The sequence below is a fragment of the Pistacia vera genome, unplaced genomic scaffold, assembly GCF_008641045.1.
Source record: "Pistacia vera cultivar Batoury unplaced genomic scaffold, PisVer_v2 Contig190, whole genome shotgun sequence".
Lineage (NCBI taxonomy): Eukaryota > Viridiplantae > Streptophyta > Magnoliopsida > Sapindales > Anacardiaceae > Pistacia > Pistacia vera.
In genome coordinates, this window is record NW_022195991.1 from 233,585 (window position 1) to 305,673 (window position 72,089).

At 38.0% G+C, this 72,089-nt stretch overlaps 3 protein-coding genes and 2 pseudogenes across 3 annotated transcripts; 2 read left to right on the forward strand and 3 right to left on the reverse strand.

Moving 5' to 3' along the window:
- Positions 1–2,943: 2,943 nt before the first annotated feature.
- Positions 2,944–21,706, forward strand: LOC116127289 (annotated as a pseudogene).
- A 1,105-nt stretch (positions 21,707–22,811) lies between these two features.
- Positions 22,812–33,036, reverse strand: LOC116127290 (annotated as a pseudogene).
- A 1,991-nt stretch (positions 33,037–35,027) lies between these two features.
- LOC116127400 (ribosome-binding factor PSRP1, chloroplastic-like) lies at positions 35,028–38,517 on the forward strand. Its single transcript, XM_031413046.1, has 5 exons — positions 35,028–35,389; positions 36,024–36,167; positions 36,270–36,521; positions 37,805–37,913; positions 37,997–38,517. Exons 1-5 carry the CDS (start codon positions 35,138–35,140, stop codon positions 38,128–38,130), a joined length of 891 nt encoding a protein of 296 aa, XP_031268906.1. The 5' UTR covers positions 35,028–35,137; the 3' UTR covers positions 38,131–38,517.
- A 304-nt stretch (positions 38,518–38,821) lies between these two features.
- LOC116127399 (transcription termination factor MTERF8, chloroplastic-like) lies at positions 38,822–40,760 on the reverse strand. Its single transcript, XM_031413045.1, has 2 exons — positions 40,513–40,760; positions 38,822–40,413 (listed from the first exon to the last, which is right to left on the reverse strand). Exons 1-2 carry the CDS (start codon positions 40,736–40,738, stop codon positions 39,179–39,181), a joined length of 1,461 nt encoding a protein of 486 aa, XP_031268905.1. The 5' UTR covers positions 40,739–40,760; the 3' UTR covers positions 38,822–39,178.
- Positions 40,761–41,149: 389 nt separating this feature from the next.
- LOC116127385 lies at positions 41,150–46,462 on the reverse strand. Its single transcript, XM_031413032.1, has 3 exons — positions 45,663–46,462; positions 41,589–41,674; positions 41,150–41,492 (listed from the first exon to the last, which is right to left on the reverse strand). Exons 1-3 carry the CDS (start codon positions 46,293–46,295, stop codon positions 41,300–41,302), a joined length of 912 nt encoding a protein of 303 aa, XP_031268892.1. The 5' UTR covers positions 46,296–46,462; the 3' UTR covers positions 41,150–41,299.
- Positions 46,463–72,089: the final 25,627 nt, after the last annotated feature.

A 72,089-nucleotide genomic window follows, 5' to 3' on the forward strand; every position in this document is an offset into this window, starting at 1 on the left:
CTCCGCCTTTGGTGATGTTTATCATATCTAGCATGCCTCATTCGGTTTGCCTCGTCTTCTTCCCATTTGATCTGGATCACTGCTCTGGCTAGAGCATCTTTCATTATGGTGCAGCCAAGTTTTGTTAGGTCTTTGTATAGTTCTCCATCTAGGAGGAGCCCCTTTTTGAAAGCATCTATCTTTGTCTCTGGATTACAGGATGGGATGGAGATTTTTTCTTTATTGAATCTGCTGATGTACTCTCTCAACGGTTCCCCCCTCTTCTGTGCTGGGCGAATTAGCAAATTGAGTTGTTTGGAAGGTTAGTGTATCACTGAAGGGCTAGTCCAAAGAGGCTGGAGCCAAAGCTTTTACACATGCATTTTTCCCTCAACATTTGGGGTATTGAGGCGGCAAACATCCGCTGCTTGTATATGTGGTCATTCGGGTCGGTTGTGCCATCATAAGGCTTCATGCTGGGGATATTGAATTTGTACAGCATCTCAGCTAGTGCAATTGCATCCACAAAGGGTGAATCAACATAGCTGTGAGGTTGACTTTTTTTTATTGGGATTGGCACTCCAGGTATACGCCTCATCATTGCCTTTATATCGGTTAATCTTTTGGCCAATATTTGCTCCATGGGCGAGGTGAAGGCCACCAGTTTGGCTTGGTTGGCTTGGTTCTACATATGACTCACACTCGGCATGTTTCGTTGTGTCAAGTCACGTGGGGTAGTTTGGTGAATCGTTCCATCGTGTGCCGTTTGGTAATTTGGATATTCATTCATTCCCTTGGGTTGGGTGGTTCCCACTGTGACTGATCGAGTGTTTCGGCCTACATGGATGGTGAAAGAGGTTATTTTGGAGTTGCTCGGTCCGTGGGATGGATAAACTCGAGCGGGGTGGATTGAATGTTAGGGAGCCCGCTCGACCCACGAGGATAAGTCAAGCCGAGTGGGGTTTGGGTAGGAATGATTGGTTGGAGATGAGGCGGGATGGCAAGGATGGGTGGCTCTTGTCGTAGTGGGCTTTCAGTTACTTGGATGTCTTGATCTCGTGCCTTTAGTGGGTTGACCGAAAGTGGCTCTGTTGGCACTCCTCGCTCAATTGGATTCTAGGCTGAATCGTCCACTAGCGTTGAATAGAGTTGACGCGATCTAGTATCTGAGGCGGTCAGTTTATGATCCGGAGTCTAGGAGGCTACATGGACGGAACCGATGCACGGAAATGATTGGGTTGTACCTGACAAGGCTGAAGCTCAAGGTCATAAAATTGACTCACCTTTCTTTCAGGGACTAGTTTTTGGCCTGGATCGAGGCGTTTTCGGTCTGAATGGTAGCGTTCTTGGCTTCTAGTGCCGCCACCTTGTCTGAGTGCTGTTGCATAAGAGCCATCAAAGCTTTGAGTTTGGCCTCGAGACCAGGATTGGTGTCATCTGAATTTTCAGGCATAGAAAGTTTCCTTGCGAAGTAGGGTTTGAAAGACGAATGATTGCCAAAGGCCCTAAGGTGGTGTGCAAATTGTAGATGCAAAAAATACTGCTACGGAAGAGGGTTTGACCCATGAGGTTGAGGCCACCAGCAATCCGTTGTACCTGCACAAGCAAGAAAAACAGCGTGAAGCAAACAGAAAACACCGGGGTGGTGTTTGTTGTGGCACTTCGACGCTCAAGTCAACAAGGTGAATGAGGCTAATTTAGTAAGGGTTAGGGAAGAGAAGGTTACCAAAGTCAAGTAAGAGACTACAATTACGGCCAATGATATGAGGTCCCAAGAGTGAGAGCTACCAGTGTAGAAGGTGTAATGTGTTCTCCCTTGTGAGAGGGTTGGCCTCTGTTTAAATAGCAATTGTAGGATCATTGAGTCCAATAGGACTATGAGTACTTTGGAGTTGAGGTTTAGTGAATAGGAAAGCTTTTGACCTTTACCTTAGTAGGAGAGAGAGTCCTAATTGGTCTAAGATATGGATCTTAGATGATTTAGGATAGTAAGGATCTCTTCGGTAGAATCCGAATAATACCGAAATAAGAAATAGGCAACCTTGGGGTCTAAATAAGCCCTAGGTCCAACGGTGATCTTGGATCAAAGAGCTTGGGCCTAGACAAGCTGATGATGAGGCCTAAACGAATCGAGGCCTTTACTGATTGGGCTCAAGCAGTGAGCAAAAAGGTAGGTGTGCTGAGCGGACCTAATATGCAAACACTGTTGCAAGCCCAATCAAAATTAGGCTATGGCCCGAGCTTTGTTGAAGGTGTCTTCATCTGGGGCTATTTGGGTCGAGGACATTTTTTAGCCCTAACATGATATCTTAAACTTTAAAAAGACTTTTTTTACCCTTCTACGAAAACTAATATCTAAGTATCACTCCAAACTTTTCAAGCTTCATCAATTTTACATAGAACTTATATCAAAATTTCTTTTTTGTCTAACGAACTTCATAAGTTCATTGTTTCACCCAACAATTTAAGAAGGGACTTTCACCAACGATTCCTAGAAAGTTATTTAAGTTTGAGAAGTAAAGTGGACTGGACATGTACAATAAATGGAGACCGAATGGGCCTCAATTTCAGGACCTTGCAAGATAATGGAGAGAGAGGGAGGGAGAGACACAGGGAGAGCGGGTTCCACTCCAAAATTATCATTACACAAACGCCAGATATATTGATTCAAAGAATCAAATCTGACACTGTGCTTATCCAAATTCTCTCTCCTCTCTTATTTTCTACATCTTTTTCTTCTCTTTTTTCATACAATTTGAACTCTCTTCTGTAACAATGGCTACTCTCTTAACTTCGTTGAAGCTTTCTTTAACAGTCTCACCCTCACCAGCACCTCTTTTTCTTCGAAACCACAACTCGCCACAGTATTGTCTCAGAAATCTTTCTTCTTGAGCCCATTTACTCAAAACAATCTCAAACTCATACCCAGAAATACACTCGCTAACTCCAATCTCTCCCTGTTCGAATGTCGTGGGATGGTCCTCTCACTTCCGTCAAATTAATCATTCAAGGCAAAAATCTTGAGGTGACCTTTACTGCAGTTTTCATTTTTACTTTTATGTGGAAATGAAGAAAAATATTCTAATTTTGTTAATGTTGAAGCTTATCTCAATTCTTTACACCCATATTCTAAATTTATACTTTATATATACTTATAATTCTAACACAGACTAATAGATTATGGTGGATTTTTAATTGAAAATATAATAAAATGAAAAATTTTGCGGAAAATTAATGAAGAATACGTTTTAAGAATGGTGTAGTGTGCATTTAGTATTTTGGTGAAAGATGTTTCTAGGGGTACCTATAGCCACCAAGCCATATTTTGTAAACAAGTTATGAAAATAAGCAAAGGGTTTTGTTGAAACAAAATTTGATGGTTTCAATATACCAAAAATGTATTTGTGTTATAAAGTGCAAAGGGTTTGTTGAAACAAAATTGATGGTTTCAATATACCAAAAAAGTATTTTGTGTGAATAAAGTGCATTGATATCACAAAATATTTCCTCTTCTTGTGCCACGTTATGAAGCCCTTAAACAAATGGAGCTAGATATGTATTTTCAGTTTCTAATTAGTAATAATCTTTTACATTGGAGTATAAAAGGGACGTTGTGCCTGTTTGAATACAGTTAACAGATACAGTTAAAAAGCATGTTGAAGAAGGTGGGAAGGCAGTTCAGAGCATAGTCATCTTGTAGGGAAGTTGATGTAAGGTTATCTGTTAGAGGTGGAGAGCTTGGAAGAGGTCCAAGGATTCGTCGATGTGAGGTGTCTCCAAGTCACTACCTTTATTTATATCTATTTCCATTTAGATTTAACTTTCTGGGCTTGCTTGAATCCAATCAGCTGTTGTTTGTGTGTTAGGTAACTTTGTTTACAAAGAAGCATGGAGTGGTTCGTGCGGAAGAAGATGCTGAGACAGTATATGCAAGTATAGATTTGGTGTCTTCAGTCATTCAAAGGAGTTGAGGAAGATTAAGGAGAAGGAATCAGACCATGGTCGGCATATGAAGGGCTTCAACAGACTCAAAGTTAGGGAGCCAAGGCTCAAGTAGTAGAGGATAATTGGATTCACAATCCCAAAAAAGAGGATAATGACTGGTTTGATGAGGTAGTTATCTACTTTTTCTTTACACCCAACATCTATTGGTGTTATTCCTTCCAGCTTTTCTCTACAAGACTCACATAACATTAAATAAAGTGCATTGTCATTTAGTATGTAGTAATGATGTTTGGTACCTTTTTCTCTTTATCATATGAATTAGAGTGCATTTGATCTGAAGTAATGTTGTTAACCATTTTGAAAATGCCTAAAATTAAATCTGTTTAATCGGATCAAAGTTTGTAAGTTTCCAGTTGCAGTATACTGACATTATCAATGAAATTCTTTCTGACTGGTTTAGAGAAATAGGTCTTCTAAATATATGATTTTGTTTATTGTTTCCACCAAATGACGAACTTAACATGCTTTTGGTCTACTGTTTTCTTGGTTTCAGCCTTGCAATTGTCAATGTGTGGCTGCCAATGTATGTTACAGTTATATGTTGTAATTTGGTATTTTGCTGCATGTCTACTTTCACAAGGCTGTTCATGGTTTAATCATTGTTCCCTCTCCCCTCCGCCACCCCACCCCTTTATGGAGTTTTAATATTCAATGTTTCAATTATTTAGAGCCTATTCTATCCTCAGAGCACTTACATGAGGTTTCATGTAATATTCATATCTTTTTTTTTCTAATATTAAGACAATGTGTTACTTCTTGTTCTCAACGTTCTTCGTCCAATTTTTTCAATCCATCTTTTAGTTCTCATGAAATTTCTGGTGATTCTACAAAAGTTATTCACACTTTTTTTTTTTTTTCCTGCTTGTTAAAATGGAAGTTGAAAAGAATGAACCATGATTATAGTGCTTATAAATGATGATAGTTTGACACTTTTTGTCTTCACCATTGTGTGTTTAGTTTCCATGAATTTCTGGTGATTCTACAAAAGTTTATTCAACTGTTTTTTTTTTTTTTTTTTTTTCATTTCAATGCTGCTTGTTAAAATGGAAGTTGAAAATGAATGAACCATGATTATAGTGCTTATAATATGATGATAGTTTGACACTTTTTGTCATTCACCATCTTGTCAATACTATGCCAATTCTCATTTATAGATCATAATACAGTGAAAGTGTATGCATTATATGGCCTTTTTCAAATGATGGTCAACAGTTAATTTGTCTCTTCATGTCTGAGCATCGATGGAGATGAACTCAGGGACATAAGTTTTCTTTTGTGTGTGGTGTTAAAGTCATCCAGCTGCATATCTAGGCAAGCCATCTCTGGCAGACACTAATCCTGAACCTATCTTACAGATGTTCGCACAAAGTACTTTGAAATGCCTCCTTTGACTGTCTCCGAAGCCATCGAGCAGCTGGAAAATGTTGATCATGACTTCTAGGTTTCCGAAATGAGAAAACTGGTATGAACTTATTGTTCCCATTTGGTTGTTTCTGCGTAAAGTGTTTAATAGTGATTAAATAAATGTTGTGTGTTGGCTCCAGGTGAGATAAATATTGTGTATAGACGAAAAGAGGGAGGTTACGGTCTTATTATACCTAAAGGAGGAAATGGTAAGCCGAGAAATTAGAGCCTCTGGTGGTTGAACCAGCAAGAGAACCCTCTTGGCAGAATAATTAGCTAGAAGGAGATATTTCTGTCAGATATATCAGTACAGATGTTTTTAAACCTTGTGTAAGTTTCTACTGGCTGGTGTACATGAAGGCCAAGGCAAGCTAAGCGCATAACAATACAGTTTTTGAAATGAAGCATATACGAAATTTTGACATATATGAACATGTTTGGGGTGATTAATTTTTGTAAAATGAGAAGAGAAGCTTATGTGCGGGTTATCGAACACTCTCTTCACCATGCGATTCTAGGTATAATGAAGAAAGATGAGGAAAAATTTAATGTAATCACCATGCAATCTTTACAATTATCAATCTTTTATTATGAGGAATGGATTGGCAAGTGTATGCATTTAGGTAACCAAGAAAGAGAGTACAGTTATGTGTATGTAGGTTTATTTTTTTCTTGATCTTGTACTGGCCAAATATGTTTTCACTGATGATAATCAGGAGTCCCTAGTGTCACGAGCCTGAGTTTTCAACACAGCAGAACAACTCGTTGGCCACCCTAACATCACATGGTAATGGGATTAAGCCTACACGTCATGAAGCTGATTTTAGAACTTGTGCTTCCAGCATTGAACTTCTGAGCTCATACACGGGGTACAAAGTCTCAAACATTTGAAAAAGTCATCTGTTTGTGATAGGAGACTCGTTATCACAGAGAGAAAAAGAAATGGGAATAATGAAGAAAGAGAGAGAAAATTGAGGATTATATTGACATCTCAAACATACCTTGTTTTAAGATACACATTGTGGAGCACTAGTACAACAAAGAAAGAAATATTATGTTCTCTAATGGATTTAGATGTTGAAACCATCTAGTAGGCTCACCCCAAGCTTGTACTTGACTCGATTCCTCAAGTATAAGCTCCAATCTTGCCAAAATGGGCTGTGACCATTTCATTTGGAGGGCTTATTTCCCAGGCTGCAATCTGAATTAACTTTAGTTATGAATCCAAATGCCTGAGGTGAAAATTAAAATGAGCCTTAAAGAATAAAATGGTGCAGCCATCAATTTGTCAAATATGAATCTAAGTTTTCCTCTCCTTGGTCTTGAATCTCTCTGCCGAACACTTAACAGCTTGTTGATGACATTCCTTCACCTAAAGTCTTCCTTTACTTCATACCGGTGCTTAATCCTTTCATCAAGCTTGTAACCAAGAAATGCAGGAAAGGCCAATAGCTCTCCGACTTCGCGACCCATTTCTTCTATTAAATATTCCATCTTCTCCTCTAAAGAACTATGACTGTACTGCAGTATCTGAGGGTGCTTCTTGCTCATGGCAAGAATGTCAGCAAAAGATAGCCCATACACAAGAATCCAATCACCTTTTGCATGTTTTCACAGCTTGTTCTGGTCACAGCCCCATTGCTGCGGTTAACTCCTTCGTTCATATTTGTACCCAATCTTCACCACAAAACGCAAGCTATGTGCAAGGTTATCGCAGGATAGGGCTAGAAACAATGGGGCTTTTGTCAAGAACTTGAAAAGATCACTGGAATCCAACAACATTGCTTGAGAAACTCTATTCTAGGATGTAATTTCCTTTCTCTACTAGCACTAATCATACCAGGGAACACGAGAATAATCTTGAAAATTTCCTCATCATTTAGTCCACCAAACGACCTCAACAACTTCACATGATTTTCTACATGCTTCACACTGTAACTCAAGATTGTAGGGAATTTCTGCAAGACAGTACCTGTGGCATCCACATCACCGCGACTAAGCTTATTGATGAAATTAATCTTGGAAGCAGCTGAGTATCCAAATCATCAATTAAGAAGTTTTGGACGCTTCACAATTAGATCAGAACCACCAAAGGGGTTCAAGAAAGCATGGTTCTTTCAATTTCTTCAATTGACTTGAGAACATAAGGCCTTAGTTAAATTAACATTGGTGAGAACGTGACAAATCTGTTCTTGAGGAATCCGAGAAGCGAACTTTTTGATCAAACCCCACAGAAATCTTGTTTCTGCCTCCAACAAAAGGCGTTCAATCTGCAGTGGCTCAATCTTTCCTCCCAAATCGTCACGAAGAAAACATATCAATGTATCAATTTCCTCCGCTATTAATACATTTGGGGATTTACTAATCACTCGAAAAGTGCAATTCGTTTGAGTCCAACAGATGCATAGAAAGCATGCGGTCACGTATATTATCAAAAGATGTAATCTTAGAGTGGGGTTCTGCTTAAAAAGTAATTCAGTTTCTTTTTCACTGAATCCAAATTCTTGAAAGAATGTAACTGAAACAAAAACAAAACAAGAAACGTGTGTCAAGAAAACAGCAGTTGAATATTAGTACATAAAGTGTTTGAGAATTTGCCTCCGAGAAAGAATTACCTGTTTCAATCTCTGAAAGAAGGTTAATGGGCGAAGTGAGACAGTTGCAATAGATGGTATTGGTGGGTCGAAAACTCAATGTGGGCTCAATAACAGTTCTTGGTGTTTTAGTGAGAGACAAGCATTTATGGGGATTAAGAGAGTAATTTTGGTTGGGGAATAATTGTTTGGGAGAGAAAGGAGAGAGGAGACGGGAGAAAACATGATGAATTGAGAAACCATTTCAAATGGTCCTACTGGACTAACCTGACTTACTTACAATGAGTGCTGCAACTTCACACGAGAATTTAGCTGCCCGGCCATCCCAAGTTTCAATTTAAGAAAATGACTTTGAAAATGTTTTCATTTTTTTTTAATTTAGAAAAGATGACGTGGCATAGTTAGGATTAATTAAACACATAAAATAGGTTAAAAAGAAAAGATTAAATATATGGGCCGAATCATAAATAATGAAAGTTTTTAAAATTTGAAATTTCTCAAAACAAGCCCCACCTATTCACCGCGTATCGAAATTCATTAGGGCAAAAAGCAATTTTTGAATCAAAGGGAGATTGCAATTTTTTCCGATCGAACCTGTAAATTTGTACCCTAAAATCAATTTCTTGAACCTAAACCGAATACAGTCCACGATTTCGGCGATATAGTCACGATTTTCGATCGTTTCTTGAACCCTAAAATCGATTTCCTAACCCTAAACGGAATCTGTGCGATTTCGACGATACAGTCCCATTTCGATCGAAACTGCAAACTTTGACACCAAATTCAATCCAAAACCATGGCTGACACCCACAACGAGGAGGAACAACCCAGTGCCATCTGAATCCTAAATTCCGGTGGCACAAGTGTTCAATGGCTGCTCGGTGGATCATTCGATCAGTGAAGGTGGTCCACACGCAGAGGAGACGCCGGTGGCACAAGAACAGAGGAGAATCGGCAAACGGTTCTGAACGAGACGCAGGTCAACGAGAATTCAGGGAGAAGGATTCGGTGAGAATTCAAGCCAGGAAGAGTCGTCAAGGATTTAGGCGACGAGGAGGAGGCCGGCGAAGAAAGGGTAACGTTGTTTTGGGAATATGCTTGTAACTGTCGCTTAAGCGATCATTTTTATCGCTTAAGCGATTAATCTGTTTTACTCATGATCACACTCATGATCGCTAAGCGATACAAAGGATCGCAGCGATTGATTCAGTTTACTCTTGGTCGCTAAGCGATTTCAGATCGCTTAAGCGATCTTGTCAAGGCAGAATCATAGATTAAAGATCGCTTAAGCGATCTTTTTTACGCTTAGAGATTCTTTCAGTTTACTCTTGGTCGCTTAAGCGATTCAGATCGTTAAGCGATCTTGCACGAGGCAGACGTCAAGATCTATAGCGATCCGAAATAGCTTAAGCGACTACAGTGGTAATTTTGTTGTTGATATTTTGTTTATTAGTTGTTTTGGTTTATTTTTGTTGTTGACATTTTGTTTATATCGATTGTGCAGATTGTGCGGACCGTAAACTTTTGAGATTATGAGTTGGAGCTTATAAGTGAGAAGGTACCCTACTTCCCTGCAAGGGTGACGGTGAGGTCGAGTTGGGATGTTTTTGACAGAATAAGGGACATTTTAGATGAAATGAGGCATGGTGCAAGAGATTTTCGTCGCACTTGTTTCGGTCAATTTTTAAGAATCGGAACAAACTGAAAAAATGCATTTTGGGGGCAGGGAGTGCATTACATGTTGCTGCACTCAGTAAAATGCAATAAAAAAAAAAAAAAGAAATGTGGTTCGTGGTGGACGGAAAGCCACTACAGTTTGGGATGATGGAGTATGCCTTGGTGACGGGCTTAGGATGCAGGGAAGTACCAGATAAGGCAGAGGCAGAGGCAATAAGGACGAGTCCGGGAGCCATAAGGTTTCGTAAGAAGGTTTTGCAGGGGGCAAAGTCTATTACAGGACACGGTTTAGAGGAGAGGCTAGAAACAGTTTGGTTTAATGATGGAGAGAAGATAAAAGTGTGTTTGCTATTGTTTTTACATTCAATCTCATTGGCTGGTGACTCAACAAAAGTTGTTGAGAAGGATTGGTTGTTGTTTGCAAGCGACTTGGAGGTCTTTAATTCTTATCCGTGGGGACGGATATCATTTGAGCGAACCATCAACAGCCTGAAAAAACCAGACGTGGTGTTAAAGCAAGCCCAATGGGTCGGGAAGGAAAAACCAAGCACGTACAATTTGTTTGGCTTCCCGTGGGCAATGTGATAATCCGTGGATTATACAGTTTTCTTTTGTCTTTTTATTCGGATTTCAAGTACTTTGTGGTGCATTTTGACCTGAATTATTGTTTAATTCTTTACATTCTGTGTTTCAGGTTAAAATGGACAATTTATGCAAATAAGGACAAAATTGGAAGTTTTTGACTCAAAAGTTAGCGGATCTCAGAAGTTAGGAGAGTTCTGAAGCAAGATAAAGCACGATGAGGCTTGTTCCAAAAGGAGAGCATCGAAAATCGAAGAAGGAATCGAAGAAGCAAGCAGAGTGGTAGTTCTGTAATTTCAGAACTCATCCAATAGCTTCGCCCTGGCAAAGATTTGTCCTTCGCCGCGGCGAAGTACGCTAGATGCTCTAGATCTGTTTCTTTCTTCGCCGCGGCGACGGTCATTATTTGCAGTTTTGTTAAATGCACAATTTCATTTTGTGCATGTTTTTGGGCAAGGTATAAAAGGAAAACTAAGCCTTTTGTCCAGGGGTCTTCGTTTTTAGGTTAAACAGCTTTTACATATTCTTTGGATGAGTTTTTGATGCGATTTGGGATTGTAACAAGGGTGAAGATTCGATTCTAACTAAGGGATTCGTCTTTTGGGGAGATTTCTTATCTTTTATCTCAATTTCATTATGTTGAACTTGATTATTTCTGTTTTTCGCTTTTGTATTGTTAATTTAGCTATGAACTAACCATTTTTGGGTTAGGGTTTTGATTGTAGTTTGGATTTTAATGGGTTAAGTGTTTGATTGTTTTACTTTCATATGAGAATGCTTTGGTTGTGTGTTTACTCTGAGTTTTAATGGATATTGTGATGAACATGATGAGATTGAGAAATGAGTCATGTTATGCTTCTTGGGTAATCACCATTATAATATTGGATGCTAGAGATAGATTCAAGAATTAATGAAATCATTTTAGGATTCTTTTGCTTAATGAGTTCGGAGTTGTTAATCTTCAAATTGTTGGGTGCGGAAGGTTAATAAGGATGAATAGGAAAACATAGCCCGAGAGGGTATGTTAACATCTTAGTGAGTTCGATTTACAACCATTGCGTATGAATGTGATTGTAGTGTAATTTTTAAGTTTAACCCATAAAATCCAAATGAAGTCAAAACCCTACCTATTTTACTTGAATTGATTATCCGTGTTTTAATATTGCCCTCTTAGTTAAATTTTAGTTTAAAATTTATTGTTAAGTTTAATTGCAATTAGCTCCCATCAATCCAAAGAAGTCATTTGCTTCAACTTGATAACATTAGTAGACTTAGTGCTTAGCTAACAATCCTCGTGGGAACGATACTTTGCTCATCATTTTATTACTTGTGCGATTAGTATACTTGCTACATATTGCATATTGTAGGAAACACGCATCACAATGCAGGTAAATATTAATAGCTTTTTGTTATATTTTTTATAATATATGTGTTTGAATTATGATATGGATTGTTTTTTTACAATGTAGGCTTGGATGTACGAGGCCATCCCTGTCTTCGCTAAGGCGGGGGGGAGGAGCAACAGTTTGGATGTGCAACAACAATTTCCTAGGATGTTGCAGTGGCATGTCGAGAGGTGTACCCATTGGGACTACGACCAAATAGACATTAAGATTGAAACGGCTAGCGTAAGATTAAAGGATTAAGCTTTTGAATATGCAGTTGCTTTAAAATGTCGCTTCAATCTTATTGATTTTGTTTCTTATTGCAGGGAGTCGTCCGTCCCTTGCTCACCACTACTAGGGATGAAGCGGAAGAGAACTATGTCACATCTTTCAAAGCATTAGAGGATGAAAGGGATAAACGGATAAACCACCTAATGCGGGACCTAAAAGGGGTCACGCATGTGATGGCAGTTGTAAGGCCACTGCTTGACAACGTGGTTGATGCCGAGGATGATGAAGCTCCAATCGGCAGGAGGCCCGAGGATGAGGAGGAGAAGAGGGAGGAAGAGGTTTGTATGCCTCAACAAACCAGTACAACAAGTATCGCTTTGCCGAGACATCAGCGTCGGAAGAATGAGGTTGTTGACCTCATAAACGGCCTGTTTGAGAGTATTACAACAACCGTTTATGCAAGGTTTGACAAGATGGAAGAGTGCATGAAAAGGGTGGAGGAGAAAGTGGATAAGCTGGTAGAGACAGTTGGTATAGTGGAGGAGGAAGTTGGTACAATAGAGGAGGAAGTTGGTGGAGAATTAAAGGCGATTGAAGTGCAAACTGGCTTGAAAAGAGAGAGCCGAAAGAGCAAGCTTGTGAAATCGCCTTACATGGTAGTGACACAGGTAAAGAAGAAGAAAATTAAGAAACAAATGGAGGAAGAACTAGAAATGGAGGAGGTTGAGGAGGTTGGTGGAGTAAGTGGGGCGGTGATAATGGAGGAGGGTGAGGTGGGAGGCGAGGGAAGCGGGGATGTAAAAATGGAGGAAGTGGGAGGAAGTGGGCAAGCGAAATTGGACTCAAATGTCGATTTGTATAGGCCAATAGAGGAAAAGAAAAAACTCTTCTATGCCTATTAGAATGGCTCAGGAAGTAATGCCCATATAAAGTGTAAGACAGGGGATTATCCCCGGGAATGGTTTGAGAAGTTGTTGACGATGGGCACGTGGCTTGAGGACTCGGTGAGTTATTTTCGCTTAATTTTCCTTATTTTTACCTATGTTTTCCATACTTATCTTGTTGTTTTTATTTGATGCAGCACATCGATGAGATATTGGCACTGATGAGGCTACGACAGACTACTGATGGTGATCTATTGTATCCCGACTGTGCCATCACCGATGTGGCGTTTGGCCAAACGCTTGTTTCGGCATATCGCACTTTAATTAAAAATGTCATTACTAGTGGCGCAGCAAAAGGACCGAAGCGAAAAAGATTGGCCCCACAACAGTTGGACTGTATCCCTAATGATTTTCATTTTGATGATAGGCTTATGTAGTATATACGGGGGGGATCGGCCCAAATATGGCCACGGTTGGGCCTTTGTTAAAAGAGTGTACTGCATCATCCTCGTCAAACAGATGCACTGGATAGCAGTCGTCGCGCATCTAGAGGAGGGGTTGCTAAAGATCCTTGACTACAACCCAACTATTTGTCGAGACAAGCAGTTGGAGGTCGAGTTGGAGCCACTGTCCAGGTTGTTCCCGCGGCTGTTGCGTGACAGCGGGATGTTTGGGCACTTGGGTGATCAAGTACTAACCGAAAAGTGACCAATTAAGTGCTCTACCGACCCAATAAATGAGTCAAGGTAAATTTGTATAAAACTAACTTACATAATACAATTGTTGTATAAGTTTACTCTAATGTTAATGTCTTCTTCCTATTGTAGTGTTGAATGTGGGGCATATGCCCTAAAATTTATTGAGTTCGACATGACCAACACCTGAATGGATGGCTTGAATGACGAAACAATGAGAGACTGTCAGGAGGGCTGGGCTGTCGACTGCTTCCATGGGCAGATGTATCCGTTTTGAGTGAGCAGAACCCAATCAAAAGGTATGAAAGTTGGACTTTGAATTTTGTAGTTTATGTGATGTTGATGTTGATACTTGGGTTGTGGTGTTGATGTTGAAGGTGTCATGCTGATATGGAGCTTTACCGAAAGAGACGGACTGAGTGAACTTCTCACCTACCCATTCTATAACTTTTTTACATGTCTTTTTTTATTTACAAAAGTCGACGTGTCTGTAGGTGTGTGCTGGATAATTTTGCAGGTTCCTGGCAAAAAATAAGAGGAAACTTCTCAAAGGCTGGTTGGTAAGAGGAGACATCTGCAATAAAGGCTGCTAGGAAGGCATGGTACCAAACAATGATCTCAGATAGGTTGCTGGCAAACAAAATTCGAAAACTTCTCAAAGGCTGGTTGGCTGGAGGAGGCATCTGCAATAAAGGGATTGTGCAAAGGTGTTAGTGACATTAAACTCTTTGGCATCAAGAAGTAAATTAAAGGCAGTGTATAGGAAATTCTCAAGTCCAGATCATTGTGCTGTGGCTTTTCTTGCGGCAGCCAAAAGCGTTGTGAATCATTGTAAAGAATTGGATCTGACATTTGGGAGATATTTTTTTTTTTGTCCATATAAGATATCTCATTAGCAGTTTGAATTTACTATGTATGGTGTGATCATTTGCTTCACCCAAGTTGGATAATGGTTTTTTAGCATTTTGTTTCATTTTGTGTATCACTACAACGTTTGATGTACTGGTGTGATTATTTGATTCACCACAGTTGGGGCTAATGGTTAGCTTGTCCAAATATTTCGATATGTGCCGCACTTAAGAACAAAAGGCATTACTTGTAGCAATAGGTTCCCTTCTCCGTGATGAAAGCTATCTTTTCTTAGTCGTCTGGGGTGCATCAAAATTTTGTTGTACCTTGAGAAGGCATCCATAAAACTTAGGAGTTCGTGATATGTGTCGCATCGACCATCATATCATATGTGGGAGGGGGAAGAGGTCCTTGGGGCATGCCTTGTTCAAATCCGTGAAGTCTATGCAACCCTCTATTTTTTCTTTTTCTTCACGACCACCATGTTGCTTGCAGTCGGGATAATAGACTTCTCTGATCAGTCTGTACATCAATAGCTTTTCAATTTCTTGACCCGGTTGCGTTCTGGGCAAACTTCCTTCTCTACCTCATGAAGGGTGGTCCGAATTACTGAAGGTAGTAGACGATTGCCTCGGGGCAGCTCCCATCATATCTGCGTGGGTTCAAGCGAAGCAATCCTGATTTTGTTTGGGGAAGTCTAAAGTCTCTCTTATCTCGAGCTTGAGGCGAGAGCCAATCTAGGTCTTTCGATTGGGGTGGTCGAATGTATCTACAATCATCCAACTCTTCCATGAATGGTGATTTAGCTCGGTCGGAAGGGTTGGATGGGAATGTAATTGCTATGAAGTATGACCTTTGCCTTTGAAGGCATTCTTATACAGTCTCTAGAGGCCTTAAGATTGCCCTGATTTCTCTTACTCCCAATTTTGTTGGAAACCTGATAGTTGATGGAAAGTGGATGGGACAGCTGCATGTCATGGATCCAAGGTCGACCCAGATGACATTGTATAGTGAGGGCAATCAAGCATAGAAAGATGGTTTGCTTGTTGACTCGTTGGCGTAGGACAAGCAAAGTATTTCTCCGATGGTAACTTCTACTCGGAACTGAACCTGACTAGAATGGTTGGCCGTCTGCTGATGTTTGATTCATCCAATCCCTTGGCTTTCACTACTTCAAGGAAGAGGATATTTGCGAGGATTCCCTGTCTACGAATACTCTCTTGACAGGATGTTGGCGATTGGAAGGAGATGACCAGAGCATCGTGTATAAGGGGCGGCTAAGGTGATTGGTCATCGTCTTCAAACTGAATGATCTGGTTGGTATACGTCTAAGGGGATGGGTGGATGGATCAGACTTCTAGGTGATGGCTGGCTCGAGCGTAGCACTTGGCAGGAGGAATAACTCACCCCACTGATTTCCAACCCTCTAGAGATAATGGAGTAGAACCCTTCGTTGTTAGTTCTCGTGGGAGGAAGACGTTTCTTTGAGCTCTTGGCAACTGTATTTCCCTTTATTACGAACAGGTCTTAGAGATTCCCTCTTCAAAGTGTTGCAACTTCCAATCTTAGGGCGATGCAGTGGTGATGTTATGACCATGATCGCCGTGAAATTCGCACCACTTAGTCGCTGTCCCTCTTTGCGTCAAGATTGAGCTTGGCTAGCCACTTCACGGTAAGTCCCATCCCTCTTATGATTGCCACGACTTGAGTGGTTCAATGTAAGGTTGTACTTGGAATCTTGAATTGTTTTGATCGGATGGCCTATAGTGGCTGGTCATGGCAATCATAGGTTTTTTGGCCTGCTTGGGTTACGGGAAGGGGTTGATAACGGGGCTCAAACGATCTGGACTTTGGCCTTCTTTTACTCCGCCTTTGGTGATGTTTTCATATCTAGCATGCCTCATTCGGTTTGCCTCGTCTTCTCCCATTTGATCTGGATCACTGCTCTGGCTAGAGCATCTTTCTTATGGTGCAGCAAGTTTTGTTAGGTCTTTGTATAGTTCTCCATCTAGGAGGAGCCCCTTTTTGAAAGCATCTATCTTTGTCTCTGGATTACAGGATGGGATGGAGATTTTTTCTTTATTGAATCTGCTGATGTACTCTCCACGGTTCCCCCTCTTCTGGTGCTGGTGCGAATTAGCAAATTGAGTGTGTTTGGAAGGTTAGTGTACACTGAAGGGCTAGTCCAAAGAGGCTGGAGCCAAAGCTTTTACACATGCATTTTTCCCTCAACATTGGGGTTATGAGGCGGCAAACATCGCGTGCTTGTATATGTGGATTGGTCGGTTGTGCCATCATAAGGCTTCATGCGGGGATATTGAATTTGTCAGCATCTCAGCTAGTGCAATTGCATCCACAAAGGGTGAATCAACATAGCTGTGGAGGTTGACTTTTTTTATGGGATTGGCACTCCAGGTATACGCCTCATCATTGCCTTTATCGGTTAATCTTTGGCCAATATTTGCTCCATGGGCGAGGTGAAGGCCACCAGTTGGCTTGGTTGCTTGGTTCACATATGACTCACCACTCGGCATGTTTCGTGTGTCAAGTCACGTGGGGTAGTTTGGTGAATCGTTCCATCGTGTGCCGTTTGGTAATTTGGATATTCATCATCCTTGGTTGGTGGTTCCACTGTGACTGATCGGTGTTTCGGCCTACATGGATGGTGAAAGAGGTTATTTTGGAGTTGCTCGGTCGTGGGATGGATACTCGAGCGGGGTGGATTGAATGTTAGGGAGCCCGCTCGACCACGGGGATAAGTCAAGCCGAGTGGGGTTGGGTAGGAATGATGGTTGGAGATGAGGCGGGATGGCAAGGATGGGTGGCTCTGTCGTAGTGGGCTTTCAGGTACTGGATGTCTTGATCTCGTGCCTTTAGTGGGTTGACCGAAAGTGGCTGTTGGCACTCCTCGCTCAATGGATTCTAGGCTAATCGTCCACTAGCGTTAATAGAGTTGACGCGATCTAGTATCTGAGGCGGTCAGTCTATGATCCGAGTCTAGGAGGCTACATGGACGGAACCGATGCACGGAAAGATTGGGTTGTACCTGACAAGGCTGAAGCTCAAGGTCATAAAATTGACTCACCTTTCTTTCAGGGACTAGTTTTTGGCCTGGATCGAGGCGTTTTCGGTCTGAATGGTAGTAGCGTTCTGGCTTCTAGTGCCCACTTGTCTGAGCTGTTGCATAGAGCCATCAAAGTTTGAGTTTGGCCTCGAGACCAGGATTGGTGTCATCTGAATTTTCAGGCATAGAAAGTTCCTGCGAAGTAGGGTTTGAAAGACGAATGATTGCCAAAGGCCCACGGTGGGCGCCAAATTGTAGATGCAAAAAATCTACTGCTACGGAAAGAGGGTTTGATCCCATGAGTTGAGGCCACCAGCAATCCGTTGTACCTGCACACAAGAAAACAAGCGTGAAGCAAACAGAAAGAAAACACCGGGTGGTGTTTGTGTAGGCACTTCGACGCTCAAGTCAACAAGGTTGAATGAGGCTAATTTAGTAAGGGTTAGGGAAGAGAAGGTTACCAAAAGTCAGTAAGAGACTACAATTACGGCAATGATGAGGTTCCAAGAGTGAGAGCTACCGGTTAGAAGGTGTAATGTGTTCTCCCTTGTGGAGGGTTGGCCTCTGTTTAATAGCAATTGTAGGATCATTGAGTCCTAATAGGACTAGAGTACTTGGAGGTTGAGGTTTAGTGAATAGGAAAGCTTTTGATTCCTTTACCTTAGTAGGAGAGAGGTCCTAATTGGTCTAAGATATGGATCTTAGATGATTAGGATAGTAATGGATCTCTTCGTAGAATCGAATAATACGAAATAAGAAATAGGCAACCTGGGGTCTAAATAAGCCCTAGGTCCAACAGGTGATCTTGGATCAAAGAGCTTGGGCCTAGACAAGCTGATGATGAGGCCTAAACGAATCGAGGCCTTACTGATTGGGCTCAAGAGTGAGCAACAAGGTAGGTGTGCTGAGCGGACCTAATATGCAAACACTGTTGCAAGCCCAATCAAATTGGGCTATGGCTCCGAGCTTGTTGAAGGTGTCTTCTCTTTGGGCCTATTTGGGTCAGGACATTTTTTACCCTAACATGAATATCTTTAAACTTTAAAAAGACATTTTTTTACCCTTCTACCAAAACAATAATCTAAGTATCACTCCAAACTTTTCAACTTCATCATACATTTACATAGAACTTATATCAAAATTTCTTTTTTTGTCTACGAACTTCATAAGTTCATTGTTTCACCCAACAATTTAAGAAGGGAACTTTCACCCAACGAATTCCTAGGAAAGTCTATTTAAGTTTGAAAAAGTGGGACTGGACATGACAATACAAATGGAGATCGAATGGGCCTCAATTTCATGGACCTTGCAAGATAATGGAGAGAGAGGGAGGGAGAGACACAGGGAGAGCGGGTTCACTCCAAAATTATCCATTACACAAACGGCCAGATATATTGATTCAAAGAATCAAATCTGACACTGTGCTTATCCAAATTCTCTCTCCCTCTCTATTTTCTACATCTTTTTTCTTTTCTTCATTTTTCATACAATTTGAACTCTCTCTGTAACAATGGCACTCCTTAACTTCGTTGAAGCTTTCTTTAACGTCTCACCCTCACCAGCACCTTCTTTTTCTTCGAAACCACAACTCGCCACAGTATTGTCCAGAAATCTTTCTTCTTGAGCCCATTTACTCAAAACAATCTCAAACTCATACACCAGAAATACACTCGCTAACTCCAAATCTCTCCCTGTTCGAATGTCGTGGGATGGTCCTCTCATTCCGTCAAATTAATCATTCAAGGCAAAATCTTGAGGTGACCTTTACTGCAGTTTTCATTTTTTACTTTTATGTGGAAATGAAGATAAAATATTCTAATTTTGTTAATGTTGAAGCTTATCTCAATTCTTTACACATATTCTAAATTTCTACTTTATTATATATTATATCTAACACAGACTAATAGATTAGGTGGATTTTTAATTGAAAATATAATAAAATGAAAAATTTTGCGGAAAATTAATGAAGAATATCGTTTAAGAATTCTGGTAGTGTGCATTAGTAATTTGGTGAAAGAATTTCTAGGGGTACCTATAGCACCACCTTAAGCCATATTTTGTAAAAAGTTTGAAAATAAGCAAAGGGTTTTGTGAAACAAATTTGATGGTTTCAATAACCAAAAAAGATTTTGTTGTTAATAAAGTGCAAAGGTTTTGTTGAAACAAAATTGATGGTTTCAATATACCAAAAAATGTATTTTGTTGTTAATAAAGTGCATTGATATCACAAAAATATTTCTCTCTCTTGTGCCACGTTATGAAGCCCTTAAACAAATGGAGCTAGCATATGTATTTCAGTTTCTAATTAGTTAATATTTTACATTGGAGTATAAAAGGAGACGTTGTCGCTGTTTGAATACAGTTAACAGATACAGTTAAAAAGCATGTTGAAGAGAAGGTTGGGAAGGCAGTTCAGAAGCATAGTCACTTGTGAGGGAAGTTGATGTAAGGTTATCTGTTAGAGGTGGAGAGCTTGGAAGAGGTCCAAGGATTCGTCGATGTGAGGTGTCTCCAAGTCACTACCTTTATTTTTATTCTATTTCATTTAGATTTTAACTTTTGGGCTTGCTTGAATCCAATCAGCTGTTGTTTGTGTTGTTTAGGTAACTTTGTTACAAAGAAGCATGGAGTGGTTCGTGCGGAAGAAGATGCTGAGACAGTATATGCAAGTATAGATTTGGTGTCTTCAGTCATTCAAGGAAGTTGAGGAAGATTAAGGAGAAGGAATCAGACCATGGTCGGCATATGAAGGGCTTCAACAGACTCAAAGTTAGGGAGCCAATGGCTCAAGTAGTAGAGGATAATGTGGATTCACAATCCCAAGAAGAAGAGGATAATGACTTGGTTGATGAGGTAGTTATCTACTTTTTCTTTACACCCAACATCTATTGGTGTTATTCCTTCCCAGCTTTTCTCTACAAGACTCATAACATTAAATAAAGTGCAATTGTCATTTATAGTATGTAGTAATGATGTGTGGTACCTTTTCTCTTATCATATGAATTAGAGTGCATTTGATCTTAGAAGTAATGTGGTAACCATTTGAAAATGCCTAAATTAAAATCTGTTAATCGGATCAAAGTTTGTAAGTTTCCAGTTGCCAGTATACTGACATTATCAATGAAAATTCTATTTGACTGGTTTAGAGAAATAGGTCTTCTAAAATATGATTTTGTTATTGTTTCCACCAAATGACGAACTTAACATGCTTTTGGTATCTGTTTTCTTGGTTTCAGCCTTGCAATGTCAATGTGTGGCTGCCAATGTATGTTACAGTTATAGTTTGTAATTTTGGTATATTGTGCTGCATGTTTACTTTCACAAGGCTGTTCATGGTTTAATCATTGTTCCCTCTCCCCTCCTGCCACCCCACCCCTTTATGGAGTTTTTAAATATCAATGTTTCAATTATTTAGAGCCTATTCTATCCTCAGAGCACTTACATGAGTTTCATGTAATATTCATATCTTTTCTTTTCTAATATTAAGACAATGTGATTCTTGTTCTCAAACGTTCTTCGTCCAATTTTTTCAATCCATCTTTAGTTTCCATGAAATTTCTTGTGATTCTACAAAAGTTTATTCAACTTTTTTTTTTTTTTCCTGCTTGTTAAAATGGAAGTTGAAAATGAATGAACCATGATTATAGTGCTTATAATATGATGATAGTTTGACACTTTTTGTCATTCACCATCTTGTTAGTTGTTAGTTTCCATGAAATTTCGGTGATTCTACAAAAGTTTATTCAACCTGTTTTTTTTTTTTTTTTTTTTTTTTTCAATTTCAATGCTGCTTGTTAAAATGGAAGTTGAAAATGAATGAACCATGATTATAGTGCTTATAATATGATGATAGTTTGACACTTTTTGTCATTCACCATCTTTGTCAATACTATGCCAATTCATTATAGATCATAATACAGTGAAAGTGTATGCATTCATATGGCCTTTTTCAAATGATGGTCAACAGTTAATTTGTTCTTCATGTCTGAGCATCGATGGAGATGAACTCAGGGACATAAGTTTCTCTTTGTGTTTGCTGGTGTTAAAGTCATCCGCTGCATATCTAGGCAAGCCATCTCTGGCAGACACTAATCCTGAACCTATCTTACAGATTGTTCGCACAAAGTACTTGAAATGCCTCCTTTGACTGTCTCCGAAGCCATCGAGCAGCTGGAAAATGTTGATCATGACTTCTATGGTTTCCGAAATGAAGAAACTGGTATGAACTTATTGTTCCCATTTGGTTGTTTCTGCGTAAAGTGTTAATAGTGATTAAATAAATGTTGTGTGCTTGGCTCCAGGTGAGATAAATATTGTGTATAGACGAAAAGAGGGAGGTTACGGTTATTATACCTAAAGGAGGAAATGGTAAAGCGAGAAATTAGAGCCCTGGTGGTTGAACCAGCAAGAGAACCTCCTTGGCAGAATAAATTAGCTAGAAAGGAGATATTTCTGTCAGATATATCAGTACAGATGTTTTTAAACCTTGTGTAAGTTTCTACTGGCAATGGTGTACTGAAGGCCAAGGCAAGCTAAGCGCATAACAATACAGTTTTTGAAATGAAGCATATACGAAATTTTGACATATATGAACATGTTTGGGGTGATTAATTTTTGTAAAATGAGAGAGAAGCTTATGTGCAGGTTATCGAACACTCTCTTCACCATGCGATCTAGGTATAATGAAGAAAGATGAGGAAAAATTTAATGTAATCACCATGCAACTTTACAATTATCAATCTTTTATTAGAGGAATGGATTGGCAAGTGTATGCATTTAGGTAACCAAGAAAGAGAGTACAGTTAGTGTATGTAGGTTTATTTTTTCTTGATCTTGTACTGGCCAAATAGTTTTCACTGATGATAATCAGGAGTCCCTAGTGTCACGAGCCTGAGTTTCAACACAGCAGAACAACTCGTTGGCCACCCTAACATCACATGGTAATGGGATTAAGCCTACACGTCATGAAGCTGATATTTAGAACTTGTGCTTCCAGCATTGAACTCTGAGCTCATACACGGTGTACAAAGTCTCAAACTTTGAAAAAGTTTCATCTAGTTTTTGATAGGAGATCTCGTTATCACAGAGAGAAAAAGAAATGGGAATAATGGAAGAAAGAGGAAGAAAATTGAGGGAATTATATTTGACATCTCAAACATACTTGTTTAAGATACACATTGTGGAGCACTAGTACAACAAAAGAAAGAAATATTATGTTCTCTAATGGATTTAGATGTATATAAACCATCTTCAGTAGGCTCACCCCAAGCTTGTACTTGACTCGATTCCTCAAGTATAAGCTCCAATTTGCCAAAATGGGCTGTGACCATTTCATTTGGAGGGCTTATTTCCCAGGCTGCAATCTGAATTAACTTTAGTATGAATCCAAAATGCCTGAGGTGAAAAATTAAAATGAGCCTTAAAGAATAAATGGTGCAGCCATCAATTTGTCAAATATGAATCTAAGTTTTCCTCTCCTTGGTCTTGAATCTCTCTGCCGAAACACTTAACAGTTGTTGATTGACATTCCTTCACCTAAAGTCTTCCTTTTACTTCATACCGGTGCTTACCTTTCATCAAGCTTGTAACCAAGAAATGCAGGAAAGGCCAATAGCTTCCGACTTCGCGACCCATTTCTTCTATTAAATATTCCATCTTCTCCTCTAAAGAACATATGACGTACTGCAGTATCTGAGGGTGCTTCTTGCTCATGGCAAGAATGTCAGCAAAAGATAGCCCATAAACACAAGAATACTCCAATCACCTTTTGCATGTTTCACAGCTTGTTCGGTCACAGCTCCCATTGCTGCGGTTAACTCCTTCGTTCTATATTTGTACCCAATCTTCACCAAAAAACGCAAGCTTATGTGCAAGGTTACGCAGGATAGGGCTAGAAACAATGGGGCTTTTGTCAAGAACTTGAAAAGATCACTGGAATCCAAACAACATTGCTTGAGAAATCTATTCTAGGATGTAATTTCCTTTCTCTACTAGCACTAATCATACCAGGGAACACGAGAATAATCTTGAAAATTTCCTCATCATTTAGTCCACCAAACGACCTCAACAACTTCACATGATTTTCTACATGCTTCACACTGTAACTCAAGATTGTAGGGAATTTCTGCAAGACAGTACCTGTGGCATCCACATCACCGCGACTAAGCTTATTGATGAAATTAATTCTTGGAAGCAGCGAGTATCCAAATCAAATTAGAAGTTTTGGACGCTTCACAATTAGATCAGAACCACCAAAGGGGTTCAAGAAAGCAATGGTTCTTTCAAATTCTTCAATTGACTTGAGACATAAGGCCTTAGTTAAATTAACATTGTTGGAACGTGAACAATCTGTTCTTGAGGAATCCCCGAGAGGAACTTTTTGATCAAACCCCACAGAAATCTTGTTCTGCTCCAAAAAGGCGTTCAATCTGCAGTGGCTCAATCTTTCCTCCCAAATCGTCACGAAGAAAAAATATCAATGTATCAATTTCTCCGCTATTAATACATTTGGGGATTTACTAATCACTCGAAAAAAGTGCAATTCGTTTGAGTCCAACAGACTGCATAGAAAGCATGCGGTCACGTATATTATCAAAAGATGTTAATCTTAGAGTGGGGTTCTGCTTAAAAGTAATTCAGTTTCTTTTCTGAATCCAAATTCTTGAAAGAATGTAACTGAAACAAAAACAAAACAAGAGAAACGTTGTGTCAAGAAAACAGCAGTTGAATATTATGTACTAAAGTGTTTGAGAATTTGCCTCCGAGAAAGAATTACCTGTTTCAATCTCTGAAAGAAGGTAATGGGCGAAGTGAGACAGTTGCAATAGATGGTATTGGTGGGTCGAAAACTCAATGTGGGCTCAATAACGTTCTGGTGTGTTTAGTGAGAGACAAGCATTTATGGGGATTAAGAGAGTAATTTTGGTTGGGATAAATAATGTTGGGAGAGAAAAGGGAGAGGAGAAGGGAAGAAAACATGATAATGAGAAACCATATTCAAATGGTCCTACTGGATAACCATTACTTACAAATGAGTGGCTGCACATTCACACGAGAAAATTTAGCTGCCCGGCCATCCCAAGTTTCAATTTAAGAAAATGACTTTGAAAATGTTTTTCATTTTTTTAATAGAAAAGATGACGTGGATAGTTAGGATTAATTAAACACATAAAATAGGTTAAAAAGAAAAGATTAAACATATATGGGCCGAATCATAAATAATGAAAGTTTTTAAAATTTGAAATTTCTCAAAACAAGCCCCACCTATTCACCTCGCTTAATGAAATTCATTAGGGCAAAAAGCAATTTCTTGAATCAAAGGGAGATTGCAATTTTTTCCGATCGAACCTGTAAATTGTACCCTAAAACAATTTCTTGAACCCTAAACCGAATACAGTCACGATTTCCGGCGATATAGTCACGATTTTCGATCGATTCTTGAACCCTAAAATCGATTTCCTAACCCTAAACGGAATCTGTGCGATTCGACGATACAGTCCACATTTCGATCGAAACTGCAAACTTTGACACCAAATTCAATCCAAAACCATGGCTGACACCCAAACGAGGAGGAACACCAGTGCCACTTCGAATCCTAATTCCGGTGCACAAGTGTCATGGCGCTCGGTGGATCATTCGATCAGTGAAGGTGGTCCACACGCAGAGGAGACGCCGGTGGCACAAGAACAGAGGAAGAATCGGCAAACGGTTCTGAAGACGAGGAGTCAACGAGAATTAGGGAGAAGGATTCCGGTGAGAATTCAAGCCAGGAGAGTCGTTCAAGGTTTAGGCGACGAGGAGGAGGCCGGCGGAGAGAAGGGTACGTTGTTTTGGGAATATTGTGTACTGTCGCTTAAGCGATCATTTTGTATCGCTTAAGCGATTAATCTGTTTTACTCATGATCACATCATGATCGCTTAAGCGATACAAAGGATCGCTTAAGCGATTGATTCAGTTTTACTCTTGGTCGCTTAAGCGATTTCAGATCGCTTAAGCGATCTTGGAAGGAAACATAGATATAAGATCGCTTAAGCGATCTTTTGTATCGCTAAGAGATTCTTTCAGTTACATCTGGTCGCTTAAGCGATTTCAGATCGCTTAAGCGATCTTGCACGAGGCAGAATCAAGATCTCTAAGCGATCCGAAATAGCTTAAGCGACTACAGTGGGAATTTTTGTTGTTGATATTTTGTTATTAGTTGTTTTGGTTTATTTTTGTTGCTGACATTTTGTTTATACGATTTTGCCGATTGTGCGGACCGTAAACTGTGGAGACTACGAGTGGAGCTTATAAGTGAGAAGGTACCCTACTTCCCTGCAAGGGTGACGGTGAGGTCGAGTGGGATGTTTTTGACAGAATAAGGGACATTTTAGATGAAATGAGGCATGGTGCAAGAGATTTTCGTGCGCACTTGTTGTCGGTCAATTTTAAGAATCGGAACAAACTGAAAAAATGCATTTTGGGGGCAGGGAGTGCATTAAATGTTGCTGCACTCAGTAAAAATGCAATAAAAAAAAAAAAAAGAAATGTGGTTCGTGGGGACGGAAAGCCACTACAGTTTGGATGATGGAGTATGCTTGGTGACGGGCTTAGGATGCAGGGAAGTACCAGATAAGGCAGAGGCAGAGGCAATAAGGACGAGTCCGGGAGCCATAAGGTTTCGTAAGAAGGTTTTGCAGGGGCAAAGTCTATTACAGGACACGGTTTAGAGGAGAGGCTAGAACAGTTTGGTTTAATGATGGAGAGAAGATAAAGTGTGTTGCTATTGTTTTTACATTCAATCTCATTGGCTGGTGACTCAACAAAATGTTGAGAAGGATTGGTTGTTGTTGCAAGCGACTGGAGGTCTTTAATTCTTATCCGTGGGGACGGAATTCATTGGAGCGAACCATCAACAGCCTGAAAAAACCAGAAGTGGTGTTTAAAGCAAGCCCAATGGGTCGGGAAGGAAAAACCAAGCACGTACAATGTTTGGCTTCCTGTGGGCAATGTGATAATCCGTGGATTATACAGTTTTCTTTTGTCTTTTTATTCGGATTTCAAGTACTTTTGGTGCATTTTGACCTGAATTATTGTTAATTCTTTAATTCTGTGGTTCAGGTTAAAATGGACAATTTATGCATAAGGACAAAATTGAAGTTTTTGACTCAAAAGTTAGCGGATCTCAGAATTAGGAGAGTTCTGAAGCAAGATAAGCACGATGAGGCTGTTCCAAAAGGAGAGCATCGAAAATAGAAGAAGGACATGAAGAAAGCAAGCAGAGTGGAGTTCGTAATTTCAGAAACATCCAATAGCTTCGCCTGGCAAAGATTTGTCCTTCGCCGCGGCGAAGTACGCTAGATGCTCTAGATCTGTTCTTTCTTCGCCGCGGCGACGGTCATTATTGCAGTTTTGTTAAATGCACAATTCATTTTGTGCAGTTTTTGGGCAAGGTATAAAAGGAAAACTAAGCCTTTTGTCCAGGGGTCTTCGTTTTTAGGTTAAACAGCTTTTACATATTCTTTGGATGAGTTTTTGATGCGATTGGGATTGTAACAAGGGTGAAGATTCGATTCTAACTAGGGATTCGTCTTTGGGGAGATTTTATCTTTTATCTCAATTTCATTATGTGACTGATTATTTCTGTTTTTCGCTTTTGTATTGTTAATTTAGCTATGAACTAACCATTTGGGTTAGGGTTTGATTGTAGTTTGGATTTTAATGGGTTAAGTGTTTGATTGTTTTACTTCATATGAGAATGCTTGTTGTGTGTTTACTTTGAGTTTTAATGGATATTGTGATGAACATGATGAGATTGAGAAAATGAGTCATGTTATGCTTCTTGGGTAATCACCATTATAATTTGGATGCTAGAGATAGATTCAAGAATTAATGAAATCATTTTAGGATTCTTTTGCTTAATGAGTTGGAGTTGTTAATCTTCAAATTGTGGGTGCGGAAGGTTAATAAGGATGAATAGGAAACATAGCCCGGAGGGTATGTAACATCTTAGTGGTTCGATTTACAACCATTGCGTATGAAGTGATTGTAGTGTAATTTTTAAGTTTAACCCATAAAATCCAAATGAAGTCAAAACCCTACCTATTTTACTTGAATTGATTATCCGTGTTTTAATATTGCCCTCTTAGTAAATTTTAGTTTAAAATTTATGTTAAGTTTAATTGCAATTAGCTCCCATCAATCTCAAAGAAGTCATTTGCTCAACTGATAACATTAGTAGACTTAGTGCTTAGCTAACAATCCCGTGGGAACGATACTTTGCTCATCTTTTATTACTTGTGCGATTAGTATACTTGCTACATATTGCATATGGTAGGAAACACGATCACAATGCAGGTAAATATTAATAGCTTTTTGTTATATTTTTTATAATATTGTGTTGAATTATGATATGGATTGTTTTTTTACAATGTAGGCTTGGATGTACGAGGGCCATCCCTGTCTTCGCTAAGGCGGGGGGGAGGAGCAACAGTTTGGATGTGCAACAACAATTTCTAGGATGTTGCAGGCGCATGGCGAAGGGAGAGGTGTACCCATTGGGACTAGACCAAAGACATTAAGATTGAAACGGCTAGCGTAAGATTAAAGGATTAAGCTTTTGAAATATGCAGTTGCTTTAAAATGTCGCTCAATCTTATGATTTCTTTGCTTATTGCAGGAGTCGTCCGTACCTTCCTACACCCTATAGCGGATGAAAGCGGAAAAGAGAACGGCACATCCTTCAAAGAGGCAACTTCCATTTTTCTATTTTTTAATCTGCTATCAAATAGGGGTGCAAATGCAGAGACATAAACTATGCATACTAAACAAATTTAAATAAATATTAAACAATCCTGAAGTAATAAAAATTTTCAATTTTCTCCCTAGATAAATTTCTTTCTCACACAAAGATTCTCATCGAATTCGAAACATAGTCTTAGAGAATTCATACTAGATCACATAAATACTCTTCATGGTTTTTGAAATTATCATTATTCAATTCCTCGTTAGATCATCATCACTCATGTGGTCTAAAGTTTCCTTCAACCTCTTTGACTTGAACTATCATAGATCCTAACAATCAATTTTACAAGATCTTAGCCAATCACAAACACACAAATGCACATAATGTTGCAATTTTCAGTTTTATTTTTCTTTCTTGGTCAAGATAGAAGTTTTCGAACAATCATTGTTGTTAGTCATGTCCAATTCTTATTAACAGCTAATTCTATTGACTTACAGCTTTAGAATAATACATGATCTTAAGTCCATTGCGTTATTCACCATTAGTCATTTATGATCATTAGTCAGACTTTGTTTCCACTAAAGTACATCATAAGGCAACTGAAACTTAGTGTGTTTGTGAAAGTCTTGAATCATCATGATTCAAACCTAAAATGAACTAAGCTTGTATGACTCTTTCGTACTAAACATGTCAAGTTTCATGAAAAAGACTATTGCTAAAATATAATGTAATAGAAAAAGTATCATGAAAAAGAAAAAATTGCTTTAGTAATTTTTGAAATAATATCAGTGTGTATAGTTGGCCAATAGTAACCAGCGGTGATCACCCGGCGGGCAAGGCTGCGTCCTCCTACGTAGTTTCCACATTCGCCTTCATGGAGTTCGACGAGAACATAATTGGCTTCCTCTGGGCTTATGCATTTGAGGTAGGGGCCAGAGAATGACTTCCTAAGGAGTTAGCCCTCGTATATGGTGAATCTTGTAGCTTTTACTCTCAGGCGGCGTGCTTAATTCTTGTCTGCTAGAAGCTCATCATGTTCCAAGTATCTGATTATTAGGGTCATCTAAGAGTCAGCTGGTTCGACATCTATTACTTCTTTGGGCTCTTTCGGGTTGGGCAACTTGTTTGTTGGATGTTCCTTCCAATCGGCTGGCCATTAGAGGAACAATAATGGGATGGATGATTGGGATAAGCCTGGGCTGAGCCAAGGTTGCTAAGGGCATCAACATGGGTGTTCTCTGCTCTTGGGACTTGGGTGATAGAGAATTCTTCAAAGGAAGACTATATTTCTTTGACCAAGTTCAAGTAAGTTGTCATCTTCGAGTCTCGGGCTTGTAGGTGCCTTGTAGCTGGTTGACTACGAGTTGAGAATCAGACTTTACCTCCAGCTTTCTTACTCCAATCTCCTTGGCCAGAAAGAGTCTAGCGATAAGGGCTTCGTATTCTGCTTCATTTTTTGTGCACTTGAACCCACACCGTATGGCCCGCTAGATGATATCCCCTTCTGGTGTAATAAGTACAATGTTGAGCCCGCTTCGATTCACATTGCTTAAGCCGTTCACTAAGAGAGTCCACTTTGCAGACGACCCACTATTCATGCATAATAACTCCTTTTCTGCCTGGATGGTAGTGTTAGGAGTGAAATCAGCAATGAAGTCTGCCAACACTTGGGATTTGATAGCGGTGCATGGTTGGAAGGATATATCAAACTCACTAAACTCTATTGTCCATTGGGTGAGTTGGCCTGATAACTCTAGCTTATGAAGTATTTTTTTGAGCGGGAAGGAGGCGAGGACGACTATGGAGTGGTATTGAAAATATGGTCTGAGCTTCCTGGATGCATGGACGAGGGCGAGTTCTAATTTCTCCAACTGGCTATATCGTGTCTTGGCATCAAGGAGTGATTTACTTACATAGTAAACTGCTAGCTGTTTCACATGGTCTTCCCGGACTAACACTGCTGAGATGGCTGTCTCCGAGATCACCAGATAGGTGTAGAGCTTTTCCCTAACCACGGGCTTGAAAAGAAGTGGGAGAGAGGTTAGGTACCTTTTTTGCTACTGCAGGGCCTCCTCGTAGGTGGGGGTTCTCTCAAATTTCTTGGATTTCTTGAGTGTGGCAAAGAAGAGGTGGCATTTGTCAGCGGATCTGGAGATGAAACGGCTCAAGGCAGCTACTAGCCTTGTAAGGCGCTAGACGTCTTTGATGCAAGTTGGTGAAAGTATGTTGAGGTTCGCTTGGATTTGGTCAAGGTTGGCTTCTATCCCATGCTGAGTCACCATGTACGCCAAGAATTTTCCTGACGAGACCCCAAACGAGCACTTGGTTGGGTTTAGCTTCATATTGTATTTCCTTAGGATGGCGAATGCTTGGCTGAGGTGGTCAAGCTGTTGCTTGGCCATAAAGGACTTAACAAGCATGTCGTCAATGTATACTTCCATGGTGTTTCCAAGGTGTTCAGTAAACATTCTGTCGACCAACTGTTGGTAGATGGCCCCAATGTTCTTAAGAACAAAAGGCATTACTTTGTAGCAATAGGTTCCCTTCTCCGTGATGAAAGCTGTCTTTTCTTAGTCGTCTGGGTGCATCAAAATTTTGTTGTACCTTGAGAAGGCATCCATAAAACTTAGGAGTTCGTGATATGCTGTCGCATCGACCATCATGTCAATATGTGGGAGTGGGAAGGAGTCCTTGGGGCATGCCTTGTTCAAATCCGTGAAGTCTATGCAAACCCTCCATTTTTTGTTCTTTTTCTTCACGACCACCATGTTTGCTAGCCAGTCGGGATAATAGACTTCTCTGATCAGTCTGTTACTCAATAGCTTTTCAATTTCTTGACCCGGTTGCGTTCTGGCGCAAACTTCCTTTGCCTCTACCTCACTGAAGGGTGGTCCGAATCTACTTGAAGGTAGTAGACGATTGCCTCAGGGCTGACTCCCATCATATCTGCGTGGGTCCAAGCGAAGCAATCCTGATTTTGTTTGGGGAAGTCTATAAGTCATTCTCTTATCTCGAGCTTGAGGCGAGAGCCTATTTGGGTCTTTCGATCGGGGTGGTCCGAATGTATCTACAATTCATCCAACTCTTCTATGAATGGTTGATTTAGCTCGATCGGAAGGGTTGGATGGGACTGTAGTTGCTATGAAGTATGACCTTTGCCTTTGAAGGCATTCTTATAACAGTCTCTAGAGGCCTTAAGATTGCCCTTGATTTCTCTTACTCCCAATTTTGTTGGAAACCTGATAGTTTGATGGAAAGTGGATGGGACAGCTCGCATGTCATGGATCCAAGGTCGACCCAAGATGACATTGTATAGTGAGGGGCAATCAAGCACTAGAAAGATGGTTTGCTTGTTGACTCCGTTGGCATGGACAGGCAAAGTGATTTCTCCGATGGTAAACTTCTACTCGGAACTGAACCTGACTAGGATGGTTGGCCGTCTGCTGATGTTTGATTCATCCAATCCCTTGGCTTTCACTACTTCAAGGAAGAGGATATTTGCCGAGGATCCCCCGTCTACGAATACTCTCTTGACCAGGATGTTGGCGATCTGGAAGGAGATGACCAGAGCATCGTGATAAGGGGCGGCTAAGGTGATTGGCTCATCGTCTTCAAACTGAATGATCTGGTTGGTATACGTCTAAGGGGATGGTTGGATGGATCAGACTTCTAGGTGATGGCTGGCTCGAGCGTAGTACTTGGCAGAGGAATAACTCACCCCACTGATTTCCAACCCTCTAGAGATAATGGAGTAGAACCCCTTTGTTGTTAGTTCTCGTGGAGAGGAAGACGTTTCTTTCGAGCTTCTCTGGCCAACTGTATTCTTCCCTTTATCTACGAACAGGTCTTAGAGATATCCCCTCTTCAATAGTGTTGCAACTTCCAATCTTAGGGCGATGAAATTGACGACGTTATGACCATGATCGCCGTGAAATTCGCACCACTTAGTCGCGTCCCTCTTTGCGTCAAGATTGAGCTTGGCTAGCCACTTCACGGTAAGTCTCATCCCTCTTATGATTGCCACGACTTGAGTTGGTTCAATGTTAAGGTTGTACTCTGGAATCTTGAATTGTTTTGATCCGGATGGCCTATATGTGGCTCTGGTCGGATGGCAATCATACAGTTTTTTGGCTCTGCTTGGGTTACAGGGAAGGGTATGATAACGGGGGTCAAACGATCTGGACTTTGGCCTTCTTTTACTCCGCCTTTGGTGATGTTTATCATATCTAGCATGCCTCATTCGGTTCGCCTCGTCTTCTTCCCATTTGATCTGAATCACTGCTCTGGCTAGGGCATCTTTCATTATGGTGCAGCCAAGTTTTGTTAGGTCTTTGTATAGTTCTCCATCTAGGAGGAGCCCCTTTTTGAAAGCATCTATCTTTGTCTCTGGATTACAAGATGGGATGGAGATTTTCTCTTTATTGAATCTGCTGATGTACTCTCTCAACGGTTCCCCCCTCTTCTGGTAGACTCTGTATAGGTTGGCTGACAGCTTCTTGAGTTTCTTGTTGCTGGCGAATTGTTCAACGAAGGTGTCAATGAGCTGGGCGAATTAGCGGATTGAGTTGTTTGGAAGGTTAGTGTACCACTGAAGGGCTAGTCCAGAGAGGCTGGAGCCAAAGCTTTTACACATGCATTTTTCCTTCAACATTCGGGGTATTGAGGCGGCAAACATCCGCTGCTTGTATATGTGGTCATTTAGGTCGGTTGTGCCATCATAAGGCTTCATGCTGGGGATATTGAATTTGTGCAGCATCTCGGCTAGTGCAATTGCATCCACAAAGGGTGAATCAACATAGCTGTGAGGTTGACTCTTTTTTATTGGGATTGGCACTCCAGGTATACGCCTCATCATTGCCTTTATATCGGTTAATCTTTTGGCCAATATTTGCTCCATGGGCGAGGTGAAGGCCACCAGTTTGGCTTGGTTGGCTTGGTTCGACATATGACTCACACTCGGCATGTTTCGTTGTGTCAAGTCACGTGGGGTAGTTTGGTGAATCGTTCCATCGTGTGCCGTTTGGTAATTTGGATATTCATTCATTCCCTTAGGTTAGGTGGTTCCCACTGTGACTGATCGGGTGTTTCGGCCTACATGGATGGTGAAAGAGGTTATTTGGGAGTTGCTCGATCTGTGGGATGGATGGACTCGAGCGGGGTGGATTGAATGTTAGGGAGCCCGCTCGCCCGCGGGGATAAGTCAAGCCGAGTGGGGTTTGGGTAGGAATGACTGGTTGGAGATGAGGCGGGATGGCAAGGATGGGTGGCTCTTCTCGTAGTGGGCTTTCAGTTACTTGGATGTCTTGATCTCGTGCCTGTAGTGGGTTGACCGAAAGTGGCTCTGTTGGCACTCCTCGCTCAATTGGATTCTAGGCTTAATCGTCCACTAGCATTAAATAGAGTTGACGCGATCTAGTATCTGAGGCGGTCAGTCTATGATCCAGAGTCTGGGAGGCTGCATGAACGGAACCGATGCATGGAAACGATTGGGTTGTACCTGACAAGGCTGAAGCTCAAGGTCATAAAATTGACTCACCTTTCTTTCAGGGACTAGTTTTTGGCCTGGATCGAGGCGTTTTCGGTCTGAATGGTAGCGTTCTTGGCTTCTAGTGTCGCCACCTTGTCTGAATGCTGTTGCATAAGAGCCATCATAGTTTTGAGTTTGGCCTCGAGACCAGGATTGGTGTCATCTGAATTTTCAGGCATAGAAAGTTTCCTTGCGAAGTAGGGTTTGAAAGACGAATGATTGCCAAAGGCCCCACGGTGGGCGCCAAATTGTAGATGCAAAAAATCTACTGCTACGGAAAGAGGGTTTGATCCCATGAGATTGAGGCCACCAGCAATCCGTTGTACCTGTACAAGCAAGAAAACAAGCGTGAAGCAAACAGAAAACACTGGGGTGGTGTTTGTCGTAGGCACTCCGACGCTCAAGTCAACAAGGTTGAATGAGGCTAATTTAGTAAGGGTTAGGGAAGAGAAGGTTACCAAAAGTCTAGTCAGAGACTACAATTACGACAATGATATGAGGTTCCCAAGAGTGAGAGCTACCGGGTTAGAAGGTGTAATGTGTTCTCCCTTGTGAGAGGGTTGGCCTCTGTTTAAATAGCAACTGTAGGATCATTGAGTCCTAATAGGACTATGAGTACTTTGAAGGTTGAGGTTTAGTGAATAGGAAAGCTTTTGATTCCTTTACCTTAGTAGGAGAGAGAGTCCTAATTGGTCTAAGATATGGATCTTAGATGATTTAGGATAGTAATGGATCTCTTCAGTAGAATCCGAATAATACCGAAATAAGAAATAGGCAACCTTGGGGTCTAAATAAGCCCTAGGTCCAACAGGTGATCTTGGATCAAAGAGCTTGGGCCTAGACAAGCTGATGATGAGGCCTAAACGAATCGAGGCCTTTACTGATTGGGCTCAAGTAGTGAGCAACAAGGTAGGTGTGCTGAGCGGACCTAATATGCAAACACTGTTGCAAGCCCAATCAGAATTGGGCTATGGCTCCGAGCTTTGTTGAAGGTGTCTTCGTCTTTGGGCCTATTTGGGTCAAGGACATTTTTTAACCCTAACATGAATATCTTTAAACTTTAAAAAGACATTTTTTTACCCTTCTACCTAAAACTAATAATCTAAGTATCACTCCAAACTTTTCAAACTTCATCAATTTTACATAGAACTTATATCAAAATTTCTTTTTTTGTCTAACGAACTTCATAAGTTCATTGTTTCACCCAACAATTTAAGAAGGGAACTTTCACCCAACGAATTCCTAGGAAAGTCTATTTAAGTTTGAACTAAAGTGGACTGGACATGTACAATACAAATGGAGATCGAATGGGCCTCAATTTCATGGACCTTGCAAGATAATGGAGAGAGAGGGAGGGAGAGACACAGAGAGAGCGGGTTCACTCCAAAATTATCCATTACACAAACGGCCAGATATATTGATTCAAAGAATCAAATCTGACACTGTGCTTATCCAAATTCTCTCTCCCTCTCTTATTTTCTACATCTTTTTTCTTTTCTCTTCATTTTTCATACAATTTGAACTCTCTTCTGTAACAATGGCTACTCTCTTAACTTCGTTGAAGCTTTCTTTAACTGTCTCACCCTCAACAGCACCTTCTTTTTCTTCGAAACCACAACTCGCCACAGTATTGTCTCAGAAATCTTTCTTCTTGAGCCCATTTACTCAAAACAATCTCAAACTCATACCCAGAAATACACTTGCTAACTCCAAATCTCTCCCTGTTCGAATGTCGTGGGATGGTCCTCTCACTTCCGTCAAATTAATCATTCAAGGCAAAAATCTTGAGGTGACCCTTTACTGCAGTTTTCATTTTTTACTTTTATGTGGAAATGAAGATAAAATATTCTAATTTTGTTAATGTTGAAGCTTATCTCAATTCTTTACACCCATATTCTAAATTTCTACTTTATATATACTTATAATTCTAACACAGACTAATAGATTATGGTGGATTTTTAATTGAAAATATAATAAAAATGAAAAATTTTGCGGAAAATTAATGAAGAATATCGTTTTAAGAATTCTGGTGTAGTGTGCATTTAGTAATTTTGGTGAAAGAATGTTTCTAGGGGTACCTATAGCACCACCTTAAGCCATATTTTGTAAACAAGTTATGAAAAATAAGCAAAGGGTTTTGTTGAAACAAAATTTGATGGTTTCAATATACCAAAAAATGTATTTTGTTGTTTAATAAAGTGCAAAGGGTTTTGTTGAAACAAAATTTGATGGTTTCAATATACCAAAAAATGTATTTTGTTGTTAAATAAAGTGCATTGATATCACAAAAATATTTCTCTCTTCTTGTGCCACGTTATGAAGCCCTTAAACAAATGGAGCTAGCATATGTATTTTCAGTTTCTAATTAGTAATAATTTTTACATTGGAGTATAAAAGGAGACGTTGTGCCTGTTTGAATACAGTTAACAGATACAGTTAAAAAGCATGTTGAAGAGAAGGTTGGGAAGGCAGTTCAGAAGCATAGTCATCTTGTGAGGGAAGTTGATGTAAGGTTATCTGTTAGAGGTGGAGAGCTTGGAAGAGGTCCAAGGATTCGTCGATGTGAGGTGTCTCCAAAGTCACTACCTTTATTTTATTTCTATTTCCATTTAGATTTTAACTTTTCTGGGCTTGCTTGAATCCAATCAGCTGTTGTTTGTGTTGTTTAGGTAACTTTGTTTACAAAGAAGCATGGAGTGGTTCGTGCGGAAGAAGATGCTGAGACAGTATATGCAAGTATAGATTTGGTGTCTTCAGTCATTCAAAGGAAGTTGAGGAAGATTAAGGAGAAGGAATCAGACCATGGTCGGCATATGAAGGGCTTCAACAGACTCAAAGTTAGGGAGCCAATGGCTCAAGTAGTAGAGGATAATGTGGATTCACAATCCCAAGAAGAAGAGGATAATGACTTGGTTGATGAGGTAGTTATCTACTTTTTCTTTACACCCAACATCTATTGGTGTTATTCCTTCCCAGCTTTTCTCTACAAGACTCACATAACATTAAATAAAGTGCAATTGTCATTTACTAGTATTTAGTAATGATGTGTGGTACCTTTTTCTCTTTATCATATGAATTAGAGTGCATTTGATCTTAGAAGTAATGTTGTTAACCATTTTGAAAATGCCTAAATTAAAATCTGTTAATCGGATCAAAGTTTGTAAGTTTCCAGTTGCCAGTATACTGACATTATCAATGAAAATTCTATTCTGACTGGTTTAGAGAAATAGGTCTTCTAAATATATGATTTTGTTTATTGTTTCCACCAAATGACGAACTTAACATGCTTTTGGTCTACTGTTTTCTTGGTTTCAGCCTTGCAATTGTCAATGTGTGGCTGCCAATGTATGTTACAGTTATATGTTTGTAATTTTGGTATATTGTGCTGCATGTCTACTTTCACAAGGCTGTTCATGGTTTAATCATTGTTCCCTCTCCCCTCCTGCCACCCCACCCCTTTATGGAGTTTTTAAATATCAATGTTTCAATTATTTAGAGCCTATTCTATCCTCAGAGCACTTACATGAGTTTCATGTAATATTCATATCTTTTCTTTTTCTAATATTAAGACAATGTGTTACTTCTTGTTCTCAAACGTTCTTCGTCCAATTTTTTCAATCCATCTTTTTAGTTTCCATGAAATTTCTGGTGATTCTACAAAAGTTTATTCAACTTTTTTTTTTTTTTTCCTGCTTGTTAAAATGGAAGTTGAAAATGAATGAACCATGATTATAGTGCTTATAATATGATGATAGTTTGACACTTTTTGTCATTCACCATCTTGTTAGTTGTTAGTTTCCATGAAATTTCTGGTGATTCTACAAAAGTTTATTCAACTGTTTTTTTTTTTTTTTTTTTTTTTTTCAATTTCAATGCTGCTTGTTAAAATGGAAGTTGAAAATGAATGAACCATGATTATAGTGCTTATAATATGATGATAGTTTGACACTTTTTGTCATTCACCATCTTGTCAATACTATGCCAATTCTCATTTATAGATCATAATACAGTGAAAGTGTATGCATTCATATGGCCTTTTTCAAATGATGGTCAACAGTTAATTTGTCTCTTCATGTCTGAGCATCGATGGAGATGAACTCAGGGACATAAGTTTCTCTTTTGTGTTTGCTGGTGTTAAAGTCATCCAGCTGCATATCTAGGCAAGCCATCTCTGGCAGACACTAATCCTGAACCTATCTTACAGATTGTTCGCACAAAGTACTTTGAAATGCCTCCTTTGACTGTCTCCGAAGCCATCGAGCAGCTGGAAAATGTTGATCATGACTTCTATGGTTTCCGAAATGAAGAAACTGGTATGAACTTATTGTTCCCATTTGGTTGTTTCTGCGTAAAGTGTTTAATAGTGATTAAATAAATGTTGTGTGCTTGGCTCCAGGTGAGATAAATATTGTGTATAGACGAAAAGAGGGAGGTTACGGTCTTATTATACCTAAAGGAGGAAATGGTAAAGCCGAGAAATTAGAGCCCCTGGTGGTTGAACCAGCAAGAGAACCCTCATTGGCAGAATAAATTAGCTAGAAAGGAGATATTTCTGTCAGATATATCAGTACAGATGTTTTTAAACCTTGTGTAAGTTTCTACTGGCATTGGTGTACATGAAGGCCAAGGCAAGCTAAGCGCATAACAATACAGTTTTTGAAATGAAGCATATACGAAATTTTGACATATATGAACATGTTTGGGGTGATTAATTTTTGTAAAATGAGAAGAGAAGCTTATGTGCAGGGTTATCGAACACTCTCTTCACCATGCGATCTAGGTATAAAGAAGAAAGATGAGGAAAAATTTAATGTAATCACCATGCAACCTTTACAATTATCAACTCTTTTATTAAGAGGAATGGATTGGCAAGTGTATGCATTTAGGTAACCAACAAAGAGAGTACAGTTATGTGTATGTAGGTTTATTTTTTTCTTGATCTTGTACTGGCCAAATATGTTTTCACTGATGATAATCAGGAGTCCCTAGTGTCACGAGCCTGAGTTTCAACACAGCAGAACAACTCGTTGGCCACCCTAACATCACATGGTAATGGGATTAAGCCTACACGTCATGAAGCTGATTTTAGAACTTGTGCTTCCAGCATTGAACTTCTGAGCTCATACACGGTGTACAAAGTCTCAAACGTTTGAAAAAGTTTAATCTAGTTTCTGATAGGAGATCTCGTTATCACAGAGAGAAAAAGAAATGGGAATAATGGAAGAAAGAGGAAGAAAATTGAGGACATTATATTTGACATCTCAAACATACCTTGTTTTAAAGATACACATTGTGGAGCACTAGTACAACAAAGAAAGAAATATTATGTTCTCTAATGGATTTAGATGTATTATGAACCATCTTCAGTAGGCTCACCCCAAGCTTGTACTTGACTCGATTCCTCAAGTATAAGCTCCAATCTTGCCAAAATGGGCTGTGACCATTTCATTTGGAGGGCTTATTTCCCAGGCTGCAATCTGAATTAACTTTAGTTATGAATCCAAAATGCCTGAGGTGAAAAATTAAAATGAGCCTTAAAGAATAAAATGGTGCAGCCATCAATTTGTCAAATATGAATCTAAGTTTTCCTCTCCTTGGTCTTGAATCTCTCTGCCGAAACACTTAACAGCTTGTTGATTGACATTCCTTCACCTAAAGTCTTCCTTTTTACTTCATACCGGTGCTTAATCCTTTCATCAAGCTTGTAACCAAGAAATGCAGGAAAGGCCAATAGCTCTCCGACTTCGCGACCCATTTCTTCTATTAAATATTCCATCTTCTCCTCTAAAGAACTATGACTGTACTGCAGTATCTGAGGGTGCTTCTTGCTCATGGCAAGAATGTCAGCAAAAGATAGCCCATAACTCAAGAATACTCCAATCACCTTTTGCATGTTTTCACAGCTTGTTCTGGTCACAGCTCCCATTGCTGCGGTTAACTCCTTCGTTCTATATTTGTACCCAATCTTCACCAAAAACGCAAGCTTATGTGCAAGGTTATCGCAGGATAGGGCTAGAAACAATGGGGCTTTTGTCAAGAACTTGAAAAGATCACTGGAATCCAAGCCACATTGCTTGAGAAACTCTATTCTAGGATGTAATTTCCTTTCTCTACTAGCACTAATCATACCAGGGAACACAAGAATAATCTTGAAAATTTCCTCATCATTTAGTCCACCAAACGACCTCAACAACTTCACATGATTTTCTACATGCTTCACACTGTAACTCAAGATTGTAGGGAATTTCTGCAAGACAGTACCTGTGGCATCCACATCACCGCGACTAAGCTTATTGATGAAATTAATTCTTGGAAGCAGCTGAGTATCCAAATCATAATTAAGAAGTTTTGGACGCTTCACAATTAGATCAGAACCACCAAAGGGGTTCAAGAAAGCAATGGTTCTTTCAATTTCTTCAATTGACTTGAGACATAAGGCCTTAGTTAAATTAACATTGTTGAGAACGTGAACAATCTGTTCTTGAGGAATCCCGAGAAGTCGAACTTTTTGATCAAACCCCACCAGAAATCTTGTTTCTGCTCCAACAAAAAGGCGTTCAATCTGCAGTGGCTCAATCTTTCCTCCCAAATCGTCACGAAGAAAACATATCAATGTATCAATTTCCTCCGCTATTAATACATTTGGGGATTTACTAATCACTCGAAAAAGTGCAATTCGTTTGAGTCCAACAGACTGCATAGAAAGCATGCGGTCACGTATATTATCAAAAGATGTTAATCTTAGAGTGGGGTTCTGCTTAAAAAGTAATTCAGTTTCTTTTTCACTGAATCCAAATTCTTGAAAGAATGTAACTGAAACAAAAACAAAACAAGAAACGTTGTGTCAAGAAAACAGCAGTTGAATATTATGTACATAAAGTGTTTGAGAATTTGCCTCCGAGAAAGAATTACCTGTTTCAATCTCTGAAAGAAGGTTAATGGGCGAAGTGAGACAGTTGCAATAGATGGTATTGGTGGGTCGAAAACTCAATGTGGGCTCAATAACAGTTCTTGGTGTTTTAGTGAGAGACAAGCATTTATGGGGATTAAGAGAGTAAATTTTGGTTGGGGAAATAATTGTTTGGGAGAGAAAGGAGAGAGGAGAAGCGGGAGAAAACATGATGAATTGAGAAACCATTTCAAATGGTCCTACTGGATAACCTTACTTACAAATGAGTGCTGCACATTCAAACTACGGCTTGCGGGTAATTCAAATAAGATAATTACAACCCTGCCAAACAGTTTATTATTTTAATAAAACAATTTCTATTATTTTAATAGATTAAATTTGAAAAACAGAATTAGGGGTTTATTTCATTTACCTATGAGTCTATGACATTCCTTAATATCAAGATTTTTAATTCCGACAATCTTATTCATCAACAAACTAAAACCTAACCTCTTGATTGATGCTTAAAAAATAAAATAAGGTCCTCCCTTGATTTTCTCGACCTTCGTCTGTGCCAAAAGACTCAGTAACTCGATCGATACTAACATTCTAATTTTCAGTCAGGAATCTCTAACCAGCATATTAACAGTGCACATCCACTTGAAAAACAAAATATTATTACGGTGAAATCCTTCTGAGCAAAAATATTAATTACAAAGAAATGGCTGGCAACAAATTCACTTCACTTGTCATAGGCGAAGACAATTAGAATCATGCCATGGGTTTGAGGTCCGTAATCTGATTTCATCTTTAATCCCGATACCCAGGGAAGGTAGTAGATAGAGCTTTGTTGCAAACAGCTTGATGCTTTTCGAATCCAATCTCAGGAGTTCGATTCTTTAGACTTTTTGCTCCCATTTTCTTCCTTGAAGGCATGCCTTTTATAAGGATATCGGATGAGCCTCCTTTTTTAGTTTTCTTGGGTACTCTTGAAACCTGTAACCTGATTAAGAAAAAAAAAAAATTCTGATGAGTCCAACTGTAAATCCAATTGCAAAAAACGTTGAAAGAAACTAAAGTGGCTCGCCGTTTTACTTGCCTATCTTTAGGAACTTGGCTAAGGCCATCTGATCCTGATGCATCTTTACTAACTTCGTCTCCCTTGTCATCATGAAGATTCTCTTCCTGCATGAGGAAGCAGAAACAAATGCTAATTAGCACCTGTCCTGACATAACTAATCGCAGTTCATAGAATGAAACATCAGGATACTCCAACCATATTGTCAATAAAGATAGTGCAACAGTTAGTTTAGATGCAAGGGCAACACAAATTTATGCAACCGATAAACAAGGTGCAAATATGTTCTTAGTACAGGAAAAAGTGTACAAAAATAAGTCCAGCACAAACAGCTAAGTTTGGCAAAAGGTTTAAACCCATGTATGATTTGTTGAATCACCTGAAGCAAGACCAAAGTACCAAAAAGAAAATTTATTTCAAGCAAAAAAGGTTAAAATAAATAGTGCTAGACCAAGGGACTGTACGGTCAACACCTGGATTATCTTGAGAGGATAAAGAACCTTAAACAAATTTAGAGATTGGAAATCTAGTCACTGCAACAGGAACAATGCTCATGTCAGTTAAAGACAACTGGAAGATGTCTTTTAAATGAACTACGAGCTAAAGCATAATAATTGATTCTAGATGTTAAACAGTTTAACAGGCACCTCTTCAACTTACTAAAGAGTTTCTAATGACATTTCAGATAAGACAAATAATCCATCAGAAATTTTTTCATTTTAAGAAAACAAAAGGTAGTCAAGAAAAGACATGGTGTCGCTTGAAGCAAGGATGCATATCAACAAAACAGATCATAAAAACAAGGAAGTGAATCAGGAGCTATTAGCTAAGCAAATCAGTATCTAAGTATTGAGATATGTACAACCAAAAGCATTGACATGTTTAAAGTCACTAAATGTTTAACTTCAAATATCCCACACAAAATAACATTGATTATAGATTAGTCCTCTCCAAAATCATAATTATAAATTTCAGTCATAATTAAAGCATTTCAAGTAGGAGTAAACAGGCACAAAAACCCACAAAGCTTGACCATAAAATATTATTCAACAATGTTTATGTGGCATATAGTCTTTCATTATGAATAACAACCACTAATAATAATAATAATAATAATAATAATAGTAAATAAATAAAGCAAAAAGGATAATTGGATCTAATAGCTTCTGAAACATTAGAACCATAATATCGCTAGAGGTAATTGGTCCTCGTCATACTGATGCATATTTATGACATTCTAATAGGCAGACAAGGGTGTTGGTACTAGCCACCATGTTTAAGAACACTTTAAAATTTCACCATCAAAACATATGTCAAGATTACAGTAATTGAAAAAATTCAGAAACATATAACAATGAATTCAAACATAAAATTTTAAAAACTCGATGAGTCAAAATAGGATTTATGCCATTAAAACTTCATCAACATTAAATGAAAAAATTTCAAATGAAAGCAACATGAATACAAACAGAAAAGTAAACCACCAAGAGATAACAATAATGTTGATAAACAATCGCTGTAATCTAATACAGCAAGCAGGCTAAACAGAAAATAATGAGCACTAGAAAACATCTAAAAGAGTTAAACTCACTCATTCAAGAATGTCCAAGTAATTGTCTCCTCATAACAACGTATACAACCACCAAAACCAACAGTATTCAACTAATATGATACCCTTGTATCACAAGTTACAATCATCGATAAAAAAGAATAGTGCTATCTATTCTCAATTTTGTTTACAAATTTTGCATCCCGAACTTGTTTGGCTGGGCTTATCTATGGACCGAAAGAGCTTATTTAAAGCTATAAAGACTTTTGGATCTTTTTTAAAATGTTTTGTTACATTTTAAAAGTGCTTTTAGGATTTTAGAGAAGCTAGTTTACGGCTTATCAATTGAGCTTCTCCCCTAAGCTGTTTTTGATATCCCAATTTTATTTTATAAATTTGACNATGAAGATTCTCTTCCTGCATGAGGAAGCAGAAACAAATGCTAATTAGCACCTTTCCTGACATAACTAATCACAGTTCATAGAATGAAACATCAGGATACTCCAACCATATTGTCAATAAAGATAGTGCAACAGTTAGTTTAGATGCAAAGGCGACACAAATTTATGCAACCGATAAAAAAGGTGCAAATATGTTCTTAGTACAGGAAAAAGTGTACAAAAATAAGTCCAGCACAAACAACTAAGTTTGGCAAAAGGTTTAAACCTATGTATGATTTGTGGAATCACCTGAAGCAAGACCAAAGTACCAAAAAGAAAATTTATTTCAAGCAAAAAAGGTTAAAATAAATAGTTCTAGACCAAGGGACTGTACGGTCAACACCTGGATTATCTTGAGAGGATAAAGAACCTTAAACAAATTTAGAGATTGGAAATCTAGTCACTGCAACAGGAACAATGCTCATGTCAGTTAAAGACAACTGGAAGATGTCTTTTAAATGAACTATGAGCTAAAGCATAATAATTGATTCTAGATGTTAAACAGTTTAACAGGCACCTCTTCAACTTACTAAAGAGTTTCCAATGACATTTCAGATAAGACAAATAATCCATCAGAAATTTTTTCATTTTAAGAAAACAAAAGGTAGTCAAGAAAAGACATGGTGTCGCTTGAAGCAAGGATGCATATCAACAAAACAGATCATAAAAACAAGGAAGTGAATCAGGAGCTATTAGCTAAGCAAATCAGTATCTAAGTATTGAGATATGTACAACCAAAAGCATTGACATGTTTAAAGTCACTAAATGTTTAACTTCAAATATCCCACACAAAATAACATTGATTATAGATTAGTCCTCTCCAAAATCATAATTATAAATTTCAGTCATAATTAAAGCATTTCAAGTAGGAGTAAACAGGCACAAAAACCCACAAAGCTTGACCATAAAATATTATTCAACAATGTTTATGTGGCATATAGTCTTTCATTATGAATAACAACCACTAATAATAATAATAATAATAATAATAATAGTAAATAAATAAAGCAAAAAGGATAATTGGATCTAATAGCTTCTGAAACATTAGAACCATAATATCGCTAGAGGTAATTGGTCCTCGTCATACTGATGCATATTTATGACATTCTAATAGGCAGACAAGGGTGTTGGTACTAGCCACCATGTTTAAGAACACTTTAAAATTTCACCATCAAAACATATGTCAAGATTACAGTAATTGAAAAAATTCAGAAACATATAACAATGAATTCAAACATAAAATTTTAAAAACTCGATGAGTCAAAATAGGATTTATGCCATTAAAACTTCATCAACATTAAATGAAAAAATTTCAAATGAAAGCAACATGAATACAAACAGAAAAGTAAACCACCAAGAGATAACAATAATGTTGATAAACAATCGCTGTAATCTAATACAGCAAGCAGGCTAAACAGAAAATAATGAGCACTAGAAAACATCTAAAAGAGTTAAACTCACTCATTCAAGAATGTCCAAGTAATTGTCTCCTCATAACAACGTATACAACCACCAAAACCAACAGTATTCAACTAATATGATACCCTTGTATCACAAGTTACAATCATCGATAAAAAAGAATAATGCTATCTATTCTCAATTTTGTTTACAAATTTTGCATCCCGAACTTGTTTGGCTGGGCTTATCTATGGACCGAAAGAGCTTATTTAAAGCTATAAAGACTTTTGGATCTTTTTTAAAATGTTTTGTTACATTTTAAAAGTGCTTTTAGGATTTTAGAGAAGCTAGTTTACGGCTTATCAATTGAGCTCCCCCCCAAGCTGTTTTTGATATCCCAATTTTATTTTATAAATTTGAGTTGATGTATTATTTTATATTAAAGCTCTTTTGGTAAATTAATACTAAAAAACTCTTTTACATTTTCCTGACTAGACAACTAACAAGTTTTTCACAAAAGCTCCCCTCTCATAAACTCTAATATAATAAGCTCTTCATCCATGAGCTCACTTGAAGAAGCAGTACCAAACGTACCCTTACATTATGCCATTACATACTTCACTTCTGGAATGAGCAATGTCAATGCAAACTTGGGATATATAATAGTGCTCAGAATTAAAAAAAAATGAAGAAAATTCAGAGTGTTACATGTTTTGATGGAGCTCCATTGGAAAGCTTAAGCTTTTTCTTGGCATGAACAATTCCATCACACCCATTTGCTTTCCTCTTCTTCCTCCCAATAACACGTGACTTTCCTTTCTTTTCCCTCACTTTCCAAACATTTCTCTTTCTAAAAACTAATTTTTCAAATTTCCATTCCGCGCAGCTCGTATCAATAACTGTCACTTCGTTTCTGGAGTACCCCACAAGCTCTCTCTCGCCATCCTCTTCAATCTCAATATTCTTTGTCTCAATCTCCACCGGGGCATTTTCGGCTTTTCGCATACACCCCGAACTTTGATCTTCTGTCGAAACCAAACACAACTTTGGGTTCGCTTGTTTCCTGCAACTCTTTTTAAATCTCGGGTTGGGCTCGCCCATGTTGAAGAGGTCCGACAGGACATTGGTCATTATACCCAACCATTCTTCTTCCTTTTCATCTCCATTTTCAACAACTCGTTTACAATCTGACAGATTCGACTCAAACGAGTTAGGTTTTGGGGTGTCATGATCGTTGTTTCTAAGGAAATGGTCGAGGTCGAGATTGTCGCCGGTGGGAAAACCCTTGGTGGAGCGTAGGCGGTCGAGCCAGTTGGGAGCGGCGTTGGCGGTGGAGATCATTGGTAATTGTAAAGATTGATGGGTGAATTGAAGGACGTTAAATTGCAGATACAAATTTCGGGTATGCGCAATGCGCCCACAAGAACCACTTTACTGTGCTCATTATTATCTATGGTGACTTTGTGGACATGAGTCTAAACAACTGCTCGAAGTATATTTGGCACCAAGGAGGTTAATTAATATATTTAGAATAAAATTTTTTTATTTATTTAATTAATGTTATAAATAAACTAAGAGAAAAGAGAGAAGATGATTAAGGGGAAATAGAACTAACGCTTTTCTATTCTAAGTTTTGTGTAATTCTAGGGACCTGCCCTGCCGCGAGTTGCCCCTTTTTTGCTGGATGGGGGTGCCCTTTCCCCGCCGCCCCCTCCCCCTCTGTATATATATATATATATATATATATATGATATATATATATATATATATTATACTGTAATACCCCCTATAATACATAAATAATATATATAATTGATGTTAATGTAGAATTAATGAGCCATCCCCATAACAGGGACTGGGTAGGGTGGAAAATCATTTTGAGAGCAAGAAATGGGGTCTCTGGCCCCACCCTGGCTCGTTGCCATGCCTAATTTATAACCTTAAGATTATGAAATATTATAAATGAAATTAAAAACTAATAAAATGCTTTGAAGTTGTAAAACTTGAAAGGTTCAAGAGTTAGAGAAAATGAAAGATTGGGAAGTTACAGAATAGCAAGGAACATCCACATTTATTCATAACATTCCCCCTTGGATGTCCATTACACAAAGAATATGCCTTGTTAAAACCTTACTAGGAAAAAACCCAATAAACCTAGTGAAGGAAAAATAGTACATTATTCTTGTGTATTTTACACATTTAGAAATTATCTCACTAAGCAATTCGGTAAATGGCAATGACACTAAATTTATGGTCACAATGGGATTGAGTTGTAGCTTAATCCAATCTATTCTGGTAATTGGTCTGATAACCGAATACACAGAGATTAAGAATATCTGAGGTTGACATTACTTATGTACCTTAACCTTGATGAGATAATGTATGATGAAAGGATTTAATTGTCCGATAACCATATCATTGATTGGTAGCTATTTCGCTGAATCCGAATCTATCGAGTGGTCATGATGTCTTGCTAGAGGTCAATATTGGTCTGTATTTAGTGAGACGAATGATTGAGTGCCAATCACGATACTACTCACTGTCGATATGATGAGAAGCCTTCGAGTCACATACATGGAAGACAAATAAAGGATAAGAAAGTGAGAAGGGCATTTTCGTCTTTTAAGATGAAATGATATTTTAGTAATCTCACAGGGCAATTAAATTTGCTGAGGCCGTTGCCTATATATAATTGAGCAATGCTATCTCCACTAATGAGATTGTACAACCCTAAGTACTAACTGATGTGGTAAATGACACCTCACCTGCCACATCACTTAATTACCACGTCAGTTTTCTGAAAAATTATATATTTGTTTTTTTTTTTTCAAATTTCACTTCCTGAATCGACTCCCTAAATCAAATTCATTCACTGTAATGCAAATCCCTTCATTCTCTACCTCTCATCTCATAGTCAATGTCTCAAAATTTCCCAAAATTTCTCAGATCCCATCCCAAATTCATTACACGCCGTGACACCAACAAACCAAACTCGAATCTTCTTTTCCATGTCTCACCGAACACCACCGCGCCGCGCCACACCTCGCCAGATGCTGCGACGCCTCACCAGATGCCAACAAACCAGAGACTAACCGTCGTTTCCACGCCTCGCCGAAAGCCGCCGCGTCTCGCCAAACCAACTGCAATCGTTGTTTCCCCGCCTCGCTAGATGCCGCCACGCCATGCCTCGCCTCGCCAGATGCCGCCACGGCTCACCAGACGCAAACAAAGTACGAACCAAACCCTCTTATTTGCTATTGTAACATTTTCAATAAACTTGTCACCAACAACTTATTGCGATTCTGCAATATTGGCTTGACTAGAAATAGGAATAGTATAAAAAACTCAGTGTATAATTGTGGTTATCAATTGCCAATTAAGAATTCTTGTGAGTGGATCTTACATACCTCATCGCGGAGCAGGAAATTAACTAGGGAGACTACCGAGCAGATACTACACAGAAACCTTAGGTCCAACTTCAGAATCAGTGTTGATGATCATACTCATGGATGGTTACTTGTTTATATATACATATATAATTGTGTGTGTGTTCGTACGCATATGTGCATTCTCTTTGTGGATCAGTGGTATACCTGTCTATAGAACACATGTTTGTATTACATAAAATTAGTATTGCTGACATGTGTCCTCTACTATTGCCTAGATTTTTATTATTGCTACGTATTCTGATGAAGAATATTGAAGCAAAATCAAGCAATAGCAACATTATGGCTATTAAGGGTGCTAGTAATGGTTCTTCACTTTGGAATCTTTGGATCTGATGCTTCAAGATAAGACTCTACTTTGTGAAGACATGGGAATTTTTCGTTGTCCTGATACCAGTAATGTTATATTTTATGAAAAAATGTGAAATAAAAAGGAGTTGTTGTCTGACTAGAGAGATCACTTTGCTATATAACTGTCCCCTGCTTGTCAATAAGCAAAAGGCTCTGTTGATGAGTGTAGTTGCCGTGCTGTCGTAGGCACCCAGAATTAAAACCTTCCGAACCTAACTACTGAACTGTAAATAGGGTAAGCAAGGGTCGATCCCACGAAGAGTGTCTAGCCGAATTTGATGTTATGTGAACAAAGCTGGGGGGTTTTGTGTAAAACAGAAAACGTTCTTAGCAAAAACCAAAAAAAAAAAAAAAAAAAAAAAAACAAAAACAGTTCAATTCGAAATCAATTAATATAACGAAACTTGGTCTCCGTCAACATCCACCATCGAAATCTCACAACTGATCATTGATGCAAAAATAATCAATTCTACAATTGAATATTCACGTTGGAACTATTTTCCTAACTCTCCTTAATTTAATTAATTAGGAAACAAGCGCTCTTAATTAATCTTACCAATAAACAACCCTAGACAAGCGCTCAAGATTTAATCTAGTGGTAGCCTTAAGAATTAGAGAGATCGATGAAGAAAACAACACAACACAAGCGGTTGTATTTAATTTAGGTGAATGTTCTTCATAAGGTTATTAATTCCTGACGCAGCAAATTACTAACCCTAATGCTTACAAGTTGGAGGGATAACAGCAAATTACTAAACATATGCACAGAATAACATCAATACTCAAACACGAAAATTGAACACTAAAATAAAGATTAGATCTCACAGTTGGTTGATTCGAGGTCTCCGTTCCGACGACCAAGTTACAAAAGTTTTTTAGCCGCTCATGGCCATCAACCAAAACTCAAAAAGAAAGAAAAATTCCAGAGAAGAGAAGAGAGAGGCGTGGTCCCTCCAAACCTAATCTGATTCCCTTTCCAAAAATCTAATTCAAGTGTTTGAATTCAACTCAATCTCCTAAAATATTATCCTAAAATCAATTATCCTAATCTGATTCTAATTAATTGAAAATACAATAAAATCTTAAAAATAAAAACAGGAAAGTGATGTGTCCAGCTGTAAATCGTGTGCCACATGTCTTCAAATCTTCCATAATAAACTGCCTCTTGGACTTGCATTACAAGGCAGAATGTTCCAGAACATCGGCAGTGCAGATGTGTCAACTTCAAGCCCAATTACAACCTTTATGCATCAAGTATATCTCCAAACTCAAAACATAAAAGTTGTAGATATATTTCTAGATTTCTACAGCATTTTGAATCATCTCAATCGAGCTTAGATGAGAGAGTTATGCCCAAAATACGAAACAATGTCAAAACTGTCCGAATTCACTTAATTAGTTGTTTTGCAATTAACGCTCCCATTTGCTTCCAAGTCAAAATAGAATAAAAATCAGTACATTTTAGGCAGCAAATAGGTATAAAAGACTAGGCATTAAGGGGGGTAAATATGACATTTTGCTTCTCATCAGTAGTCACTTCATCCATTAGACTAGGTTTAGAGTGATTAAGTGGGGTAGTATGCAATAATGTTCAGTGAATTATAGTTTAGTTCAAAAATAATGATTACCAATTTATTTAATTTGAAAGTATCAGTGGATCCTAGAATCTATGGGTGCTGTAATAAGCCATTCTAGTCAAGCCAATATTGCGATTTGTGTGTTTCTATGTTTCCCCAATGGATGTTACTTTATGAACTAAGTGTGTGCACCTTCTTTTTTTTTTTTTTTTTTGGGGGGGGGGGGGGGGGGGGGGGGGGGGGCGCTATGCAATGGTAATTGTTTGCATTTATATAAATTGAGGGATTTATGTTGATATATAGAGAGCTTTTCATTGTGTGTGGGGCAATTTTTGCAGGTTCTAGGAGATTGCTGCATTTCGGGTAGTTTGTCCAGGTTTCAGAGATGTTGCTTTTTGCAGTGTGTGCCATTTCTAGAAGGTTGTTGCAGTTTGTATAGGCTGTCCAGTGTGTGTTTGCTATTAGGAGTTTTCTACAGTTTGTGCAGCTTTTGGTTGTTAGTTACAGGATTTGTGGTGGGTAATGCAGTATTTTGCAGGATTATGCTACAATTGTGTTGTTGTCGAGGAAGTGCTATAGCTTGGTCGAAGATGCAGCAGTTTTTGTAGTTTTTGTTTGCTCTTTCCGAGAGATTTTGCAATTGGTGTAGCTTGTGTGTGTGTGCAATTGTTGAAGCTGCTGCAATTGTTCTCTGCCTTTGGTGCTATGTGTAGTCTTCGGGTGTCTGTTACAGCTTGTGTGGTCCATGTTGTTTGTGCGTTTTTTGTTTTTGAGATTTCCTTCCAGCTTGTACAGTGTGGATTGCTAGTTTTGAAGCTTGGCCTGTTTTTGTAGTTTTAGTCTCTTATGTATAAGGAATGTCTTTCCTTGGTTGTCCTCGCTTTTGTAGTTTTGGCCCTTGGGAATGCCTAAGGTTCTTGGTTCTAAAGGGGAGTCTCCTTTCCCAGGTTGTAATTATTTTATTCTTGTATAAAATTATTGGGTTTACCCCCAAAAAATAAAAAGTAACTTATTATGAATATAATTATGTGTATATACATATATTGAATTTTTTGTTGCTTCTTCCAAATATGGATTAGTATTTGCATATCACAAAAAGATTGCAAGATCATCTATACAAAGAGTATGCCCCAAAAACACTACACTAATAGCCAGCAAAATGTAGCATTGAAGTTGCATCCATAACACACTGCACAAACAGCCAATCTTCTTAACAAAACACTGCATTGCACAAACTTACTTCTGAGAATTGCAAAAATGCAGTTTTTTGCTGTTGCATCTCCAAACAAAACTCTCCAGAATCCTTTGTTTGGCCATGCACCAACGCCACCCACCACACAACAACAACCAACATACCCAAATACTGCAAAGAACAAAAACAAAGCTGTAGCACCAGAAAATATTAATGAATAAAAAGAGATTACCAACAAAATATTACCTCCACAACATTGAAATGAGAAGAAGAGTTGTCTGGATTTTTTTCACTACACTCTTCCATCTTTCATACTTTGATGCAACACCAAGACCAAGTTCAAAAAAGCTTTTAGTTTTTGGATGTGATGGTCTGCTGAACCAACCTACACGATCAAAGAAGGTCATTTCAACATACATTACCAATAATCTATATAGACTATTTCATGTATATACATTACTAATCATCTATATGAGACATTACCAATAATCTATATACAGTAAAAGAAAGCAAATACCTTTGGCAAGTTGGAAGAGTTATTTCTATAAGTACATCTTCACCATATGCCAGTTTGATACATTTCAAGCCATTCTGTCGTCTATTGAGATTTGCAGAATTCGTTCCAGTTTTTTTGTTTACTGCTTGAAGTCTGCAATAATGTTTATTCTCTTAGACAAACAAATTATTATTGTTATTGTATCTGGAATATATTGGACAGTCCTTGTGTTTCTGGAGAAGTCCTTTGCAAGTCAGGTTCCAGCGAATTTTGTCTTTGGTGACTCCTTTGCAAGTCAGGTTACAGCAAAAGAAAGCAAATACAATCTTATGGGTTTCTATTTTCAGAGCAATTTTTTTATAAATTCAGCAGATGAAGATGATGGTCGACGCTGGTGGTGGACGATGGCAGCTGACGCTAGTGGTGGAAGACGGCAGGCCACGGTGGTGGTGGTAGAGGATACAGGGTGGTGCTCGTGGTGGGTTTATGTTTCAGTTTCAAAGAGTTTTTATTCATTTGGGAGAGATAATTCATAATTAATATTTTGAATTTTTTTTTTTTTTTTTTTAAGTCTTGGAGGGAACTAACGTGGCTAAGTTAGTACTGAATTTGTACACCTTATGTTAGTGCAGGTAGCTTTATTGTATATAATTTCATATGGAAATTAAAATAAGTGAGATTGTGTGTGTATGTTATATTATTTATTAATATTAATAAATATAATATAAATTCAAATTCAAATTTAAAATTAAAATACCATGATTTGGTAATTGAATAAATATAATCTAATATGGAATTAGTATATGACTATTCCATATGAGATTAGGGCTTTAATTGTTACACTATTTAAGTGCAACTTAAAAAATTCAAACAAATTAATTCAAAAAAACACAAACCCTAGCCTGTGTCTCTGTGTGTGTGTGTGTGTGTCTCTCTCTCTCTCTCTCCCCCAAAACCGTGAACACCCATAGGTTGGAGGAGTTTTTCAAGAGAAAAATTATGCACTATCATCCTTGAACCAATCGGTTTGGCTAGCACATCAAACCTTTTGGTGATCGTTATCCTGTCTTCATGTAGATACCGACCATTCATTCCTATCTTGGAGAAGAAGCAAATCTAAATCAATTGAAGGAGCCTCCAAACGCTGGTATGAAACTATCATTAATCGTTTAATATATATTTCATATGCAAACAATGTAAAAACGAGTATAAGGATCTTAGGATTTTTGGTTTGTGGATTGGGAAAAGTTTTGTATTCCATTGTGTTCACTCGATCTGTAAACCTACAGTGGTATAAGAGCCTCTTATACCTGATTACATTGTTTAAAATGTCATTTGGATTATATGGTTTGGATGATAGTTGATTAGGGTTTTAATATGTTAATTAAAATCTGAAAATTGTTAATTATATGTTTGGTTGATGTGCTGCATTATAAATATTGCATCTAACTGATCTATTTGTGTTTGATCAAAATCAAATAAAACTTGATTTCAATTTGTAGAGTGCACTGTCGTGAAGGGCAGTGTGTTGCTACTAGAGCAAAGCGCACATTGCAGCGCATAGCAGCACTGTTGTTGTGCACTGCCATGCATGGGGATTTTTGGCTACATGCTCAGGCATATGGCCTTGGGTTGTGCCACCGCAAATGGCAAAGCAGCAGCCTTGTGTGACTGCACAAGGTTGCTGCCATGCATAGCAGTACATGTGAATGCGCTACTGCTGTCCTCCCCAATTCTTATTGTGTGTGGCTACTTCATGGTGGCCAAGTACTCCCCACACTTGACCTTGACCAACACACTTGGTTTTTCAGCCAAGTGCTTGATCTACTGCACGTTAAAACGCACACCAAATCTAGAATTTTTTGGGCAGCCCACGTATTGATGCAATGGGCTAAATTTTGGCTCGTGTTCGCGTTATTGTGCAAAAGTTTTAATCCATAATTTTTTGTTATATGTTATTGCATGTTAGAAACATTCTAGAGGCCCAATTGAGTGAGGCCCAATGACAATAACTAAAATGAAAATTTTAAAACTTGTTGGACTTGAACGAAACACTACTAAACATCAAGGGATAATCAATAATTTTACCGACCTAATCAAAAATTTAGTTTTGATTTATTTTTATGCATCTTCTTGTTTGTGAATATACATGGTGTTTGGTGCCTATGAACCTAGTTTAAGAATTATTTGGATTATATAATTTTAAAATAGGGCCTGCATGCCTTGCCTTCCTCTGTACTCTCCAATGTAACTTTTCTCTCTCATCTCACTCCCTTCGGATGTAACTCGAGGCTTCTTTTCAATTATGTAAAATGTAATTTTCTTTTGAAAGTTGTGTAATTTCTAGAAGAAGAAGCAATGGAAAGAAGAAGGCAAATTACTTGAAGAATTAATTTATTCCTTTTTACCTAGGTTGACTTACCAATTCCTCAAGGCTCGAGGAAATCAGTTTTAGTTAAGGCTATGCACCAACACATTTCTGTAATGCTTAGTATGAATGCAAAGAATGTATGTTATAGTCATAACATGCTAATAAAGATAAAATTGATGAGAAATAAAATAACAACCCCTATAAAAAAAGTCAACTAATTAAAAGGTCTTCCATCACCATAGGTTTGATCAAATTTGACATTGTAGATTGGGTCTTTTTAATCAGACCCGCATTGTAAAACTTCAAAATGATGGAGTTTTGAACTCTTTTGACTTTCAATAATTTTGTCAGAGTAGGTGCCCTAGAGTCAATCAATTATTATAAAATTGACTCTTTGTAATAATGTTCATTGATCAATAAAAAGGTATTTTATTATATATCGTGTAAATCATATTGTATGTATTGATATATGCCCTTAGAACGGTAGAATCGTGACAAGGGTATCAAGTGTTTCAAATTTTGATAATGAGAACCCTATGAACACATATGATGGTAATTCTAGAAACGTTTGTAGCCCCAGTATTATTTTGAAGTAAAGGCACAGATAATACGGTAAGGTTGTCATAGTGTTGAACGACCCTGTCGAAAGGCAGTGACTGATCTCACTTGTCAAGGTTGTTTGGTGACAACCTAGTGCAACACATTGGTGCTTGCTATAGGCAAGTTCACTAGACTGACCCACCAGAGGATTCCATATGGATGGTAACCCCAGTGTCTATGGAACAAATCCTCTAACGAATGGTGGTGCATATGATCCTTAGACTTGAGATCACTAGAGCGCCTTGTGCACTGATTGGTGTAGTTTGACACTAGTCTAACGCAGTTCTATTCAAAGCTGTCAATACGGTAGTGATTGGATGCATCAAGGAGTGTATCAAGACTATGGTGGATCGACAGAGTATTCATCACTCTAGAGTATGGGAGAAGTTATCTCATTGAGCAATTCAGTAAATGGCAATGACACTAAAACTGTGGCCACGGTGGGATTGAGTTGTTGCTCAATCGAGTTTATTATTCCGGTCATTGGTCCAATAACTGAGTACATACATATCAAGAGTAACTAAGGTTGACACTATTTATGTGCCTCGGTCTCGATGAGATAACAGATGATGAAAGGATTGAATTGTATAGTAACCATATCGTTGATAGGTAGCTACTTCGTTGAATCTGAATCTATCGGGTGGCCATGATGCCTTGCTAGGGGCCAATCTTGGTCTGTGTGTAGTGAGACGATTAATTGGTATTAATCACGATACTACACACTGTCGGTATGATGAGGAGCTTAGGGGGTCACACACATAGAAGATAATTTAAGAATCAGTTTGTGTAAAGGGCATTTTTGTCCTTTTAGGCAAAAAGGGTATTTTGGTAATCTCACAATGCAATTTGATATTAAAATTAAATAAGTGAGATTATATTTAAATATGTGTACGCATATATTTAAAAGAATTATTATTATTGTTAAATGTTAATATATTTTTTATATATTAATTGAATTTAATTGAAATAATAATAATTAAAATAAAAATATCTAAATGGGGTTGTTTGGACATAGGGGCTGTTTGGGTTTGTGCCTAATCCTATTCCTAAGTGGAATAGGGCTTCACATGCACTATATAAGTGCATGTGTTCTATGAATTAAATAACACTTTTCATTAAGTCATTTTATATTCATTGATCAACTCCACGCCACTTTATTTTTGATTGAATCAAATTTATTTGATTTTTGTTCTTGATTCTTGAGGTTAAAGAGGATCTAGCAAATCCCTCTTTAGCTCTTCGGGTTATCTTCGTGTGGACTAAAGTTGGTTCAATTCTACTTTGAATCGGTAGGGAACCCAGTCAGAGACAAGTTCGAAAGAGCCTCCAAACGTGCATATGAACTCCAATCTTTACTTTGATCGTCCATTTTACTACAGAATATTTGATTTAACATATTATTTGTAATATCTGTATCATGATCTTGGCTTAAAATAGAATCGATCGCTGTTTTATTTTTGTTTTCTACTGCCATGGGTTTAGATCGTTTCTTAACACATTTGAGGTATGCGAGTCATGCCTTATAAGCAAGATGACCAATTCACCTTTCACAGGACAGAGTGATAGAGCTATTGAATTGTTAGGCATTATCCATAGCGATATATGTGATCCACTAACAATTGAAGCCAGAGGTGGATATTCATATTTCATTACATTTACTAATGACCTCAGTAGATATGTTTATGTCTACCTTATGAGACATAAATATGAAGCATTTGATAAATTCGAAGAATTCAGGAGTGAAGTACAAAATATGTTAGGCAAGAGTATTAAAGCTCTTCGGTCAGATCAAGGAGGTGAACACTTAAGCTCCAGGTTTTTGAATACCTGAAAGAGTGTGGGATAGTGTCACAACTCACCCTTTTGTATACACCCCAACATAATGGTGTGTCTAAAAGGAGGAATAGGACCTTACTTGATATGACAATATCCATGATGAGTTTTAGTGATCTACTCGCATCATTCTCGGGTAATGCCCTAGAGACTACGACTCATGTACTTAACCATGTGCTGTCAAAACTCCATATGAACTATAAAGTGGGCGAAAGCCTAATTTGTCTTATCTAAAGATTTGGGGTTGTGAAGTTGATGTCAAGAAGTTGACTTCGAACAAGCTGTGTCCCAAATCTAATAAATGTATATTGTGGGGTATCCTAATGAGACCAAAAGATATTATTTCTACCACCCAGAAGAGTGCAAAGTTTTTGTCGCTTGTACTAGTGTCTTCTTAGAGAAGGAATTTCTTCTTAGAGGTACTAGTGGGAGAAAAGTAGAACTCGATGAAATTCTCGAACCACAAGATACATAGACAAAAAACAGGATGATGTGCCACAAGAAGTGGTTGAACATCATGAGGAGATTATTCCACAATATGTGGATCAAAGTGAACCACCTCAAGTAGCACATGAGCTAAGTAGGTCTAGAGGAGTATGTCACGAGCTTGAGAGATATGGTTTTCTCGTGACTCAACATGGTGACGTACTAATCTACCAAGACAATGAACCCAAGACCTACAATGACAATATATCGGATCCAGATTCCATTAAATGACTTGAAGCCATGAAATCTAAGATGGACTCCATCTACCAAAAGCAAGTGTGGTCTCCAGCGGATCCACCTGAAAGGGTAAAACCCATAAGGCGTAAATGGGTTTTCAAGAAGAAGACTAACATAGATGACAAGGTGCATACCTATAAGGCACAAGTGATTGCCAAAGGTTTCAAACAAATTCATGGCATTGACCATGAAGAAACATTTTCGCTAGTTGCCATGATTAAGTCTATCCAGATTATGCTTGCGATTGTTACATATCACAACTATGAGATTTGGCAAATGGATGTCAAAACATCTTTCCTAAACAAAAACCTTGAAGAAGATGTGTATATGACACAACCTGATGGTTTCGTTCTTGAGGGACAAGCTGATAAGATATGCAAGTTGCATAAGTCCATTTATGGACTCAAGCAAACTTCAAGGAGCTGAAACATTCATTTTGATGAAGCTGTAAAAGACTTTCATTTCATCAAGAACGAAGATGAGCCCTGTGTTTATAAGAAAGTAAGTGGGAGCATAGTGGCATTCTTGGTGTTGTATATCGACGACATACTTCTAATATCGAATGATATACCAAACTTGCAATCAGTAAATACTTGGTTATCCGAGTGCTTCTTCATGAAAGACTTAGGAGAAACAGCCTACATTCTTGGAATAAAGATCTATCATGATAGATCGCTTAGGTTGCTTGGCCTAAGTCAAAGTACATATATAAACAAAGTACTAAAGGGATTAAGTATGGAAGAATCCAAGAAGGGATTTCTTTTGATGTCACATGGTGTTTATCTCTCTAAGGAAATGTGTCCTAGAACACAAGATGAGAGAGACAGAATGAAGAGGATCCCATATGCGTCAGCAATTGGATCCATCATGTATGTCATGTAGTGTACTCGGATTGATGTCTCATGTGCATTAAGCACTTGAGTAGATATCAATCGAATCCGGGTGAGCATCATTGGATAGCTGTCAAGAACATCCTTAAATACCTAAAAAGGACTAAGGATATATTCTTGGTTATGAAGAGGAACATTAGCTAACTGTAAGAGGATACAATGATGCTAGTTTCCAAACGGATAAAGATGATTATTGCTCGCAATCTAGGTTTGTATTTTGTCTCAGTGGAGCCAAAGTGGGCTGTAAGAGCTCCAAGCAAAGTAGTGTAGCAAACTCTACAATGGAGGTTGCATATATCGCATTGTCCGATGTGGCCAAGGAGGTGGTTTGGATTAAGAAGTTCATCACTGAACTTGGTGTGGTTTCCACGATTGTTGATCCAATAGATGTCTATTGCGACAACAATGGAGCGATAGCTCAAGCAAAGGAACCATAGTCTCACTAGAAATCCAAACACATACTCAAGCAATTTCATCTCATCAGAGAAATGGTTAAGAGGAAAGATGTGTAGATTTGCAAAATGCATACTGATGACAATCTCGTCGATCCACTGACTAAGGCTTTGTTGTAGCAGAAGCATGAAAAGCACTTAAGGTCATTCGGTATTAAATATATGAATGATTGACTATAGTGCAAGTGGAAGATTGTTAGAATAGGTGACCTAGAGCCAATCCATTTTGTAAATGTTTATAATTAATAAAGGCAATTTCTACATTATGTAATTCATATTTACTGTATGTTATAATGTATGTCGTTAGAATGGTAGAACCATGACGAAGGCATCGAGTGTTTCAAATCTCGATAGTGAGGAACCTATGATCACATATGATGGTCATTCTAGAATCGTCTATAGACCTAGTATTATTGTGAATAAGGATACAAATAATACGGTAAAGCTATCATAGTGTTGAACAACCTTGTTGAAAGACAGTGACTGATCTCACTTGTCAAGGTTGTTTGTCGACAACCTGGTGCAACACATGGGTGCTTGTCACAGGCGAGTTCACTGGACAAACCTACTAGAGGATTCCACATAGATAGTAACCATAGTGTCTGTGGAATAAATCCTCTAACGAATGGTGGTTCATGTAACCCTTAGACTTGAGATCGTTAGAGTGCCTTGTGCACCAATTAGTGTCGTTTGACACTAGCCCAATGTAGTTTTGTTCAAAGCTATTAGAATGGTAGTGATTGGCTACATCAAGAAGTGTATCAAGACTATGGTGGATTGACAAAGGATTCATCACTCCCGGGTACGGGAGTAATTATCTCACTAAGCAATTCAGTAAATGGAAACAACACTAAATTTATGTCCACAGTGGGATTGAGTTTTAGCTCAATCCAATCTAATTCTAGTTGTTGGTCGAATAGCCGAATATCAAGATATCAAAGATATCCGAGGTTGACACTACTTTTGTACCTCGACCTTGATAAGATAATGGATGATAAAAGGATTGGATTGCATGGTCACCATATCGTTGATAGGTAAGTTGTTTCACTGAATCCAAATCTGTCAGGTGGCCATGATGCCTTGTTAGAGGTCAATCTTGGTATGTGTTTAGTGGGACGATTGATTGGGTGTCAATCATGATATTACTCACTGCCAATATAATAAAGAGCCTTCAGGTCACACACATAGAAGACAAATTAAGGATAAACAACTGAGAGAGGTATTTTCATCTTTTAAGATGAAATGACCCATTGTTGTGGAGGAGAATCCTTGAACCTTGCGGTTTCAACTAGCACTTTGAATCATTAGGTGATCATCGTCCTGTCTTCGGATACTGAGAGTTCACACTCATCTCAGAGTGGGAGCGATTCACATCAAAGAAAGAGCCTTCAAATGCTGGTATGAAATCTGGAACGTTTAGTTTTAATATCATTTTAAATGCTAATAACGTAAAAATTGTGTATAAGGATCCAGGGCTTACGATTTTGTTGGGAATCTTTTTAATTTCCACTGCGTAAACCCCATACAACAACTAACATGGACTTGGGTTTGGGTTTGGGTTTTGTGTTAGCCTCACCTTTACTTTTGGCTACCCCTTTTCAGTGTTAGCGGCTACTATCACTACTGGCTTGGTCTTTTTAATGTCTTGCTCTACAATCCTTAAACAAGCTTGGGGAGGGTCTTCTCATTTATGCTCATATTAACTATGACATAAGAATCAGGTAAGGGCTTCAAGATTAAGTTGATTTTCAAGTCATTTCTCAAACCAAAACCCAAAGTCTCAAATCTCTCGATATACCCAATCGTCTTGAGTACATGAGGACCAACTTTGGCACCCTTATCCATCTTGCTGTTTCTAGGTGATGTCATCATCGGGCTCTTGAGACAGAGCCTGGTTAATGGTATAATTTACCTTCAAACTCAAATACAATCCAAAGATCTCAATACATGTCTGCAAAATTACTACCATCCAGCCTATTTTCTTTTCGATGATTAATTGCAGTGACAGGTTTATTGTTTGCTAATTTAATTGATTCTACATGTGCAAAATAAACAGAATTAAAACACGTTAATTAAATTGTCTAATAAGGTCTTTATAAATAATTACTCCCACTATTTTACTCAAGTCTTGATAGCTCTCACTATCAAACTCATGAAGGCCAGCTGAACTTCTTAGTGCGCCGAGATCCCATTAATTCCATTCCAAACCTTTGTTATGGCAAACAAGTTGGAATGACTTAATTAGGTAGGCCAACAAACTCAATCTTATACCTACTAATGACACCAACCATTAATCCTCAAATATAAATTGAGCCAACAAACCAATTACATAATTCAATGGCACCAACCACCATCCTCAAGTGTGATCCTCAGAGCAATAGATTGGACACTACATGCCACTATGTATATTTTGGTAAGTATACTTCTCTATTATGCCTCTAGTGTACTTATCAACCTTCGTTATGGTGAACAAGTAAAGTACACTCATTTAAGTCAGACCCATCACCATTAAGGAAAAACTCCAACGACCTTTTAACCTCCCACTGATAATAGCATACCTTTCACTGTGGCAAACAAGGTAACGACGAATAGTGGTTTGATCAAATTCATGGTCATGGAAGACGTTAGGTTTCTTTGTTTGACTTAATATATTTTATGAGGCTTTTGTTTTTACGTCTCATCATACATTGTTGTTTTGACATGCTTTCCAAAATGTAAAAACATCCTAGCATGCATTTTATTGTTAGAGTAGGTGCCCTTGAGCAAATCATATTATTGTATGTTGACTGTGAATCATGAATATTCAATATATGAAAGGCATTGATTATATTATGTCAAGCATATTTCATATGTATGTATTAATATATGCCCTTAGAGTGGTTGAATCGCGGTGAGGGAATCAAGCAGTGATAAGTCTTGATTGTGAGATCTTTATAATACTTATAGTAGACATTTTAGAAACAACTATTGCTAGAGTATTATCCTGACCTAGGGCACATATAATAAGGTAAAGCTATCATAGCGTTGAATAATCCTACCGGAAGGTAGTGACTAATCTCACATGTCAAGGTTGTTTAGTGACAACTTAGTACAATGCATGGGTGCTTGTGACTCACGAGTTCACCGCTAGTGTCCATGAAATACATCCTCTAACAGATGCTGGTGCATGTGGTTCTTAGACTTAAGATCACTGGAGCGTCGTGTGTACCTAATGGTGTAGTTTGACACTTACCAAACATAATCTTAAGAGGGTTATCAATACAAGAGTGATTGACTATATCGAGAAGTACATCACAACTATGGTAGATCGACATATAATTTATCACTCCTATATACAAGAGATATTATCTCAATCAGATTCCAGTGAAGGACAACGACCTTGGAATCTGTGGCCATAGTGGAATCGAGATAAAGCTCGATTGGTCGATCGATTCAATAACCGAATCTGAATAGGTCAAGGTGGTTTATACTTGAAGCTGACATTACTTCTATGATTCAAACCTTGATAATATAATAGATGATGAAATAATTTGATTGCACAGTAACCATACTATTGACAAGCAGCGAATTACATTGAATCTAAATCTATCGGGTGACCTTGATGCCTTACTAAGGGGCAATCTTGGTATGTGTGTAATGAGATGATTGATTGGGTGTTGATCATGATATTACACACTACCAGCATGATAAGGAGCCTTCGGGTTACACACACAAAAAACAATCAAAAGAAGATAATATGTGAGGGGCATTTTCGTCATTAATTGACAAAAGGGTATTTTGGTAAATCTTACGGAGCAATTAAATTTAAATATGTTTATTGTCGTATCCACACAATAAATATGTTTATTGTCGATATTGGCAATATATATATATATCGGTGTATATATGTTTTAAATATTAAAAGAATGTTATTAAAGGATAAAAATAATAATAGGTAAATACCCAGGATATGATTTTGTTCCGGAACCATGGACACTAATGATTTAATTAGTGGAAGGGCATTATGGTAAATAAGCCTTCAAGGGATTTTTAGGGCAGCCATATAAAAGGGCACTTTTCCCTAAAAATCAAATATCCTCTCATTTCTCTCTCTTGGCTTTGGAGAGCATAGGTTCATTGAGAGAGTTTTTTTCTCTAACCCTAATCTCACTAGTCTTTTTTAGACCTCACATAAAGATCTAGTCAATCTCATGTGTTGAATCTTGCCTTTGTGTGGATACCAATGGTTCTATCCTACACTTTGATCGTGAGCATTTTTCATCCAGATCCTGAAAAATAGGTGGAGCCTTCGAATTTGGGTAAGGTTCTAAATCGTTCATGGGTCTTATTTGATTTATAGCATATGAACATCGCCATACTCAAATTTGGATTTCGGGGCTTATAGTGTTTAATCTGTAAATTTTTTTTTCTGCTACGTTCTTTTTTCGATTAAAACACTAACATCTACATTAATAATAAATATGTGCCGAGACATGGCCCATCTAAAACCGATCTCCCCGAGCCAAGGGAATCTGTTGGTCAATCTAAGGATCCTATTAAAACAATTATTTGGGAATGGCTTTACTTTTTCTTCTCCATTTTCTTTACATCATAAATACAATTTAAAAAAGATAGAAACCTTGATTTACATTTGAGGGGAATTAGATGAGAAAAGAAATTACTAAGAGATTATTAGAACAAGGTAGGACACGCAAGTCCTATTTAATAAAATAAAATTTTACAACCATTCATTCCCAAAATTAAAACAATCTCATAGGTCTTAGGCTCATGTACCGACACCATGCAATCACAACCATGATGACATTTGCATATTGTCAATCAAAATAAAAAAAAAATAAAAAAAAATTGATTTTTTATTGGTATTTGATAAATCACAAATTACCCATTGAATAATGTTGAAATCTCAAATTATTCCCTAAACTTGCAAACTTTGCAGTTTAGTTCCTATCCAGTTCAAACAAAACTAAACAGTCCAGAATAGCACCAACTACTCCCTTTTGATGGCTTGGAAAAATGCCCACTCTACAATCCCCAAAAGACCCTTCTCCCACAATAATGTGAGAAGTCTCGTTCCCCTCCCAACTCCACACGAAAGCTCGCGGGAAAATGCCAATCGAGCGAGTTATTGCCACAACAACCGAAAACCTCCTGATAGCCCAAAAATGGGGTGCTTCCACTATGTTGTGTGCCTTAACGTGTAGCCATGATCTCCCAAGCACTTGCATATAATAGTGCGCAGCCTTGGCCAACCACGGGTAGGCCATGCATAGGGGCACATGGCTTGAAGCAAGCCATGCATAGTGCCACACGCAGACACGTGCGGCCAAGGACAATGCCACGTGCAAATGCACGTGGCAAGGGACAGTGCTGCGCATGACAACAGGTTGTGCCCTGTGCAAGCACGTGCAACAGGGGAGACAACCGCGCTCAAATGTGCGAAGCACCTAGAACATGGTCACACGCAGTTGCATGCACATAACCAATAGGCAAGCTGGGGGATGCACATGCCAAACTCACAACCTAGAACAACGACTGCGCACGGCAATGTGCAACCATGGCGCACACCCTACAAATTGACCGTAAAAATTTTTAGGGTTTTCAAACCCTATTCCACCAATCAATTCCTCAACATTTCAATTAATCAATTTCAACAAAATCAACAAAGATGATGAAAAACCCAAAACATGTTATTTCAATCAACAAATCAAAACATTATATTTCAATCAACAAATCAAATACATGTTTTTTCATCACAATCAAAGGAAATATATATATATTTCCATAGATTACAACATCTAATCCAGGGTTCTGATACCACTGTAAGGATTTAATTGAATAAAGTGCGGAATAATAAACAAAAATTTTATTCGAAACCCATTTAATCTCGGATCATAGATTGATGTTAATAACCTATTCAAAACAAATATATATAAAAGATTAAAGAATCGTTATAATCAAACCTTTGATTGGAGGCTTCACCAATTTTTTATTGTAGAAAATGCTTCCACTTCAAGACGAGAAGGAAACGAACGGTGATCCACACACAAGATAAGAGTACCCACGCACAATCAATTTGCTAGTTTGAAAGTGAAGGTTCAAAGAAGAAAAATGGAAGAAAATTTTCTGGGAAAATTTCTCTCTACAACTTTGGCTTGGGAGGCAAGAATAAGCTAATTAGGAAATAAGGTTAAGGCCCCTTTAATAGGCAAACCCTAACCCTAATATTCACTTGGCATATTCCAAAAATATTCCCAATAATATCCATTATTTATAAAAAAAAAAAAAAAAAAAAATTAGATTTTACTCAGTGCTCAAGAAAAGTTCATTTTGGTATTTTATTATTATTGCTTTAATCATTCATAATAATTCACTCTTTAAAATGGATATACACCAATATATTAATTTAAATAATGATAATTTATTCTTTTAATATATATATATATAATCTTACGAATTAAAATCTAATATTAAAATTGGACATAGGCAACACCCTCCGGGCAACAAAGTTTAGCAAATTTAATTGCACCATAAGAATTACCAAATACCCTTTTGCCCTGAAATGATGAAATTGCCCTTACTCTGAATCTTCTTTGATTTGTCTTTTAAGTGTGTGACCCATAGGCTCCTTATCATATCAACAGTGGGTAATATCGCAATTGAAACTCAATCAATTGTCTCATTACACATCAACCAAGATTGGCCTCTAGCCAAGCATCATGGCCACTTGATAAATTTAGATTCAACGTATCAGCTACTTGTCAATGGTATGGTTATCGTGCAATCAAATCCTTTCATCAACTATTATCTCATCAAGGTTTGAAGTACAAAAATAAGGTCAACTTCAGATATACTACCTTGATATGTTCGTATTTGGTAATTCAAACTAACGACTTGATAAATTGAACTTGAACACCAACTCAATTCCACTGTGGCCATAGTTTTGCAGTCGTTGTCATTTACCGAATTACTCAACGAGATAAATTCTCCTGTACCCAAGAGTGATGAATCATGTGTCGATCCACCGTAGCCATAGTGTACTTCTCAATGTAGCCAATCACCCCCGTACTGATAACCCTAAATAGCATTACGTTAGGCCAGCGTCAAGCTACACCGATATTTACACACGGCGCTTTGGTGATATCAAGTCAAAGGATCACATTCACCACCATCCGTTTAGAGGATATATTCCATAGACATTGGGGTTATCATCTATATGGATTCCTCTGGTTGGTCAGTCTAGTGAACTTGCCAACTGCAAGCAACCATGCGTTGCACCAAGTTGTCACCAAACAACTTTAACGTGCAAGATTTGTTATCATCTTTTGATAAGGTCTTTCAACGCTATGATAGTCTTACCGTATTATTTGTGCCCTTTAGGATAATACTAGGGCTACGAACGATTTCTAGAATAGCATCTAATGTGATTATAGGGTTCTTACAATTAGGATTTAAAACACTTGATACCCTCGTCACGATTCTACCATTTTAAGGACATATATTATAACATATGCGAAATATGATTTACATAATATAGTTAGACATAATATAGTCAAGTTGCCTTTTTTAATATTAACATGTTTTTACAAGTAGTCAATTATTACAATTAGATTGGCTCTATGACACCTACCCTAACAGTAGCAGTGCGCTCGCGCGCACTGCTATTGTTGACTGTTGCCACCGTGCGCAACCACACACGACAGTAGTGCACCACCACATGTGGTGGTGCTTCTAGTGTTCCAATTAAAAAAAAATAAAAAAAATGCAATTTATTCCAATACAACAAAATACATTTTTTAATCCAATTAATTATGCAAATCAATTAAACCAAAAACCCTAATCATGCCATCAACTAATAACACGATTCAAACATTTAATTAAATAACGCAATCAGATATAAGAGGCCCTGATACCACTTTTGGTTTCTAATCGAGTTATACGCAACGAAAAATTAAAATTTTTTATTAAAAACCCCGAATGCCCGTAAATCCCTAGATTGATTTGCATTATTTACATGTTAAATTGTATAGAATAAATACTGAGATTATTTTATACCTGTATTAATGGCTCCTTCTCTTTATAAAACTCGAATCACTATCACTCCAAGATTAAGAATGCACAAACGGTGATCCACACGAAGACAGGGGGAAGTCCAATTGATTTGTTTGCTAGAACAATGTCAATTGGTTCAAGCATTAAAAGTGCAGAATTTTTCCAAGAGAAAAATTCTTCTTCACGTTTTGGGAGAGTGAGTGAGGGCGGCTAGAATTTATTTTGCTCACTAGTGTGTTAATGAAAAATCACTTGCTTTTTATTTTTAAAGTTGCACTTATAGTGCAACAAATAAAATACCCTATTCCTAATTGGCATAGCATTAACCTTTTTCCTTTATTGGAATATCCTATTCCTAATTGAAATAGCATTAACCCTCTTTCCTTTATTGGAATATATTTATTCCAATATCCACTCATTGCCTATTTAGTATATTATTTTAATTATTATTATTTTCCATAAATATTAATATATATAAAATACATTAATATTTAATAATAATAATAATAATAATAATACTTTTAAATATATATATTTATATTTAAATATGTAATCTTACTTATTTTAATTCTAATATGAATTTAAATATAGGCAACAACCTCAATGAATTTAACCATACTGTGAGATTACCAAAATACTCTTTCATCCTAGACGAAATTAGCCCTTTCACTTATTAATTCTTTAACTATCTCCTAAGTGTGTGACCTATAGGCTCCTCATCATATCGGTAGTGGGTAATATCGCGATTAACACCCCATTAATCATCTCACTACACACAAACCAAGATTGGCTTCTAGCAAGACATCATGGTCACCTAAAAGATTCGGATTCAGCGACATAGCTACCTATCAACGATATGGTTACTGTGCAATTTAATTATTTCATCATCTATTATCTCATCAAGGTTGGAAGCACATAAATAGTGTCAGCTTCAAGTATGAATCACCTTGACAAATTCATATTCGGTTTATTGGATTAACGACTAAACGAACAACTCAATTCCAATGTGGCCACGGATTTAAGGTCGTTGCCTTTTACTGATTATCTCACCGAGATAAATTCTCTTGTACCCAAGAGTGATGAATCCTTTGTCAACTCACCATAACCATAGTGTACTTCTCAATATAGCCAATCACTACCATACTGATAACTCTAAATAGGATTTTGTTTGACTTTTGTCAAACTACACCAATATTTGTACACGGCGCTCTGGTGATCTCAAGTCTAAGGATCACATGCATCACCATCTGTTAGAGGATGTATTCCATAGATACTGGGGTTACCATCTATATGGAATCCTCTATATGGGTTAGTCTAGTGAACTCGTGAATAACAAGCATCCATGTCTCATACCAAGTTGTTACCAAAAAACTTTGACATATGAGATATATTACTACCTTTTGGTAGGGTCATTCATGTTAGAGTAGATGCCCCAGAGCCAATCAATTATTGTAGAATTGACTCTTTGTAATAATGTTCATTAATCAATAATAAAAGGCATTTTATTCTATATCTCGTAAATCATTATTATTGCAATATGTATTGATATATGCCCTTAGAATGGTAGAACCGTGACGAGGGTATCAAGTGTTTCAAATCTTGATAGTGAGAACCCTATGAGCACATATGGTGGCCATTCTAGAAACGTCTGTAGCCCTAGTATCATTCTAAAGTAAGGCCACAAATAACATGGTAAGCTACATAGCGTTGAACGACCCTGTCGAAAGGCAGTGACTGATCTCACTTGTCAAGGTTGTTTGGTGACAATCTGGTACAACACATGGGTGCTTGCTGTAGGTGAATACACCACAACAAGTTCCCTGGCTGACCCACCAAAGGTTCCATATGGTGGTAACCTAGTGTCTATGGAACAATCCTCTAACGAATGGTGGTACATGTGATCCTTAGACTGAGATCACCGGAGCGCCTTGTGCACCGATTGGTACAGTTTAACACGCCTAACACAGTTCTTTCAGAGCTCATCAATACGGTGGTGATGGTTGCATCAAGGAGTGTATCAAGACTATGGTGGATTGACAGAGGATTCATCACTCCCGTACGGGAGAAGTTATCTCATGGCGCAATTTAGTATATGGCAATGACACTAAAACTATGGCCACAGTGGGATTGAGTTTGTGCTCTATCCAATTTATAATACAAGTCATTGGTCCAGAAACTGAATACATAATACCAAGAGTAACCGAAGATTGACACTATTTCTATGCCTTCGTCTCGTCGAGATAACATATGATGAAAGGATCGAATTGTACGGTAACCATCGTGACAGGTAGCTACTTCGCTGAATCTGAATCCATCGGGTGGCCATGATGCCTTGCTAGGGGCCAATCTTGGTTTGTGTATTAGTGAGACGATTAATTGGTGTTAATCGCGATACTATACACTGTCAGTAGATAAGGAGCCTATGGGTCACACACATAGAAGATAATTTAAGACTCAGGAAGAAAGAAGGGTGCTTTCATCTTTTAGGCGAAAGGGTATTTTGGTAATTTCACAGTGCAATTAAATTTGCTTAGGTCGTAGCCTTTATTTAATTTATTAGAAAAATTAAATAAGTGAAATTACATTTAAATATGTGTTCACATATATTAATTAAGTCATCATATTGTTAAATGTTATATATAGATTAAATATATATTAATTGATTTGAATTGAGATAATGATGAAATAAACATAAATATCTAATTGGGAGTGTTGGTAACATGGGGTGTTTGGGTTGGAGCCCAACGCATTCCATATGGGAATAGGGCAACTAAGTTTCAATATAAAAGAAAGGAGTTATTTGTAAATGGAAGTTAATTCATTCATTATTCATTTCCTTTGAAAACAAACACAACGCCCTAAACTCTCTCCCACGCAGTATTCATTTTGCCCAAAATCAATTCATTGATTTTTCTTCTTTAACTTAAGCTAAGGAGATCTAGCAAATCTCTCCTTAGTTCTTTGTGATTGTCTTCGTGTGGACTACTGGTTCGATCCTACACTTGGGTCGGTAGCAAAACGTTCATTGACAAATTTGAGGAGCCTCCAAACGTGCGTTTGCTTTTCTAAACTCATGATTAATTTCTGCAGATTTCATTTAACATAAACTATAAAATTGTACCTTTGATCTTGGCTCAATGGGAACGATCCTTGTTATTATGATTTTGTTTTCCACTGCGTATATGAGACCGTTTCCTAACAGTGGTATCAGAGCATAGGGTACCCAATTTTACAGTTTTTATGCGGATGGTTGATAACATGTTTTTGATGATATTATGTGCCTTATAGAATCTGCCTTAAAAGCACTGTTTTAAGAAATCTATTAATCGATTATTTTAATTTGTTGATGATCTCAAGTTTGGAATAATGGTGATGGATTTTTTTTGAAATCAGTGTGTATGATTGATTGAAAATTCGTTTGGAGTGTATATGGTTACTGTATGAACAGATCCGAGGCTATAGATCTGAGTACGCTTGCCGCAACGATATAACCCATCCTGCAGCAAGCGTTATTCACACTCACGCATCGCCGCAGCATCTCCTTTGGACGAGCGTGTACAAAAACAGTGCTCACCGCGGCGATATAACCATCGTCTCAGTGATCGTCCTAGAGCGTGGACGTCAGCATAACCAATGCACCCGCGGCGATCTAACTCTCACCGCAGTGAGCGCACTTCCGAGTGCATAAGGGCCAGAATGTAAAGTTTCAAAACTTTTGGACCAAATTACAGATTTGCAAATTGTCAGGTATAATAAATTACCCACAAATTTCAAAATTGATTGTTTTTGAAATGTATGCTTTGTATTGGTTGGATATTGCATGGTACCGTACATGAGCCTTAGACCTAAGGGTGAATGTTTTAAATTTTTTTTGTATGTATGGTTGTAAATTTATTAAATAGGGCCTGTGTGTCCTGCCTTTCTCCTCTTCTCAATGTACATTTTCTTCTCTATTCATTCCCCTCGATGAAATCGAGGTTTTCTAAATTTTTGATATAAAGAATTTGTATATATTTTTATTGTAAATTTAGATGATGTTTTGTAATGTACTTAAAGACGGAGAAAAGGACGAGGCAACCATACTTGAAGACTCAAGATATTTATTACAGGACCCCTAGTGACCCACATTCTCTAGCTCGAGAATCAGTTTTTAGTTGGCCATGTACTGCATGTATTATATTATGTTTAAATGCTGCTAGGTTGAATGTTGAATAACATGCCAAACAATGTCATTCTAACAAAGATAATAATCTGATAGACATTAATAAAAACCCTCAAATTAAGTATATTAGTCACTATGCCTTCCAACTCATAGTTTTATCAAACCACTATTCGTCGAACCTTGTTCGCCAAAGCGAAGGGTCACTACTACCAGTGGGAGGTTAAAATGATTGGAGTTTTCCTTAATTATATGGGTCGACTTAAAATGTGGTTTTGCTTGTTTGCCAAAGCAAAGGTTGATAAACGCGTCATGGCATGTAGAGCAGTACACATATTGTGTGTACGTGGTGACTGTAGTGTCCACTCTACTGATACTGAGAACACACTTGAGGACAATGGTTGGAGGCCATTGTATTGTGTGATTAGCTTGTTTCTTTTCACATTTGAGTTGAAGTAGGAGCTATCAACTGGTGTGCATTAAGTTGTTGGCCTCCTAATCAACTCATTTTGGCTTGTTCGCCAAAGTGAAGGTTTGAAATGGCCGGATGGGATCTCAGTCCATTAAAAGCAACGGGCTTTCCTGATTATATATGAGGGCTTTGACTTGAGTAAAATAGTGGGAGCATCGTTTAATAAAAAAACCATATTAAATATAATGAACTTATAATGACTTTATTTTCTGCAATTGTAGATTCACCAAAATGAGCATTATGACCTGCGACCGATAATCGAGAAAGAAAATAGGTTGGATGGATCTAATTTCTCGACTATATCGTAATCTTCGGATTATACTCAGTCAGAAAGAAATTGTATACCTTGAAAAGCCTACATGGATGAGCTGATCCTGATGCCACTCAGGAAGTAAATGATACTTATCAAAAGTTCCTTGATGTCTGATAGCGTTCAATGCTTTCTTAGCATCAATGACCCTATGTTGCAAACCAGCATGAGAATATAGACGTTTCATCATTATTCTACACCTCAAGGAGCTTAG

Excerpts from the sequence above, each read along its gene's own strand:
- LOC116127400 (XM_031413046.1), top strand. The coding sequence starts at position 35,138 with ATGGCTACTCTCTTAACTTCGTTGAAGCTTTCTTTAACTGTCTCACCC. Across the intron at positions 35,390-36,023 it reads TTCAAGGCAAAAATCTTGAG|TTAACAGATACAGTTAAAAA; the intron begins GTGACCCTTTAC and ends GTTTGAATACAG. Across the intron at positions 36,168-36,269 it reads CAAGGATTCGTCGATGTGAG|GTAACTTTGTTTACAAAGAA; the intron begins GTGTCTCCAAAG and ends TGTGTTGTTTAG.
- LOC116127399 (XM_031413045.1), bottom strand. The coding sequence starts at position 40,738 with ATGGTTTCTCAATTCATCATGTTTTCTCCCGCTTCTCCTCTCTCCTTT. Across the intron at positions 40,414-40,512 it reads TCTTTCAGAGATTGAAACAG|TTACATTCTTTCAAGAATTT; the intron begins GTAATTCTTTCT and ends TTTTTGTTTCAG.
- LOC116127385 (XM_031413032.1), bottom strand. The coding sequence starts at position 46,295 with ATGATCTCCACCGCCAACGCCGCTCCCAACTGGCTCGACCGCCTACGC. Across the intron at positions 41,675-45,662 it reads ATGGAGCTCCATCAAAACAT|GAAGAGAATCTTCATGATGA; the intron begins GTAACACTCTGA and ends TTCCTCATGCAG. Across the intron at positions 41,493-41,588 it reads AGCCAAGTTCCTAAAGATAG|GTTACAGGTTTCAAGAGTAC; the intron begins GCAAGTAAAACG and ends TTTCTTAATCAG.